General features: G+C 37.0%; 2 protein-coding genes across 2 annotated transcripts; both read left to right on the top strand.

Annotated features, from left to right (window-relative positions):
* The first annotated feature begins 33871 nt into the window (after nucleotides 1-33871).
* Nucleotides 33872-36158, top strand: LOC110906386 (glutamic acid-rich protein-like). The gene is made up of 2 exons (XM_022151527.1): nucleotides 33872-35099; nucleotides 35191-36158. The coding sequence occupies exons 1-2, from the start codon at nucleotides 33872-33874 to the stop codon at nucleotides 36156-36158; spliced, it is 2196 nt and encodes a 731-aa protein (XP_022007219.1).
* Nucleotides 36159-55919: 19761 nt separating this feature from the next.
* LOC110908048 lies at nucleotides 55920-59387 on the top strand. The gene is made up of 3 exons (XM_022152946.2): nucleotides 55920-57963; nucleotides 58269-58957; nucleotides 59062-59387. Exons 1-3 carry the CDS (start codon nucleotides 56821-56823, stop codon nucleotides 59090-59092), a joined length of 1863 nt encoding a protein of 620 aa, XP_022008638.2. The 5' UTR covers nucleotides 55920-56820; the 3' UTR covers nucleotides 59093-59387.
* Nucleotides 59388-72089: the final 12702 nt, after the last annotated feature.

Here is a 72089-nt window from a genome sequence, read left to right as displayed (position 1 = left end):
CTGTTCTTTCTTTCAGCTACTCCGTTCTGTTGTGGAGTGTAAGGAGCACTAAATTCATGCAATATACCTCTTTCATCGCAATACTCTTCCATCTTGATATTCTTGAACTCAGTACCATTGTCACTATGTAATCTTCTAATGCTTGTCTGGTACAAGTTTTCCATCTTCTTGAAAAGTGTCATCAAACGATCAAACGTGGTGAGATTTCTTCTTTTGCTTTCCTTTGATTGAACTAATGCACTCCCCCTCAAGATGAAAACCTTTCACATGAACACCAGTAACCAAGTCATTGTGCACCAGGTGATTCATTTTTCATAAATGTATATGACCCATCTTGCGGTGCCACAGTTGTGATTCTTTTTCTGTTGCTCTAGACATAAAACAATGAGCCTGACCCGTGGTTGTAGTTGCTACACTCATGTCCAACACGTATAGATCATTGACTCTTGGTGCTCTCATGATAATCCATTCTTCGGGAACAACAAAACCTGGTTTCAAGATCAAACATTCTTTGTCTGTGAAATGCGTTGTATACATCCTATCACAGAACTGAGAAATACTCAGAAGATTATTCTCAAGCTCAGCAATGTACTTAACTTTTTCAAACGTGACAATGCCATTGGATAACGTTCCTTCTCCAACTATCCTACCTCCTTGATTTCCTGCGAATCCCACATATCCTCCATTAAAACCACGAACATCGTACAACAGGGTCTTCTTCCTTGTCATGTGCTGAGAAGCTCCACTATCCATAATCCATCGCGAAACGGATCTTGGAAGCTCCTGCACATTCACAAACATTTAGTTAGTTTTGGATGCCACCCAAGACACTTTTGACTCAGGTAGCTGAAAATTAATGACAGTTCTTTTGGTAATCAGTGGTGGAAAATTCTTGTCATTTATTTTCAAACTCTCTTCAGATCCAACCTCAACCTCTTTGTATAAGAAAAACTCGTCTTTTTGAGGTTGACCAGATGGTTGGTCTTTCTTTTGAACATTTTTCTTTTCAGAAGTAGTAATCTCTCGCGGTTCAAATTTCTCATAGTAATCCAAAGGAACATTCATCTTTACCGGTGTGGTAGACGATGATTGTTTTTCCGACTCTGAAACCTTTAGTTTTGGAGAAATTGTTTTCTTTTAAGCTACCTTTGGCTTCCACGTTTGTTGAGATGACGCAACCCGTTTGTAAAACTTGTCATTTTTAGTTACCACATTTTAACAGGTTCAGTTTTGACTTTGATGTTTTCATTTTTCAAAACCTTTTGCTCAACACCCACTGAAGCTTTTCCTTTCACATCAACTTTCCTTTTTTGAATCTCAACAACTTCAGTCTTAGGCTTCAAGTTGGTACACTTTCGTGCAATATGTCCAACTTGATTGCATTTGAAGCATGTTTGGGTGTCAACTACCCGACTTGTGCCTTCAGATTGAGACTGTGAAACCTTCTTCTCAAAGAACTCTTTGTTTGATTCTGAAAAAAATTTAGATTCTTCATCAGAAAGTGAACTCGAACTTTAAATTTTCACAAACACCTTTTTCTCAGCAAACCTTATGTTTTGAACACTCTTTTTCTGATAATTCTTACCACCCTGATATCTGGCCGACCATTTGCTTTGATTGTTGTTATAAAATCGCGGTGGAACAACAGGCTTCTTGTAGTAAGCTTTATCTTTTTCAAAATTCATTTGCCTCTTTGTCTGATTTAAACTTTTTACTTCAGACAGATCAATTTCAATCAATTTGAACACATTTGTCAATTTAGCAACATTAACATTCTCCAGTGGAAACTCAGAGTCCGAATACAACTTATCCGATCCCAATATCTTGTACATGACAAGAGTAGGTTCTTCATTTAAGTTGTTTTTGGATTTTGGTTTCGGAATGTATCTATCCAAAAAGCATTCATCATCCTCAGTAGTGTCACTTTCAGTTTTCAAAACATTTTCAGCTATGCTTTTAACAATGTCAGATTGGACACTATCTTCATCGGATGATGTATTGAATGTAACATCAATTGACTCTAGAAGTTTAACCTCATCATCATTAACCAAACCGGATTTCTTCTTTGAGAAATTGTTTAACACGGTGGTGAAACCTGGTGAAACCTAACCCCGGTTCCATCAAAGTATACAACTTCGCATGCTTTGTTTCTTTCCGATTGGTTTAGGGAAGATATGTTGAAGAACAAAGCTTGCAGAATTGTAACTGTTCAGTTTCAACTGGATGCGTTCATTTTCGATTTTAGCTTCTTGAAACTGAAGCTTCAACTTAGCAATTTCATCCAGTTGTTGATTGATTAACTCTTCTTTCGCTCTAAGAACACCGGTCAGCTGAAGATTTTCTTTGTCTGCTTTACCATTTCTTTACCATTTCTTTCATCAGAATCTTTTACCGTTCGTTTTAGTTTTTCAAAATTTTCTGAAATTTGACAATTTTCAAGAATCAATTTTTCATTTTCTTTCCTAATTCTTTCTACGTCATTTTTATCGTTTTCGATTTTCTCAGTTAATTCTTTTAATTTGTCATTCGAAGCTTTTAACAATTTATCACGGTTTAAGATCTGATCTTCAACACTTCTGACTCTACCAGTCAGTTCTTCAACCTTCTTACCACTGAGGTAAGCAATTGTACTACAAACTTTGCACTCTTTCATGCAATTTTTGCAGTTGTTCTTAGATTTAACTTTCTTACCTAACTCATGTGTATCGTTTGAACTGACCTTGTTTTTAGACTCAGTTCCAGAACCAGAAAGTACCTCTAGTTCTTTTGCAGCAAGAACTTTATCAGCCATCTTCTTCAAATTTTCAGCAGTGAATTCTTGTGACGTATCAATAATCCCCTCATCAACTTTCTTTGGTTGTGGCTCTTGTTCTGTCTCTTTCTCTTTCTCATCAGCTTCTCCTCCTCCCCACCACATTCTTTGCCTGGCTTCTTCTTTATCAGCAAGTTGTTTGGTGAGAGTTTCAACATCAACGGTATCTGGATCAACAGCTATGTTTCCATTAGGATCGAGATAACATTCTCTATCAGGATCCCATCGATTTGCTTTCTTTGCTTCCATCTATGTACGATAGATTTTGCCTTTCATGAATTGAGCTGTTGCCTTCCTGTTTACATACTTCACTTCTTCAGATCTGTTGTCTTTAAAAGGAACAATCTTTGCTGCTGTAAAGGCATATCCAACCGCGTCTTCCTCAGGCAAAACATTACTCCAATCATAACCTTCATCGTCATGAAAAACAGCAAGTGCCTTGGATTTTTCTTTGGGTGCCTCCTCTATCTGCTTCATCCTGGGAGGTTCTGCTTTATTTTGATGATAAATTGCTTTTTTTTGTAATAATCTTCTCGAAAAGGATTTGCAGTATCATCAGTGTAAGCATTTCTGCACTCATGCTTAAAATGACCTTTTTGTTTACATTTAAAGCACGTGACTTTTGACTTGTCAAAGCCTAACTTGGTAGAAGGTCCACCAATAGACTGTCTTCCGGTAATCTCCATGAATCGCTGCGCTCTTCTCACTGCACTCGCCATACACCACCTTATATCGATCAACTCCATCTCCTCAGGGTCGATCTGATCGTAATCTTCCTTTGTTAGGTTGGTGTTACCTATTTTTCCTGCAACGAGACTTTCGTACGATTCTAACACAGACGCTAAAAACACCATCCGTTGTTTGCAGATTCTTCACTAAAATTTTGACAATTCTTTAGATCCACAACAATGTTTCATTGAAATAGATTCTTTGTTGCAGATTGATTTGAAGTATTTGACGATGAACCAGCATGATAGCCACTGCTAGGAGTTTCTTGATTCATTGTGTTTGAATTTTCTGCTGAAAAAGCTGTCTTGGGATATGCAGTTTTTGGGATCATACTACCTCTGTAATACAGCTCCACATTCTGCTGATAAGATGTGTTATTGACTTTATTGGATTTTTTGATCTCCAATTCATGGCTTTCCAGTCTTTCGATTAGTAAATCAACCTTCAAATCAGTCAGCTTTATCGTATTCTTCAGCATCAATGCAAAATACTGCCAGCCTTGCTCATTCGGTAGTGAGTCAAATAGTTTGTCTACCAGCTCTTCTTGAGTGTAAATGATGTCATATCTTGCAAGCTCCATCTTCAAATGCCCGAATCTTTCAATCATCTTGGAAACAGACTCGTTCTTTAAACAACCAAACAAATCAAACTCTTTTCTTAACAGTTTCTTTTTGTTTTTAACTATCTCAGCACTACCAATACATTTTATTTTTAATTTTTCCCAAAGGTCTCTCGAATCTTTGTACACGATCAGTGAGATAATGTCATCTCTAACAGATTGGTAAAGCAGAGCAATGCACTTTTGTTCAGCAACATATCTTTCTATTTGATTTTCTTCTAAATTTTCATAATCCGTTACCCCTAAATCAAAACCATTTCTCAAACCTTTCCAATTGGGATATGCAAACGCTTTAAGCCATTCTTCAAATCTTGTAGCCCACCTGATGTAATCTTCAATTGCCATCAACTTAGGCGGCTTGTTGTATGTTCCATATGCACTGTCTACACTCATAGCATCAGAAAAAATTTTCTTTGCACTCGGTGTTGGTGTTGTTTCATTCGTGTTATTTGATGTGTCATCTCCCGAACCACTGGTAAATGCAAATACATCACAAAAAGGATTCATGAAATCATCCATCTTTCAAGTACCTGAAACAATCAACAAACACTTAGAAAAATTTTTGAAATTTTGAAAAGTAGTTTCAAACGGAATCAGTTCAAGCGGAATAGCTCAAACGAAATTAACTTTTCACACGAAATTGAGCCTTCAAACGAAATTAGGTTCTTTGAAAGAAATTAGTGATCTCAAACGAAATTACCAAACGAAATCTAATTCCGTGTGGAATTAGCTTAATTTCAAACGAAATTATGCCAATTGAAACGAAATTAGGTACTTTGGTGCGGAATTAGTAATTTCGTTTGAATGTTTCAAGCGAAATTATATTCCGTGTGAAATTGTCTGCACTTTTCAAGCGAAATTAAGCCAATGTAGCTAATTTCGTGCGGAATTAAAATCTAGTTCTAACGAAATTATGCTGTGTCATTTTGTCCGAACAGTTTTTCAAATGGAATTACAAGTTTTATCAATTTTAGATCGAATTTTAGTCCAATTCTTTCAAGGATTAATTAAAACACTGTTTCACATGATATATGTGAAATTCAATCCATTTTGACCGTTAAATCTTGTTCAATTTAGGAAAGAAGATGTAGAAGAAAGAGAATCTGATGAAATCAAGCTGATCGTCGTGTGACCCTAACGAGTCAATCTAAAGAGTTCAACATCAAAATCAAAGGCGGAATCAATGAAATTGACGTAACACAGCTTGATACTTTCTAATTATCTTCTTATTAATCGATTCTGAGCTTTTACAGATCAAATGACAAACGGGCAGCACCTCGGCTCTGAATCACACACACTCTAATTCCGTTTCAAATGACACAGGCACTTCAGTATTTATAGGCGTCTAATTTCGCTTGAAAGACCCAAGAGAGATTTAATTCCGTGCGAAATTAACTCAAGCGGGATTACATTTCATGCGATATTACCATTCCGTGTGGAATTATAATTCCAAGCGGAATTATAATTTCATGCGGAATTACCTATAAACTTGATTTCTCGTTTTGCGTGCCCTAATCTATCTAATACAATATAAGACTTGATAAAGACGAAGTTAACAGACATCAGTGCACCAACAAACATGAGAAGAATGAAGCTAATCAGAAAAAGGAGACAAGAACCTGTTACCGATGCAAAAAAGTTGGTCACATCACCTGGAACTGTCCAAAGACAACCAACACACAACATGGAGTGTCTTCTAAACTCAAAGAAAAAATTGTTGATGAAATGAACCACCAACGGACAAATTCAAAGTGTTTAAAAATTCTACATTTAAAGTTGGTGAGAGTTCAAGACGTTTTTACAAAAGAAATGTGAATCTTAACAATCAAAAGTGGGTTGTTAAGAAATCAGATGTTAAATCTGGCGATTAATCTGACTCGTCAAAGTCAGAGGAGCTAAAAGTTGAGCTAAAAAGAGAAAAGTCAGTACCACCAATGGATGACGCAAACTTTCCACCATTGCGGGCTACAAATTTAAAACAAAAAGTTGGAAAAGTAGAGATTTCGAATCAATTCTATTCTAAAAAGAAAGAATTTGATGTCGAAAAAGCGTTTACTGGCAAAGTGAAACATATCTTTGGTAAGATAGTCGATGGTAGGGCCAAAGGGGTAAAAGAATTTTATGAAGCAAAAAGGAATGTTCAAAGACCAAGTGAAATTGAACAGGTTACACCCAATGCTGGTCAGGCTTGGGTGTCTGTATTCTTTGCTTAAAAATCCTGACTTGCCAGAGCTCCCAAGTTGGTAATCGTGGAGCATGAATCGACATCATTATTGAAAAATGTTTTTATGTGAAAAATCTACAAGTGATAGTTTGTACAAGTGGTTAAAAAATAGGATTCATTCATAAGCTGTTGAAAAGAACAAAATGATGACTTAAACCCCATGATGTGTGAAATCAACAAAACTAATTTTCCGGAAAAACCATTTGATTAAAACAAACTTAAGTGTTTTGAAATTATAATGGGAAAATAGTTTGTTGTCATAGGGAGTTCTGATTGTTTAAGTTAAGAGAATGCAGATTTGAAGCAATTCACATCAGTTTATCATTTTATTTGTACAGTTTATTGAAAGTAAAAGCAATATTTTTAAATTTTTCCGGAAAATAAAAAATTGAAACATATTTTTGGTTTTAGGGGAAGTAAAAAATTAAAATTTTGAAAAATCTAAAAACATGATAAAATAAAAAAAATCCAAAAACATTGAAAAATCAAAAATGAGTTTTGTTGTGAAAAAGAGGAAATGATAGTACATCAGTAGACAATCACAACATGCAAAAGAATTGGAAAGTTAAATATGTGATAAATGGTCTCACTAATGATATGCTAGTAGGTTTCTACACGCTTAGTAGATTGTTTTTGAGATATAAACCTAAATATCAAATACTTACTTATCTCATGGGGAACATCTCTCGGATATATAGGTAACCCCTGAAATCTTGTTTGAAGGGCTTTCAATTTTTGATATACTTGGTCTTTGTGCGTGATGATATCTGGGGTATTATACCGGGACTTCTGATTTTGCGGAAGAAATAGCCTAGTCCTCGTATAATACTCTGCACTGCTTTAATCATAAAGCTCACCCTTAGCATAAAAAATGATGAAACATTGAAAAATGCTAATCATGTGCTGTTGAAGAAAAGATCCCCAAACGGGACACACCTAAAAGTCGAGCCATCATCTCTTTGTCTGAACGGAAGTTCTAACCTGAGCTCTCATGGCCTCGCATTACCCGTTTACAGATATCATTAGTGTACATTCACCTGTAAGACTGAATATAGGAGTCCGGATACGGGAGTATATTCTGAGGTGGTACACGCGAATAAGTTAAGTGCTTAAAACACTAAATTCGTATCTCGAAACAATTGAACTTTGTGTGAAAATTTAAATGGATCAGTATACTGACAATCTTAGTGAATCCTTTAGAACTTAAAGTGTTTAAAGCTCAACGGTGTTAGTGATTTGTCTAAAAAAGTGATATGATTCTCTTACACAAACTCACAAAAATATGTCTGTAAATCTTTACTGCTTTTCATTAAAGAAAAAATCCAAAAAGACTTTCAGTATGTTTTAGCATAAAATTTTGAAAAATTAAAAAAAAATTTATTTAATATTATTTTCGGCAACAGATGTTTGAAAAGCTTATTTTCAAAATTCCAAGTGCTAAAGATGATGAATGACAACAGGGTTGGGAGAGTTTTTTTGAAATAAGAAATGATTTTGAAATGATTAAATGGTTCATTAATTTGAAACCAAATTTAAGTGTTACGAATACAAGTGGTTAAGCATAGATTAAAATTGTTGTAAATGAAAAATCTTATGTTTTGGGTAGAGTATGTGCAGGTAAAAAGCTTTGAACGAAGTTAGGTTTTGACTCATGAGGATTTTTCGCATAAGAATATGCAGAATAAAGCCAGGAGAAGTTCCTGAACATGAGAAAACCTGTAGATAGAAGATTCCAGACTGCGATCCCAGCTTATCGAAAGGGGGAGTCTGAAGACGTAAGAGCCAGATACAGATCTTGGAATAGCGTTTGAAATAGAAGCTGCTAATGCAAAAGAGCTTAATGAATCAAGAGACCTGATAAAAAGAATTAGAGAGAGAATAGAGCCAGGTTGAGATTCTGATAGAAGAAGAGAGAGATTGATAAGGATGCTTACAGAGACAGATACTTTGGAAAGAGTGAGAAGACCGATCAAGACTGAAGACTCGACACACTGAAGACTCGTCATCATCCAAGGGGGAGTTTGTTAGTGCATATGTCTGTTGACTTTGTCTTGTATCGAGTCATATAACTAAATAGATAGACCAAGACACGTTGCACGAGAAAAACGGGAAACAGGCCTAAACCAGCAGGTTCATGCGACCTGGCCAGTTCGTACGACCCAGACAAGTCTAGTTCGTGCGACTTGGATTCCCTATATATAGGTGGTCTTGGGATTTCATTTGTAACTTCTGATTCCGGTAGCGAAGCTCTGCCGAAGTGTCGCCAGCTCTTGTAACGTTGTGAAATCAAAGTAAACGACATTTAATCTACTTCTAAGTGTAAATCTAGCTGCAATGAAGATCAAATCAATGAATTCCGCCTCTGATTTGGTCAAGAACTCTTCTGATTGACTCATTTGATCGAATACCCGATCCTACATGCGTTTCTTCAGGCGGCCGACGTTTCTTCAGGTTAGTATTAGTGTCTCGTCGATCAAACTGCACATCGATCAAACTGCACGTCGATCTGATCGATGAACTTCTACTCTCACTTATGTAACATCTGATCGAAGAACTTCTGTTCATCTAAACTCTCACATCAAAACCTATGCCAATTCAACGTAGATTCGATCACTTAATCGTTCTATGTGGATTCGATATCTGAAATTCTTTATTCTATACTTCTCCATTCAAAATGGAACTTGGAACCCTAGATACTTACAGGATTTAAGTGTAAAAATTAATAAAAGCATTAATCTTGGTCATTATTTCAATGTTGCTTAGAAGTTTCTGAACGACAAGGTTACCAAAACTGTTGTGGCAGTTTCTGCTTAATTCAATGATTCTCAAAGAACAACCACTAAGGATGCGGTCGAACTGCTGGTCTGGACGTGCAGCGAATTATCAATGAATCTACAATTGCCCCATTAGCACATGGTTTCCAAAGGAAGAAAAATAAAACCATATTGGTTTTTTATCTTGGAGGTGGTACTTTTGATGTTTCAGGTGAGAACAACCATCAACAAAAAAAATTCAGCATCGTAAAAAAAATGCAAAAATTCGGCATCACAAGATCAACCATCAACAAGTAAACGCGCACAAAAAAGGCATGTGAAAATAAGTAATCAGAGTCGAGCAATTTACTTTTTTGGTATCCAAATGGTCAAAACTTTGGCATTTGTCTTTTTCATTTTTGGATATTGTTACATGGAATTTTTGTGGTTGTTCTTCTGGGATGATAATTTGGTATCGTAATGGATTGACGTTTTGACATTTTGTTTTCTATTTAGATGATTGTCAATTGTATTTTTTATGATTGTTAGTCTAGTTCGTGAGGAAAAATAATGAAAAAAATAACGTCATGAAAATATGCAAGTACTGAAAAAAGACAAAAAAAAAACTAGTAAAAAAGGGTAAATATGCAATTTTCTAAAGTTTAATAAAATGAAGGGTAAAAATGTTTTTCTATAATTTAATTTTAATAAACTAAATCAAAATGGGTAAATTTGCAATTTTACTAGTTAATAGAGGGGAAATATGCAATTTAATTTTTGGCTCGGGTATATATGTAATTTCAAAGGTTTTTAAGGGGAAATATGCAAAAAAAACCCTAGGAACAATTGCATATTTCCCCTTAAAAACACCCTTTATTGCATATTTACCTAAGCCTAATAAAAATTGCATATTTCTCCTTTTCTATTAAAATGACAAAACTACCCTTCTCAAGATTAAAAGATCTTGCTTAGAGAAAAATCAGGTTTATAGTTATCATTCTAATTCACACGCACTACACGACGTTTCGGTTTTCTTCTACGGCGACACTTCAGTTCTTCTACGGCGGGCATTTCTTCAAGCGGGCGTTTCAGTTTCTTCTACGGCGACATCTCCAGCGACACATCTTCAGGCGGCCGGCGTTTCTTCAGGTTAGTATTATTGTCTCGTCGATCAAACTGCACGTCGATCAAACTACACGTTGAACTGATTGATGAACTTCTACTCTCACTTATGTAACATCTGATCGAAGAACTTCTGTTCATCTAAACTCTCAGATCAAAACCTATGCCAATGCAACGTAGATTCGATCATTTAATCGTTCTATGTGGATTCGATCTCTGAAATTCCTTATTCTATACTTCTCCATTCAAAATGGAACATGGAACCCTAGATACTTACGTGATTTAAGTGTAAAGATTAATAAAAGCATTAATCCTGGTCATTATTTCAATGATGCTTAGAAGTTTCTGAACGACAAGGTTACCAAAGCTGTTGTGGTAGTTTCTGCTTATTTCAATGATTCTCAAAGAAAAACCACTATGGATGCGGTCGAACTGCTGCTTGGATGTGCAGAGAATTATCAATGAATCTACAATTGCCCCACTAGCACATGGTTTCCAAAGGAAGAACAATAAAACCATATTGGTTTTTTTTTTTATCTTGGAGGTGGTACTTTTGATGTTTCAGGTGAGATCAACCATCAACAAAAAAATTCGGCATCACAAAAAAATGCAAAAATTCGGCATCACAAGATCAACCATCAACAAGTAAACGGGGAGAAAAACAAAAGCATATGAAATAACTAATCAAAGTCAAGCATTTTACCTTTTTGGTATCCAAATGGTCAAAACTTTGGCATTTGTCTTTTTCATTTTTGGATATTGTTACATGGAATTTTTGTGGTTGCTCTTTTGGGATGATTTTTTGGTACCGTAATGGATTAACGTTTTGCCATTTTGTTTTCTATTTAGATGTTTGTCAATTGTATCTTTTATGATTGTTACTCTAGTTCGTGAGGAAAAATAATGAAAAAAATAACGTTGTTGGTGCACAATGTCTATCGCCTACGTCATCAGTCTAGGTCATGTCAAATACGTGTAATAGGATTAAAAGTTAAGTTTTATGTGTATTTGGACCAGTTTGCACGAAGTGGCATGTAGTATGGCCAGGTCGCATGAAGTGGACTTGTTAAACCTTGCGAACTGGAGAGCCTATAAATAGGCAAGTTGTGTTTTTCATTTGTAACTTTCCAGAGATTTGTGCCACGAAGTGCTGTCCATTTCTCTCCGTACGAAAACGTTTTATATGAATGGAAAACCTGTTTAAAGTGTATTTCTTCTCTTCTACTCCTATTCTAACACTAATCAATGGTTTCTAGTTTGTTTCCGCCATTCTAGAGACTCAGATTTGACTCAGACCGACTCGTATTGGACGAATCTCGATCCTAGAAATGTAATGAAAAAATGCAAGTAATGAAAAAAAGACAAAACCTAGTAAAAAAGGGTAAATATTGTTGTAAAACAACGGCCTACTAGCGACTAGTATATGAATTTAATCAAAGGAACACAGAGAGAAAGATAGAATAAAGAATTATTATTCATTAAGATGTGTACATGCAATACAAAGAACCTCTATATATAGGGTTCTTACATTAATACAAAGGACATGAAGAGACGGGAGTTAGAATGTGGATACTCACCATAATATAACTTATTTATAACACTCCCCCTTGACTATCCACGTGATAAAAGAAAACAATGTATTATACACTTGGTGATGTTGCCTTGTTAAAAACCTTACTTGGAAAACCTAGTGGGACAAAACCTCAGCTAAGGGAAAAAGAGTGCAGCGCACATTTTCTCCCCCTGATACTTTTGGATCCGGTATGTAGCCTCATTAAAAACCTTACTAAGAAAACCCAGTGGGATAAAACTTAGTCAAGGAAAAAAGAGTGCAACTTGAATAAGTCTCCCCCTCATTTTAACACGTATCCTTTAAGTGACGTGTGTCCATCTTCCTTGAAAGTCGAATAAAGTCTTTGTAGCGAATGATTTGTCGCTTGATCCCTTAATGTGCAATCTTTTATGTTGAGCAATGTTGTATAATCTTCTAATGAGACTTTAGGTGTCTCTTCCAAAAATTATCATATGTCCACGACAGTGTTTCGTTATATTCCTACATCTACAAGACTAACCAAACTTGTTTTGATGGGTTAGTAAAATATAATCAAATATCGTTTATACCTGAAATGTTTCTTTGAACTCATTCCAATGTCTCTCCGCTTGACAAATGTTATGACAATAAGCTCAAGTGACAGATATTATAACCATACATAGCTAGCAAAACATATTAATGCACTTATGCATTTAACGATGGTACTTCTAGAATGAGAATCTCTACTTTGATAGGAGATGATAATAGGCATTTCTTATAACAAATAACTTAACAACCTTTAACATACATTAAGGTTCAACTATGCCCATACTAAAATATACAAACATCATCTTCTAGATGTACTTGGGGGATTGGTAAAATATAATTACATATATACTCGAACTGCAGTTCGAGTAATAATTAGACCGTGCCAAGGTCATTAAAAAAATTCTCCCTCTAAAAGCTTGACAATTTCTCTCAATGATGCCTAGATATAATCACTGTAAACTGCGATTATAGTGAACTTTTAAAAGTAGAACGTCGATAAAACATGGCTAATTTAATCAAACTTATATCCCACTTTATGCAAATATCTCGAGTTGTATAACACTTGTTCTAACTATTTTAGTCCATACATATTCTATGAACTTGATATAGTACGTTCTTGAGGTTTTTACATCATTAATGCTTCTAGCCTTATCAATCCATGAGGGAATTCTTTCCATTTTATCCAAATATGCATGTGCTTTCACTCTTTAGAAGTTTTGCTACATAAATTTTCCCATTTAACACATTGATCACTATATCATATGTAAAAATGCCATGAACAATTGTTTTTATCTACAAAACCCATATTGTATCATACGTGTACACTATTTATTGAGATATCTCAATCATCGGGTACAAGTTTTCTATGTATGTTTCTTGGTGCACAAGTATTACATTGTTAAAATGTTTCAATTCACCTTTAAAGCACTCAATTGCTTTAGAAACTCATCAGGAGTTCCAATAATATCCAACATGTAAAATAATCATAGCCTATTCAAAATCCAAATATGCATAAATGATCACATTGTTCTCGAGAACTTACTTTACATGACCTACATAATTTAATCCTTCGGGACTTTCATGTAAACTTTCAGTATCACGTGATACATAACATTCATAAGACGAATATCAATTCTCTCTTTATATTACCAGACTACTAAAATATTGGAAAGCCAATGCATTCCACCACTGGAGAATACGTTTTCTCATAATCAATCATAGGTATTTGTAAAAATTCTTGTGCCACCAATTTTGACTTATATCACGATTTTCACATGATTCGCATAAAAGACACTTTTGTATCCAGCATATTTTACTACTTTAGTTGTATGGACTGTTGCTCCAGAAACTTTCCATAACACTAGAGAACTAAACTCTGCATTATTTGCGTCTTTCTATTTTGGCCAATCATTTCTTAATATTCATTCATATGCAAATCTTAAATCTTGATCCTCATCATTTAATCATTTTAAGTGTTACATTATATACAAAAGTATAACAACGTCGATTTTTATTTCGATTCCATACATATCTTAGACATGATACAACTTATCGAGATCTCTTTATTTTCAAGTACCTGAGGTTCTTCTTGAACCATGATGTCTATTATCTCTTCAGGAGATCTTATTACTATAACCTCGACTTGACCATCTTAATTGCTTGCTCCAATTTTTGAGGAATTTTATTATTGGAATCAACTAGTTTACCACGCTTTAAGCGTGCAATAGAATCATTACAAAAATATGTGGTTGTCCTCTTGGGACACAAATAAAACTGGAGCATAAGCAGTTGATTATGTGACTTACTTAGTCACTCTATTTAGGTCAGTGAACTTGTCTGGTAAATTGGTCTTTAATATTGGTAAATGAATTATACTTTAAACTTCTAGTTTATAGTTTATAGTCTGAGGATCAAGATGACATGATAATTCATTTCACTTTTCACTTTTCAACTGCTTGTTACCTTCAAGCGGCCGGCGTTTTTTCAGGTTAGTATTATTGTCTGGTTGATCAAACTGCACGTCGATCAAACTGCACGTTGAACTGATAGATGAACTTCTACTCTCACTTATGTAACATCTGATCGAAGAACTTCTGTTCATCTCAACTCTCAGATCAAAACCTATGCCAATGCAACGTAGATTCGATCATTTAATTGTTCTATGTGGATTCGATCTCTGAAATTCCTTATTCTATACTTCTCCATTCAAAATGGAACATGGAACCCTAGATACTTACGGGATTTAAGTGTAAAAATTAATAAAAGCATTAATCCTGGTCATTATTTCAATGATGCTTAGAAGTTTCTGAACGACAAGGTTACCAAAGCTGTTGTGGTAGTTTCTGCTTATTTCAATGATTTTTAAAGAACAACCACTAAGGATGCGGTCGAACTGCTGTCTGGACGTGCAGCGAATTATCAATGAATCTACAATTGCCCCACTAGCACATGGTTTCCAAAGGAAGAACAATAAAACCATATTGGTTTTTTATCTTGGAGGTGGTACTTTTGATGTTTCATGTGAGATCAATCATCAACAAAAAAATTCGGCATCACAAAAAAAAAATGCAAAAATTCGGCATCGCAAGATCAACCATCAACAAGTAAATGGGGAAAAAACAAAAGCATGTAAAAATAACTAATCAAAGTCAAGCATTTTACCTTTTTGGTATCCAAATGGTCAAAACTTTGGCATTTGTCTTTTTCATTTTTGGATATTGTTACATGGAATTTTTGTGGTTGTTCTTTTGGGATGATTTTTTGGTACCGTAATGGATTAATGTTATGCCATTTTGTTTTCTATTTAGATGTTTGTCAATTGTATTTTTTATGATTGTTACTCTACTTCGTGAGGAAAAATAATGAAAAAAATAACATTGTTGGTGCACAATGTCTATCGCCTACGTCATCAGTCTAGGTCTTGTCAAATACGTGTAATAGGATTAAAAGTTAAGTTTTATGTGTATTTGGACCAGTACGCACGAAGTGGCATTTAGTATGGCCAGGTCGCACGAAGTGGACTTGTTAAACCTTGCGAACTGGAGAGCCTATAAATAGGCACGTTGTGTTTTTCATTTGTAACTTTCCAGAGATTTGTGCCACGAAGTGCTGTCCATTTCTCTCCGTACGAAAACATTTTATATGAATGAAAAACCTATTTAAAGTGTATTTCTTCTCTTCTACTCCTATTCTAACACTAATCAACGGTTTCTAGTTTGTTTCCGCCATTCTAGAGACTCATATTTGACTCAGATTGACTTGTATTGGACGAATCTCGATCCTACAAGTTGTATCAGAGCTCTGGATGAGTCAAATCTGTTGATATCAGTGTTTTGAATGGTTTAGAACCTCATACTTCTACTCTTTCTTGGATTTTTGGACAAATTCATGGACAAAATGGACTGAATTTTGGATATAATGTGTAAAACATCATTTTAAACAATCCTACAAAGTTACATACCATAAATTGAAGTAAAACTGATAAAAAACTGTCAAAATGTTCAAATCGTGTGAAAATGATGCTCATGTCGTGTGAAATGAGCCAGATCGTTTGAATTTGTGTCAGATCGTGTGAAAATCTTGTCCAGCTCGCATGAGTTGGACCAGTTCGCATGAAAAGTTCAAACTGTCTGACCAGCTCGCACGACTTGATAGTCCAGATCGTGTGAAACAAGTCCAGGTCGCTTGAAACTTCAGATCGTTTAAAAGTTCAAATCGTTTGAACTTCAGTTCGTTTGAAACCATCCACTTCGTTTGAAAGTCCAGAAAGTGTGAAAGTTCAGTTCGCTTGAAATCAAAATTTTTCAAAACTTCGAAAATTTTTTCAAAGTATAAAATGGACAATCAAGAGTTTTACAATGCGTTTTTCGGAGGAGGTATGACAACAGCTCAAACTCCAGCAAGTATAGCCCAAAATGTGAATATGGAGAACGAGCTAGGTACGATGCAAAAACCACCGAAACTGCTCAACATTGAAGATTATTCAGGGTGGCAGGATAGATTTCGAACGTGGGTTCAGGCAAATCACTTTGAGTGTTGGCTAAAGATTGAAACGAAATATGTTGTTCCTACAAGTGATGCTGGTATTCCGAAAACAATTCACTCGTTAACTCCGGCTGAACAAGAACACTTTAAAGCCAAGAAGAAGATGGTCAGTATATTGCAACAGGCAATTAAGGAAGATATTTTTGTACTGTTACAGCATCAGAATGACGCGCAATCAATTTGGAACACTCTTAAGCTCAAATTTCTTGGAAGTGCTTCAATGATCAAAAGCAAAAGGGCGCTTCTAAAGAAAGAATTTGACATATTTACTGCTATCAGTGGAGAATCAACGAAAGAATTGATTGAGAGGTACTGTCACTTGGTATTGGAGATGAAACGTTTGGGTATAGATAAAACAGACGAAGAGTTGGTTGATAAGTTGGCTGACGCACTACCACAAGAAGAGTGGGGGTACATTCTTGTTGGTGTTGAAGAACAATTTGGAATACGTGGGTTTCAATTTGAGTACTTTTATTGAGAGAATTGAGGGTCATGAGCTTGAACTTCGGAAGAGAGGAAAATGAAATCTGCAAACATACAGCAAGATGTTTAGCTTTATTACAAAGGAAGTTCATCTGCCACATCTACTCCGAGTCCAAAGATTCAAACATTCAGTGCAGATTCTTCATCGGGAGTACCTCAAAGCACGTCTAACAACAACTGTTCACCGTTTTCAAACTATGAACCGAATCGTAAGGTTCAGAGTTCTCAAGAACAAGTTTCTTCTCAAAGTTCCTCAGGTTCAAACAATCAGAGTTATAGTCATGGGATACTGTGCAATATCGCTGTTAACATAAAAAATGGTCAAGATTTTACTAAGACAGCAACAAAACAGCACATAGCACTCCTAGGTTCTGTACTTGAATCTTACGAGAGTCTAGTAGCCGGACGAATTAGTAACCCTGACATGACGAAAGAAGATTACGATCAAATTGATACCGAGGAAATGGAACTCATCGACATAAAATGGGGTATGGCGAGCATTGTGAGAAGAGCACAAAGGTTCATGGAAATTACCGGACGAAGCAGTCTCGCAGGTCCTGATCCTAAACTTGGATTTGACAAATCGAAGGTTACTTGCTTCAAGTGTAAAGAGAAGGGACACTTCAAGCGCGAATGTCCGAACAGAGAAGTGAATAATCACCAGAATCCATTCGCCAACGACTATTACCGACAGGCCATTTATCATAAAATAGTCAACTACCATTCAATCCAAGACCTTAAATCGAGAACAGTCCATCAAAACAATCAGAAAAAGCTCTTTTGGTGAATCCAGATGACGAAAAACTTCCTGAAGGCTTCAGTTGGGATAAGTACATTCCAGGAAGTGGTCTTGCAATGATGGCTGAAATTATTGAAGAGCCGGAAATTGAGGAATGTTTTCCTAAAGCTAAATAAGTCTGTGAAGTGGTGAATGAAGTAAGCTTGGCAGATCTAGAAGAGGAGGCAGCAGTGGTCTATTATTATCAATATGAATAGGAGGTTATTGCTAATACATTCAAATCTATAATGCCTTCTAATGTGTTTGATTCTTTTGCAGGTTTCTTTGGAGAACCGACGACGGGATTTTGCCCACAGTATGAAGTTAAAAAAACTCCGGTTCAAGAGATCATTGATGTCTCAAAGGAAATGAATGAAGAGTGTAGGATCGGTTTGCTGACCTGAACGAGTCTATCAGAGGAGCTTTGATCAATTACAGGTGCGGAAAACAAGTAATTGACTTAGAAACAACTGATTCTTCACTTTAACTACTGATTATATTGATCTAACAACGATTACAATCAGTCTTCACACCGGCAGCACCTCGGCGTGGAATACAAGGCAACAGTTACATGATTTCGCTCAGGAACACCTATTTATATGGCTGTGATTTCGCCCGAAGTGACATCTGGGCAACAGGAGCGAAATCAGACACTTACTGATTTCGCCCGAAATCATTTGCCATACATACAGGAGCGAAACCAGCATATTACACATATATACTTTCCTGTTTTCTCGTAAAACGTGCCCTAATCTATACAATGCAATCTAAGACTCGATACAAGACGAAGTCGACAGATGTAGTGCACTAACAGACTCCCCCTCAGATGTTGACGAGTCGTACGTGTCGAGTCTTCTCAAACTTCAGTCTTGATCTAACTCTGGGCTTCACTTTCTCTTCTCATCTCACATAACTTCAGACTCCCCTTTGCAATATGCTGGCATTCTTTAGTTCTTCAGCATCATCAGCTTCAGGATCGTTGTTTGTCTTTTACACATCCATGATCGATATCCTGGCTTTAACTTTGTCTTCAGAATCGAAATTTGGCTCTTCAGAATATTGTTCCAGAATCGAAACTTGACTCTAGCTCTGCTCAGAATTGATAGCTCAGCTCATATTAACCTGCATAATCTCTACCTCAAAATAAAGATCACACTTTTCAAATATAGAAACATGCACTAACACTGACTCTCCCTCAGATCAGACACAAATTTTAATGAACCACTTAAAAGGTTTAAATTTTGAAAAGAGTTAATTGCTCGGATGGTCCCTGTGGTTTCACGTTTTTTCATGTTTAGTCCCCACCTTTTGAAAATAGCATGTATGCTCCCTATGGTTTGTCATTTTGTTACTCGGATAGTCCCCCAACATTTACTTTGGGGACTATCCGAGTAACAAAATGACAAACCATAGGGAGCATACATGCTATTTCCAAACTAACTGACATTTACTCAGGGACTATCCGAGTAACAAAATGATAAACCATAGGGAGCAAACCTGCTATTTTCAAAAGGTGGGGACTAAACGTGAAAAAAACTTGAAACCACAGGGACCATCCGAGCAATTAACTCTTTTGAAAATTTTTAATCTTCAAAGTACACACTCCCCCTCAAATGTTGCTCATCATGTTTAGCACTCGGATTTTTTTTTAAAATCAGCTTTTCAATATCAGTTGTCGAAAATCTTTTTTACTTTTCAAAATTTATGCTAAATCACACTAAAATCTTTTTGAATTTTTGAAATAAGAGAAATAAAATGCAGTAAAGAAATATTTACAAACACTATTTTTTGTGAGCTTGTGTAAGAGGATCATATCAGTTTTGAAACATGTCAACAATATCGTTAAGCTTGAATTCATTTTCAGTTCTAACAATTTACCTAGATTGTCAGTATATTTGTCCACTTAAAATCTCACACAAAGTTCAACTGTTTCGAGATACGATATTAATGTCTTAGATACTAACTTATCCATGTGTCCCACTACTTGAATATACTCCCGTAATATTCAGTCTTACAGGTGAGTATACCACAGATGATATCTGTAAGGGGTTAGATGCAAGGGTCGTGAGAGCTCAGGTCGATACTTCCGTATACACAGAGAGATGACGGCTTCGACTTTTGGTGAGTCCCCTTTAGAGGATCTTTTGATTACAACAGCAATGATTATCAATTTTATTGTTTAATCAGATTGCTGAGGGCTGCGCTTATATTTCAAAGCATTTGCGGAAAGTATTATTCGGGGACTAGGTCAGAACTTCCATTCAGCAGAAGTCCCGGGATAATACCCTAGATATCACTGAGTATAAAGACCTAGTATCTCAGAAAGAGGGACCTTTCAAACAAGATTTCAGGGGTTACCTATATATCCAAGAAGTTGTTACCCACTGAATAAGCCAGTTTGATTTTTATGTTTATATCTCGTCACAATTTACTAAATGTGCAAAAACCTACTGACACATCCGTAGTAAAATTGTTTATCACATTTTTTACTTTACATATCTTTGGCATGTTGTGACAGTCCACTGATGTACTATCATTTCCTCTATTCATAACAAAACTCATTTTTGGATTTTTATTATGTTTTTGGCTTTTTCAATTTTTCTAATGTTTTTGGATTTTCTGAAATATTCTAATTTACTACTCCCCCTAAAATTCAAACACATTAAAGAAATTTGAAAACAAACTGTACAGAAACATGACAACTGACATCGAATCGCATCAAATCACCATTCACTAGGCATAAACAACCTGAACTCCCCCTTTCACAAACCATTTTCTCATTTAGATTTCAAAACACTAGTTTTAATCAAAATGATTTTTCCGGAAAATGAGTTTGTTTTTACCACTTGTAGACACTTGAAGGTTAACCACATGTTAAAATTTGGGGATATGGTTCATCATCTTGTTCTTTGTGTTATCATGTGTAGTAAGTCAAGTACAAATTAATGTCCCTGATTTACCGTTTTGCAATTAAGCAACCTTTGTACCACTTGTAAGAATAACCAATTGTAGGTATAACCAAACAATACCAACTGTAGGAATGTCACATCTACATTAACCATTTTACCAACTTAAAGATGCCGATTCCTGCTTCGCAATTACCAACCTGGAAGCTCCGGCGAAGTCCTTCACCTGTAAAAGTTAAACTCATTTAAGTTCTTTCAACCAACCTTTCAAAAACTAGAATGATGCCGATTCCTGATCCACGATATAAACTTGGGATCTCCTACATAGTCCTAAAACTTCAAGGAAAACAAACTTCCATCCAGGTCTTTTCAGACTTGATGGTTTTCAATTCTTGCGTAGTAGGGTTGTAAGTTACCTTTATAGTAGCATAAAAATCTTTAACCCCCTTTGCTTTCCCATTTAACATTTTCCCTTGAATGTTTTCTCGACATCAAACTTAGTTTTCTCTGTGTAAAACTGACTCGAGATGTCAACCTTTCCAACCTTTTGTTTAACCTCTTCAAATTTCAGTGATGGAAACTCTTTATCATTCACTGAAATTTTTACCTCAACCTGTGGCTCTTCTGGCTTTGTGGAACCAGATTCATCGCCGACTTTCTCATCAACCTTCTTAACAACCCATACTTGGTTGTCTTTCTCTTTCTTTTTGTAAAATTCTTTTTAGAACACTCACCAATCTCATAGGTTGAATTTTCAAAAATTTTAAATTTCTCGATTGGTGGTTCAACATCAACAACCTTTTCTTTTGACTTTTTCGAAACTCCCTATTTTGTCTTGGCATTTTTCGGACAATTCCTTGCAATGTGACCAGCTTCATTGCATTTGTAACAGGTTCGAGTTTCCTTTGAATGAAACACTCCAGTTCCATTCCTCTTCTTTTCAGCAAGAAACTCCTGATTTGATTGTCTCTAGAACGGTTTCTTTTATTCATCCTCTGCACTCCCACCTGAAACAAATTCTGTTTTTGTTTTAGAGTTTTTCATATTTTTATGATTTTCTGGTGGAATAAAGCCTAAACCTTTCTTTTTGTAGCTACGATTTTGGTTTGGTTTCTTTTGAAAACCAGGACCAGAATTGTAACCTTTTTTCTTGTTTAAACGTTGTTGAACTCTTGAAGTGTATTTTTTAGGTTTTCCATTAAGATTTAAATCTTTTATTTCAGAAATATTAATTTCTGTCATTTTGAAAACCTTTTTGATCATGTCAAAACGAACACTTCTTATTGGAAACTCTTTGTCAGAGTATAATTTGTCCGAATCATTTAAAGTGTATGCAACTTCAAATGTTTCATCATTCAAATTTGCTTTTGATAACAAAAACTCTTTACTGTAAGACCGTTTGATCGACGACTTTTGACCATTGATTGACGAACTTGACCCTCCAGATTCAGACTTTGACTCAGACTCCTCATCAGTATCTAACACCTTATCGACCACCTTTTTGATTAATTCAGACTAATGATCAGTGTCAGATGAGGTAAACGTGACATCAATGTTTTCTGGTAATTCATCAGTTGTGTCGGTTTTTAGCTTTATATTGACTGCTTTTTCAAGTTGCTCCTCGTTTGGCTTTCTATGAGAATACCCTTCCCAGATCGGAGGCGGACACTTGTTATAACTAACAGTTGGTTTCTTACCACTATCTTTCTTCTTTGGCTTGTCCTCTTGAAAAACTTCCATACCTGCAACACTTAGGTAAATACGATCAATGAGATAATCAGAACTAGAATAACTTTGCAATAAACGTCTAATCCTCTCATTCTCAATCTTTTCTGCTTCCAACTCTTGCTTCCACTTTGCACTTTCTTCGATGTAGAAGTTGATAGCTTTTTGCTTTGTCATCATCACAGCATTCATCATCGTTAGTGCTTGTTCTCTTTTAGAATTTGTCTTTTGAAGACCTGTTACAGTTTTGTTCAAGACATCATAAGATTCTTTCACATAGTTGAGATTGAACAACAAATGCTCTTTCTTCTTCTCATATTCTGCCAATTTCTCGTCTTTGGCTGCACAGTCCTCGCATGCTTTCAAACACTTCGTGCAAGGCTTGATGACTTCAACAATCTTTTCAACTTCGATTGTTTTCACCATTTCAACCACCTTTTCTGCTTCAATCACATTTTCTTCTACTTTTACTTGCTCTGTCTCAACCATCTCCTCAGCAACACTTACAACATTCTCGTTCTAAACAACATTTTCAGCCTTCATTTCCTGTTGTTCTTTTGCAGCTCTTTTCTCCTTCAGTTTCTCCAAGCGATCTGCAAAATAGAAATGAAAACTTTCAGGAGAAAGATGAGATTTAGCAACATTAAAATGTTTTTCCTCCTCATCATCACTACTGCTATCATCAGTTGGTGACTGATCAAACTGTACAGATTTCTCAGAACTAGCATCTGATAAACCAGAATCTGATGGTGTTTGATCAAAAACAACTTCCTTTTCTGAACTAACATCATTTTGTACACTCTCATCTGAAGTCTGTGAGTTTTCATCAGCACTTAATGAGCTTTCATTAGGAACAACAGACTCTTCCTCCACACTCTTACAGTCTCACCAATAGACTTCATCCATGTGGTAAACATGTCTGGTTCTCTAACAATCTTAGCGATGAAAGCTTTGAATTCTCCCTTTTTGTCAACAAACATATCCCAACTGAATCCTTCAGGTAATCTTTCATCATCCTGATTGACTAAACATACTTTGCTTTCTGGTGATATGTAGTTGTTCCAATTAAAATCAACCAAACACGCTCTCTTTGAATCTTCAATCTTTCTACCATGAGCCGTCTGTGATTCTTGTGATTGACCAACTTGCTGATAAATGGCTTTTCGGTAATAATCATCTTTTCCAAACGGATTCTGAGCTCCACTAGCTTCCCTGTTCTTGCATTCCCGTTTGAAATGGCCTTTCTCCCTGCATCGAAAACAAGTAACTTTAGATTTATCAAAACCTAAAGTAGAAACATGTGCATCAAGAAAATCATTTCTCCCGGTAATTGTCTTGAACTTTTCAGCACGCCTAAGAACACTAGCTAGACACCATTTGATATCCATTAATTCCATCTCTTCGGCGTCTATCTGATCGTAAGCCTCCTTTGTGAGCATAGGGTTCCCGATCCGACCTGCAACTAGTCCTTCATATGAAAGAAGCACAAAACCAAGTAAAGCCATGTGGTCTTTAGCAGTTTCTTCAGAAAAACTTTGACCCTCTGGAAGATTTAGCGCGATGTTGCCCTGAATCACACAACTATTTCCTGTCTTTGTGCTCTAAGAATGGAAACTTGTAGTTGACTCTTTCGGGTTGACACTAGGAAATGATGAAAATCCACTGCTGCTTTTGTTCGAACCCTGATCAACCTTTTCTGTTGAATCCCCAGCACTAAATGCAGTTTCGATTTTCGGACATCTCTCAGCTTCCGGAATTGGAACACTACCCTTGTAGTACATCTTTACGTCCTGTTGACCACTTGGACTGTTCATCCTAGCGATCTTCTGCTGTTCCAAATCCTGACTCTCGATCTTTTCAATAAACTGATAAATCGTTAGCCCATCATAAACACCCGTATTCTTCAGAATCATCAAATACGTTCCCCACTCTTTTTGCGGTAGCGCATCGGCTAACGTGTCTACCCACTCTTCACGATCTTTTGTAATACTCAGCATCGACATGGATCACACTAAGTGGCAGTATCGCTCAATCAGTTTCTTTGTATCCTCACCCGGTAGACTACTGAACAAATCAAATTCTTTCTTGAGTAACGCTTTCTTGCTCTTGATCATGTTCTCACTACCCTCAAATTTAACACGAAGAGCATCCCAGATTGACTTTGAAGTCTTGTCATGCTGTAGCAGAATGAAGATGTCTTCTTTAATGGCTTGCTGAAGCAGACTGATCATCATCTTTTCCGCTTTATACATATTCCTTTCTTGATCATTAAACTCTGAGAAAACTTTGATAACCTGCAATTCTGTTCGAGGCAACACATAATACATTCCCATGACCTAAGATGATTTGCTTGGACCCAGTTTTCGAATCTGTCTCTCCACCCGTAGTATTCTTCAATACTCATTAGTTTCGGGGGTTTTTGTGTAGTTCCTGTCTCATTTTCCAAGTGCATGGCTTGTGCAATGACAGTTGGAGCAGACGGAGTTGCAAACGCGTTGTAGAACTCGTTATCCATGATGACTTATCACGTTGTTCAATAACAGTAACTGTGGAGCGAAATTAACAGTGTTCACAAGAGCGAAATCAGATGATGGATGTCAGAAGCGAAATCAGATGAAAGCTTCTTTGAGCGAAATCAGCCTGGAGCGAAATCAGTGTTCAATCTGGAGCGAAATCTTGAAAATGCACTTTTGGAACGAAATTAGACCTGATTTTGGAGCGAAATCTCAAATAACGTCTCCCAGGAGCGAAATATGACCTAGCACTGGAGCGAAAACCCAAGAATGGCATACTCTGGAGCGAAATTAGGCTGTTATGAGCGAAATTAGAAGTTACCTTTTCGAGCAAAATCAGCTCAGAGATCAATTTGGTCCATTTTTAGTCCGATTTTAGGTGTGTAGCTTTCCAGGGTTTGTTAATGTCCAATTATCAATAGTCTGAGAAATTTTGACCAGGTTTTGACCGTTAAATCTCGTTCTGTTAAAGAAAGAAGGTGTAGAAGTAAGAAAACTTGATGAATTCCGTCTTATCTCTGCAGAACTCCTCCTCCTGAGCTCTGATACCACTTGTAGGATCGGTTTGCTGACCCGAACAAGTCTATCAGAGGAGCTTTGATCAATTACAGGTGCGGAAAACAAGTAATTGACTTAGAAACAACTGATTCTTCACTTTAACTACTGATTATATTGATCTAACAATGATTGCAATCAGTCTTCACACCGGTAGCACCTCGGCGTGGAATACAAGGCAACAGTTACATGATTTCGCTCAGGAACACCTATTTATATGGCTGTGATTTCGCCCGAAGTGACATCTGGCCAACAGGAGCGAAATCAGACACTTACTGATTTCGCCCAAAATCATTTGCCATACATACAGGAGCAAAATCAGCATATTACACATATACACTTTCCTGTTTTCTCGTAAAATGCGCCCTAATCTATACAATGCAATCTACGACTCGATACAAGACGAAGTCGACAGATGTAGTGCACTAACAAAGAGACTTTGAAAGAAATAGCAAACAAAGCTCTAATGGTCAAGCTGCAAGAGGTAGAACAAACTAAAACACCTTCTGATAACAATGAGACAAAAGATGCAATTCAAGAGTCAGTGTCAGTCGAAAAGGAGTCAGAGTCCGATGACAAATCAGAATATGTGAAGTCCGAATACGGAGGGAAATCTAAGTCTGAGACCGAAGGGTTTGATAAATCAGAAAGTAAAACTGACAAACAAGAAAAGGTTTTTGAAAAAGGTTGATCAAATTCTTGAAAAGCCATGCGAAAACTGTTTGAAACCATGCATGGATTGTCTTGAAAAAGACAAACAATTTCAAGAATTGTAAAAGTTTAATGACAAATTAAAATTTGATTTTAATGATGTTAAAGAAGCTTATGACACTCTGTCACGGTCAATCAAAATGATTCAAAATGAGAGTCTAGAAAATGATAAAATTGTTAGTTTGCTCAAAGCTACGGTCATGGATAAGCAAATGTCAATTAACATCCATCTGGACACAATAGCATCTCTAAAGAAGGAACTTGAACTGATGCGCATTGAGACAGAAAGAGTTGACAAAAAGTTGATTAGTTATCTTTCATCTTCATATGTGATTGATCAGATCGTTCCTCAACAACCTAATGTTAAACCAGCTTTCAACAATGTTCCACCCCCAATGTGGAATCACTATACTCAGAAATATCCAAACGGGGTGGAAAAAGCTTTGAATCTCAAACTGAGAACAGAGGAGAATGAGTTACCGGAAAACATAGATGTTACATTCTCTCCGTCTGACACCGACAACGAGTCACAACTGGTTAAAACAGTTGTAGACCAAGTATTGGATGAAGAGAGTGATAACACTGCTTTCGAAACGGTTAAAACTCATTTTGAGAATTCCAGTTCAGTTTCTGAAGATGACGGAAACTTTCTTGATAAGTTTATACCAAAATCAGATAAAGTTTTGGATGACGATTCGATCATTGTGGTTTACACAATGACCGAAACTGACAAACTGTATACTGATTTTGAGTACCCGATTCAGAATGAGAATCTGGAAGAGGTTGAAAAAGTTTTTAAACTCGTGGAAATTGACATCTCAGAAGTTAACAACAATTCGTTTCTTTCAAAACCAGAAAAATCTTTTGTTAAACAACAACCCACAAACAACCCGGGAAAGAAAAATGAATGGGTGGGTAACAATGGTAATAACAAGAGACATGAGAATAATTTCAAAAAGAAAGGTGTTGGTTTTGAGAAGAAAATGGCTAAGAAAGAAGTTAAGCCAAAAGAAAAATTGAGTGAAGTGTTTGTGGTTGGTAACAACACAAAAGTCGAAAAAGATTATATCTTTAGTAAACAAGCAATTGACGATTTTATTGCGGCCAAAAAAATAAGAGACGAAGCCAACAGATCCACTTTTGTTGAATATGACAAAAGAATCTGTTATCGATGCAATGAAATCGGTCACATGGCCAAACAATGTGTCAAAGAGATAATAAAACCAGTTTTCCATAAGCCAAAACCAAAAGTTTCAATAGATGTTAAGAAAATATCACCTATGGTATTCCCCGTGCGTATTCTTAAACGCGGTGAATCATTGAAGTCAGAGGACAAACCAAAATCAACTTTTGAAATTGGTGAATCTTCAAAGTCATAAAAGACTTCAAAGGTTTATCCTAAAACAAAGACTTTTCAAAGTCAATCATGGGTGGAGAAACCTAAACAATCTTTTGAGGAAAAGAAAATGGAAGAGGTTTTAAAATCTGAACCAACAATGTTTGCAACCATTGTTGAGAAACTTGAATTTGAATTAGACAAATTGATTGAAGAATTCCCACCTATAAGGACGGAACTCTAAAATCAAAACCCGAACCTGATGTTCCAAATGTTGTTTTTAACATTCTAAAACTTGACAATGTAGCTCATGATATTGTCTTTAGTAGTATACCAAATGTTGAAAAATCTTGGGTATCGTTGTTTAAGTGAATGTTTTTTGATGTGTGTAGGGGCTTCCAAGGTCTATCATTTCTAAATGGATAATGGATAGCGGCCCCTCACGGAACATGACAGGGATGTTAGTACTGCTATACGACGTCAAATCAATCAATGGAGGTTATGTCACGTTTGCTGGAACTCGAGGTGGAAGAATTGTCGGAGAAGGAATACTCACTAACGGAGTCGTAATGTTTGATAAAGTGAATTACATCGTTGAGTTAGAAAACAATCTGTTGAGCATCTCTCAGATTTGTGATAAGTCGTTTACTGTGCATTTCACAAAAGATGAATGTCTGATTCTCAAACCAGGGTTTAAAATACCTGAAGAAATGGTGTTGATGCGCGCTCCTCGTGAAAACGATCTTTATGTGCTAGACATGAGCGTTGCAACAACGACAGACAAAAAGGCTCAATGTTTTGTGAGTAAGACGAAGGCGACTGAGAAAGAATCCATCATGTGGCATCGTAAAATGGGGCATATTCACTTGAGAAAGATGAACTTTTTAGTTCATAATGATCTTGTTGAAGGAGTTAATCTGAAAAGCTTCCATCTTAACGATGACTGTGTTGAATGCAAGAAAGGGAAGCAGGCGAAGAAATCGCACCCGAAAAAGCTCTTAAACTCCATCAGATTACCGCTCGAAAGACTCCATATGGATCTTTTCGGACCAGTGAATGTGAAGAGTATAAGTGGAGATCTATATTGTTTAGTTGTTACTGACAATTTTACAAGATTCTCGTGGGTGATGTTTCTAGAGAGAAAAGACGAAACGTTTGATTCTATGATGAAGCTATTCAGAAAGATGGAAAATCTTTACAAACTGCTGATTAGACGTATTCGAGGCGACAATGGCACAGAATTCAAGAACAACCATATGATCGAATTTTGCAATGACAAAGGCATTCTTCATGAATTCAGCGCACCATATACTCCTTAACAAAACGGTGTCGCATAAAGAAAAAATCGTACGTCGATCGAAACAGCTCGTACCATGCTAGCCGATTTGAAACTACCGGTATATTTTTAGAGTGAAGCAGTCGCTATGGCATGTTACACACTCAATCGTGTCCTTACGGTCAAGAAGTACAAGAAAAATTGTTTTAAATTGCTACATCTTTGCAAACCAAATCTAAAGTTTTTAGAACCATTTGGATCACCATGCACATTCATTGATCCAGACGGTAAATTTGGTACAAAAGCTAATGAAGGTTTTTTTGTAGGTTACGCTAGTCCGTTGAAGAGAGTTTTTGTTCCATGTTTGGGGAAGATAATACAAGTTCAGCACATTGATTGTCAACAACATACTGCTCCGACTCAACTTCCCGGAAACAGGTTGCTATTTGATTACGAAAATCTTTGGGAGTCATTCCATCTACCGACAGAGCCGAATGAGGAGGAACTAGCATTCTTATACCAACAATAGGAGTCTCTTTCACAAGAACAAGTGTCGAGACCGTTGGTAGTTTCCTCGCCCACCGTGGGTTCAAATGATCATGAGGCTGGTCCTAGTGGAACTGCACATGTACCCCCAGAAGAAACAACTCCAATATTTAACCAATCTGACAACTCTGAATTGGAAATCGATCCGATTTTTTATGAGGAACCAAATATTGCGACTTCAAATGCTGATGATCACACGGGTGATCAGGATATAACAAATTTGCAATCGGAAGTGAGCGTACCTGATACAGTCATGCCAAGAACGTTATCTTACCATCCATCAGAGCAAATCATTGGTGACCTTCAAAGCGGTGTCAAAACCCGCGATCAAATAAACAAAAGGCTTACATGTTTTTACTCCTCTGTAGCACCTTTACAGGAAGAATTCTCATTAAAATGTTTTATCTCGCAGGTAGAGCCGAAAACATACAAAGAAGCATTAACCGAAGAGAGTTGGGTAAATGCAATGCTAGAAGAGCTTCTACAGTTTGAAAAACTTGGAGTGTGGAGGTTGGTTGATCTCCCGGCAGATCAGAAGTTGATCAAGACCAAGTGGGTCTTCAAGTGTAAAAGAGATGATAGAGGGGTTATCGTAAGGAATAAAGCACGTTTGGTAGTCCAAGGATTTAGTCAGCAAGAAGGGATTAACTTTACTGAAGTATATGTGCCCGTTGCTCGACTTGAGGCAATCAGAATCTTCTTGGCATTCGCATCATGGAAGGGATTCAAGGTCTACCAACTGGATGTCAAATCTGCATTTCTCTACGGAAAGATTAAAGAAGAAGTGTACGTCGGACAACCATCGGGTTTTACTGATCCTGTGCACAAAGACAAGGTGTATCTACTCGACAAGGCATTATACGGAATACACCTGGCCCCGAGAGCCTGGTACGAGACGCTTTCCCAACATCTGCTGACCAACGGGTTCACCAGAGGGACTGTCGATAGTACCATGTTCACTAAAGAGGTTGCAGGACATCTTCTGATCGTGCAAATATATGTTGATGATATAATTTTCAGATCGACGGACGATGATTTGTGCAAGGAATTTGAGAAGGTCATGAAGAAGAAGTTTGAAATGAGTTCAATGGGAGAGATGAAGTTCTTTCTCGGGCTTCAAGTTGAGAAACTGCCCGATGGAATCTTCATACACCAGACTAAGTATGTGAATGATGTGTTGGACAAATTCAATATGTTCGAATCATCTCCCATATCAACCCCCTGGCTCTAAATCATGGTATATGTCCGGATGAAAGTGGTGAGAAAGTGGATGAAACGCTTTATCGGTCAATCATTGGATCACTAATGTATCTGACAGCGTCATGACCGGAAATCATGTATCCAACATGCCTCTGCGCCCAGTACCAGTCAAGTCCCTGAATATCGCACATGATGATAGTAAAGAGGATCTTATGGTATCTCAAAGGTTACCCTAGCACCGGCTTGTGGTATCCCCGATCCGGTGACTTCTCTCTAACTGGATACTCTGACTCTGACTTCGGGAGCTGTAAGTTGAACGCAAAGTCCACAACTGCTGGTTGTCAGTTCTTCGGAACTTGGCTAATCACTTGGCAGTGTAAAAAACAAACCACTGTCGCTCTCTCGACTTGTGAGGCTGAATACGTTTAGGCTTCCAGCTGTTGCTCTCAGATCCTCTGGATCCAATAGCAAATGAGGGACTATGGTTTGCAGTTCTTAGACACACCAATTTTTGTGGACAATGAGGCAGCCGATGATTAGAGAGCTATGGTTTACACTCTAAAACAAAACATATTGAGATTCGACATCATTTCATTCGTGATTGCTACGAAAAGAAATTTATTCGAATTGATCATATTCACACCGATGATCAGAGAGCTGATTTTTACACATTACCCTTTGATAAAACAAGATTTAACTATCTTTTAAAATTCAACGGGTTAAATAATTTGTTTTCTGGGGGGGGTGGTAGAGTGTGTGGCCGAGGAGGACGGCGATCAGAAGTGATCTGCGTCTTGTTGTCATTTTTTTGTACAGTTTCTTTACTGCTTTTCATAAAACCAAAAACACAAAAATATGTTTTTGATTGATTTTAGGGGGAGAAAGTTTATAGAAAATACAAAAACATGATAAAATTTCAAAAATGCAAAAACATTGAAAAATCAAAAATAAGTTTTGTTGTGAAAAAGAGGAAATGATAGTACATCAATGGACTATCACAACATGCTAAAGAATTGGAAAGTCAAAATGATTTTAAACAGGTCTCACTAATGATGTGTCAGTAGACTTCACACGATTAGTAGATTGTATTCAAGATATAAACCTAAATATCAATACTTGCTTATCTCATGGGGAACATCTCTCTGATATATGGGTAACCCCCGAAATCTTGTTTGAGAGATTGCCTGATTCTGAGATACTAGGTCTTTATACTGTTTGATATCTTGGGTATTATACCTGGTCTTCTGATATTGCGGAAGCAATGGCCTAGACCTAGTATAATACTTTATGCGCTTTTAAAGCTTACCCTCTGCAAAAAAAAAAAAAAAAAAAAAATATCGAAAGATACGAATCAATTGCAGTTGAAGAAATTATTCTCTAAAGGGAACACACCTAAAGTCGAGCCTTCATCTCTTTGATTGAACGGTAGTTCATACATGAGCTCTCAAGGTCTCGCACTAACCCGAATACAGATATCAGATTGGTATACTCACCTGTAAGACTGAATCTAGGGAATCTTGATACGGGAGTATATTCTGAGGTGGGACACGCGTATAAGCTAAGTCTTTAAAACATTAATCCGTATCTCGAATTAATTGAAAATCTGTGTAGAAGTTTAAGTGGACAACAATACTGACAATCAGTAGTGAATTTGTTTAAGATTTAATGATTAATCAAGATCAACGGTGTTAGTGATAAGTCTAAAAAACTGATATGATCCTTTTACACAAACTCACAAAAAGTTGTTTGTATATATGTTTGTACAGTTTCTTGTTTCGTAAACCAAAAAATATTTGATATTTCATCTTATTTCAACAGACGTTGGAGATCTGATGATCAAAGTCCAATCAGTGCTAAACATGTTGGATCACTTGGGTTGGTTAAGAAACAGCTTGAGAAAAGTGTTGGAAATTGCTCAAAATGTTTAAAAGTTCATTAATATGAACTTAAAATGTTTTCAAAATATCAACGAGATCATAATTTGGTCAGCCAAGGTCATTAACTTGGACTTGGCAGGCTAAACAGTTGACCAGGGTCATTAACTTGGACTTGGTTAACTGAGTGTGTTGGTAAATAGTGAAAAGATAAAAAAATTCAAAAATTTTAAAAAATAAAATTTTCACACGAAGTGATCAACTCGCACGAAGTGGCTAAAATGTTTTACATTGGCCACATCGTTCCAAATGAGCCAAACCGTGCGAGCTGGCCACACCGCCTCAAATTATTCCAGCAATCAACTCATGCGAACTAACTCCTCTATATAAAGGAGACCAGATCGCGTGAAAGCATCAGTTTCAGCACACCACACCAAACACACACATCTCAAACGATTTGAGCAATTCAATAGATTTCATCTGTTTTCGAGTGTAATCTTGTGATCTTGTTGATTAGAATCCTTGTATAAGTTGGTTTACACAATTAGAACATGGGAAAGGTATTGATTGATGTTAATTTGAACCGAATCTCATGAATCCGTATGAACTCGAATGGATAGATCTTTAAACTTAGATCTAGGGTTATATAATAGATTAAAATGAATAAAAATCACATCAGTGTACTCGGAATTTGTTATAGAACAGATCTAGTGTTTCAATTTTATCATCCAAACATGTTTTAATCACCTGCAAAATCACTGTTCATAATGTGAGTTTTTCAAACGAAGTGATGACTCAGTTCGTACGAGATGGAAGATCTTTTGATGATTCCAGATCGCACGAGATGGCCAATTCGTTTGTGGTTCACATCGCGTGAATTTGGTCAGTTCATTTGAGACCAGACTGTATGAGATAATCAATTCATTTGAAATTCCACATCGTATGAAAATTGGTCACATCATATAGATACCAGGACGTTTGAAATTGCCACCAGACCGCATGAACTTGCCACATCGTGTGGAAACCAGTTCGTGTGAATTCTAGTTTGTATTAAAAAATGTGCAAATTGTTTAACTTATGTGTTTATGTTTGTGTTTCAGGCATCGAATGTTCAGTTTGATCAGTTGCACAACATTTGCCGTGTTTATGATGAGACGTTACCAAAGATGACTGTGTTTAAAGAGATTTTCCGTTCATGGAACGTTTATCAATTCAAAAGGCGTTAACAGATCAAGATAAAGCTTTCAAATCTCACGTTGCTCATTTCTGGAAGAATGCTAAGTATGACGATGTGAATTATGTGATTAATTCACTAGTGAGCATAGATGGTGAAGATAAAGAAATTATTATCACTGAACAACTTGTAAGAGAAGTGTTAGAGTTTCCTGATGATGAAAATTCACCGACAGGGTTTCCAGAGAGAATGGTCAAAGGTTGTATGTTGAGAATGGGGTGTAGTGGTCCATTGAACAAAGAAAATTATCTGAAAGCATGTTTTACGAATCCATACAAGTTCTTTATTCATTGAGTGATCCATGCACTTAGTCACAGAAAGGGTGGATATGATGTGATGAAAGATTACCAGATGTGTATGGTGACAGCTTTGGTATTGAACAAGAAGTACAATTTTTCGAGAATCATTTTTCACTACATGAAAGATAACATTACATCGGGTAGTAAAAGTTGGATGTATCCGAGATTTGTACAAATGATGCTTGATCATGCCTATCCGAATCTGGTGAAAGACGAACAGAATGATCTCTTGGTGTTACATCATATGGATAATGAAACGTTGATCAGATTATCAAAGTATACCAAGAGTTGGCCAGAACCGAAGACGAAGACAGAGTTTTTCGGATTCATCAAAGATGAGAAATATGAAGATCTAGATCCGGTGAATTATTTGAAGTGGAGAAATGATGTTGAGATGAAAGAAAAGAGTGCAATCGATGAATTGACGAAGTTAGAAGAGTTCGTTGAAACTCGTAATGATTGGTACACCAAAGAAGTAAAAGAAAAGAAGAGAGGTGGAAATAGAACTCCGAAAGTTCAAGAAGAAGAAGGTTCGTCTTCTCAACCTCAAAAGAAGCGTAAAAAGAAAGCTGTTGAAACTTTGCTGGTGGATGAACCTAAAGAAGATGAAACAGAAGCTGACGTTGAAGAAGATCATGAACGTCTATCTCCTGAAACTGAACAGTTATTGAAAGATATTGATGATATGTTAGAATCTTGGAAATCGGCAAGTAAGAAAGTGGTTGATGATGAAGAAAAGAGTTTATCTGGTTCAGAGGATGATGTTGATGCTGAAGTTGATCAGTGGATTAAAGAAAATTTCGATCCAAGAGAAAGAGAGGTTCAAAAGAAAAGAAAGAGGAGTACGGACGATGATGATGAAACTTATGTTCCTCCAGAGAATGTAGAAGTTGGGAAATCACCATCATCAGGCGGCCGAAAGAAATCTACGTCAAGAAAGCGTGTTACAACTCCAGCAACACGAAAGTTAATATTCAGGCTGAAAACTAAACCTGCATCAGAACCACAACAACCACCATCACCACCACCACAACAACCATTATCTGATCCTATACAATCATCACCACAACATCCTATTTCATCACCCATTCATGAACAATCTCATATAACTTCACCTCACATTCAACAAACACCACCAATCCCACAACAACCTGTTGATACTACTCCTGGATCATCTGGTTTTACAAATTTTCCACCTATTCCAGAGAATATAGCTCTTGAACAGCTTGATGATTTTAGTTTTGTAAATGATGATCTTGTGAAAAAAGCTGCAAAAGAAGGTGGATGAGGTATCGAGTCAGAAAAAGAAGTTGGAGAAATGTGTAAAATCTGTTGAATCTGAGAATGTATCTTTGTTGAAAAGGGTTGTAGCTGATCAAGTTGATATTGATATTCTGAAAGTTCGGATTGCTGTTTTGGAAGAAGAAAAGGCTCGAAGAGATGAGCAGAACGAATATTTCAAGTTGAAAAATAAAGAATTGGAAGCAAAGAACGCTAAGAAAGAACATGAAGATTACATGTTAAAGAAAGTGATTGAAGACTTGATTGGTAAGTCGATCGAACAAAGATTTGAAGAGATACAACTTGAGGAATTAAGAGCAAAACGTAAAGCTGAAATTGAAGCTGAAATGAAAAATAAGGGTAAAAGTGCTCAAGTTGAAGGTGCTATTGAAGTAACTGAAAGGGCAATTGTTCCATCAACAGTTCCTGAAACGTCTATTCTAGAACCTTGTCCGATAACTTCAGTACATGGTGATGAAGATGAAGACAATGATGAAGAAGATGAAGATGATAATCTAAAGGATGATGCAGATGAAGTGTATTCAGTTCATAGTGATGATGATGATGACAATAATGATGATGATGATGATCAAGGTACTTCGGGTATCAAAGTAACTGAAGCGTCAAATGAAAAGAATATTGATGATTATCTTCAAGAAAATGAAAATGAAGAGCCTGAAAATGCAAGTAGAGAGGGGGAGCAGGGTAATGCTGAAAAAGATGATGAAATTGTTGATAAGAGTACAAGGTTGATTCTACGTCTTGAACACGATGTAGAAGAAGGCGAGATCTTGCATACTTATACTCGAGCTGAGATCGTAAAAATGATGGTTATTGATGACAGTAAATTCAACTTTGATTTTGAAGAAGAGTTGAACAAGTTTGACATCAATCAACAACCAGAATATCAGTACAAGTATGTTGAAGATGCAGATAATTATGAAAAAGTGGAAATTGAAGACTGTAGTGATGAAGATCAGTCTGAGAACGTAATGTTGATACTTCTAGCTTTCCGACACTTGTTGAGTTGTTTAGTCAAGCTAACGAAGATGAACTGAGAAGGAAAGTAGCTGAAAGTGTAAAGAATAAAAGTTTTCAAGAAATGTCGAAAGATGAACAACGCGAAGAAAGAAAGAAGTGGTTCAGGAAAGATACAGAACGAAAATTCAAAAGACCACTACAATATTACAGAAGAGATAGATATGTTTCTCTTGGTGACATCATAAGCTGGGGTTATCTGCCACATGTCAATGCATATGAAATTCGAAGAGAGTTCGGTGTTTAGTATTTTCATTATATTCAAGATATAATGTCTCTGCCTTGGTGGGATGTTGAAGAATTGCCCAAAGTTAGAACATTATCTTATCCTATCAGAGAACACGATATGCCGACATGGGGATTGATGAAGTTTGAAGCGTTCAGAGACTTTAAACACTGGAAGCCACATTATTCGAAGAAAGTTAAAAGGGTGGATCCAGTTACAGGCATTGAAGAAACAATTTTGCAGATCAAGAAGCCCAGAGTTCTGAAGAATACTCCATTGCCGAAGATGGAACAGAACTTTCATGAAGGGTTTATATGCTGGGTTTACAGTTTCATAACGGCAGAAGCAATCATTGAATACAGAGCGGGGAATGAAATCAGAAATATTCACTTGTATGATCCGGTGTGGATAGTGAACTGCTCTGCAAAAGATATTGAATGTTTGTTCGTGAACAAGATTGGATACAGAGTAGAAGATAGAGATCAAACTCTGTAATTTCAGAAAGTTGTTACAATTTGTTTCCAGAAAGGTATAAACTCTGAAACTATGTGGTTATCAAGATGGAGAGAGATTGAAAGAGAAGAGGCTCTGAAAGCAGAGAAGAGGAGAAAAGAACGTGAAGAGAAAGACAAGATTCTTCGAGCTACAGTTGTGCAAAGGTTAGCTGAAGAAAAAAAGAGAGCTGCTAAAGAAAATGAAAAACTGAGGAAAGCGTTGTTGAGAAAGCCGAAACAAAGTGAAGAAGTTTTCAAGTCTTTGTGAAGAAAGTTTTGAAGACAGGCTGACTGAAGACTGAGGCAATATCCAAGGGGGAGTTTGTTGGTGCACAATGTCTATCACCTACGTCATCAGTCTAGGTCATGTCAAATACGTGTAATAGGATTAAAAGTTAAGTTTTATGTGTATTTGGACCAGTTCGCACGATGTGGCATGTAGTATGGCCAGGTCAAACGAACTAGAGATGTCCAGTTCGTGCGAAGTGGACTTGTTAAACCGTGCGGACTGGAGAGCCTATAAATAGGCAAGTTGTGTTTTTCATTTGTAACTTTCCAGAGATTTGTGCCACGAAGTGCTGTCCATTTCTCTCCGTACAAAAACGTTTTATATGAATGGAAAACCTGTTTAAAGTGTATTTATTCTCTTCTACTCCTATTCTAACACTAATCAACGGTTTCTAGTTTGTTTCCGACATTCTAGAGACTCAGATTTGACTCAGACCGACCGTATCGAACGAATCTCGATCCTAGAAACGTCATGAAAAAATGCAAGTAATGAAAAAAGACAAAAACTAGTAAAAAGGGTAAATATTGTTGTAAAACAACGGCCTACTAGCGACTAGTATATGAATTTAATCAAAGGAACACAGAGAGAAAGATAGAATAAAGAATTATTATTCATTGAGATGTGTACATGCAATACAAAGAACCTCTATATATAGGGTTCTTACACTAATACAAAGGACATGAAGAGACGGGAGTTAGAATGTGGATAGTCACCATAATATAACTTATTTATAACACTCCCACTTGACTATCCACATGATAAAAGAAAACAATGTATTATACGCTTGGTGATGTTGGCTCGTTAAAAACCTTACTAGGAAAACCCAGTGGGACAAAACCTCCGCTAAGGGAAAAAGAGTGCAGCGCGCATTTTCTCCCCCTGATACTTTTGGATCTGGTATATTGCCTCATTAAAAACCTTACTAAGAAAACCTGGTGGGACAAAACTTAGTCAAGGAAAAAAGAGTGCAACTTGAATAAGTCTCCCCCTCATTTTAACACGTATCCTTTAAGTGACGTGTGTCCATCTTCCTTGAAAGTCGAATAAAGTCTTTGTAGCGAATGATTTGTCGCTTGATCCCTTAATGTGCAATCTTTTATGTTGAGCAATGTTGTATAATCTTCTAATGAGACTTTAGGTGTCTCTTCCAAAAATTATGATATGTCCACGACAGTGTTTCGTTATATTCCTACATCTACAAGACTAACCAAACTTGTTTTGATGGGTTAGTAAAATATAATCAAATATCGTTTATACCTGAAATGTTTCTTTGAACTCATTCCAATGTCTCTCCGCTTAACAAATGTTATGACAATAATCTCAAGTGAAAGATATTATAACCATACATAGCTAGCAAAACATATTAATGCATTTATGCATTTAACGATGGTACTTCTAGAATGAGAATCTCTACTTTGATAGGAGATGATAATAGGCATTTCTTATAACAAATAACTTAACAACCTTTAACATACATTAAGGTTCAACTATGCCCATACTAAAATATACAAACATCATCTTCTAGATGTACTTGGGGGATTGGTAAAATATAATTACATATATACTCGAACTGTAGTTCGAGTAATAATTAGACCGTGCCAAGGTCATTAAAAAAATTCTCCCTCTAAAAGCTTGACAATTTCTCTCAATGATGCCTAGACATCATCACTGTAAACTGCGATTATAGTGAACTTTTAAAAGTAGAACGTCAATAAAACATGGCTAATTTAATCAAACTTATATCCCACTTTATGCAAATATCTCGAGTTGTATAACACTTGTTCCAACTATTTTAGTCCATACATGTTCTATGAACTTGATATATTACGTTCTTGTGGTTTTGACATCATTAATGCTTCTAGCATTATCAATCCATGAGGGAATTCTTTCCATTTTATCCAAATATGCATGTGCTTTCACTCTTTAGAAGTTTTGCTACATAAATTTTCCCATTTAACACATTGATCACTATATCATATGTAAAAATGCCATGAACAGTTGTTTTTATCTCCAAAACCCATATTGTATCATGCGTGTACACTATTTATTGAGATATCTCAATCACCGGGTACAAGTTTTCTATGTATGTTTCTTGGTGCACAAGTATTACATCGTTAAAATGTTTCAGTTAACCTTTAAAGCACTCAATTGCTTTAGAAACTCATCAGGAGTTCCAATAATATCCAACATGTAAAATAATCATAGCCTATTCAAATCCAAATATGCATAAATGATCACATTGTTCTCGAGAACTTACTTTACATGACCTACATAATTTAATCCTTCGGGACTTTCATGTAAACTTTCAGTATCACGTGATACATAACATTCATAAGACAAATATCAATTCTCTCTTTATATTACCAGACTACTAAAATATTGGAAAGTCAATGCATTCCACCACTGGAGAATACGTTTTCTCATAATCAATCATAGGTATTTGTAAAAATTCTTGTGCCACCAATTTTGACTTATATCACTTAATTTGATTTTCACATGATTCGCATAAAATACACTTTTGTATCCAGCATATTTTACTACTTTAGTTGTATGGACTGTTGCTCCAGAAACTTTCCATAACACTAGAGAACTAAACTCTGCATTATTTGCGTCTTTCTATTTTGGCCAATCATTTCTTAATATTCATTCATAGGTAGATCTTAAAGCTTGATCCTCATCATTTAATCATTTTAAGTGTTACATTATATACAAAAGTATAACGACGTCGATTTTTATTTCGATTCCATACATATCTTAGACATGATACAACTTATCGAGATCTCTTTATTTTCAAGTACCTGAGGTTCTTCTTGAACCATGATGTCTATTATCTCTTCAGGAGATCTTATTACTATAACCTCGACTTGACCATCTTAATTGCTTGCTCCAATTTTCGAGGAATTTTATTATTGGAATCAACTAGTTTACCACGCTTTAAACGCGCAATAGAATCATTACAAAAATATGTGGTTGTCCTCTTGGGACACAAATAAAACTGGAGCATAAGCAGTTGATTATGTGACTTACTTAGTCACTCTATTTAGGTCAGTGAACTTGTCTGGTAATTTGTTCTTTAATATTGGTAAATGAATTATACTTTAAACTTCTAGTTTATAGTTTATAGTCTGAGGATCAAGATGACATGATAATTCATTTTACTTTTCACTTTTCAACTGCTTGTTATCTCCCCCTAATGTTAGGAACATTCATCATTAAAGTGAAAACTAATGAGCCATAAATGAATTTCTCATTAATGGCTTTAAGTATTCAATCATAGACGATTATTTTTACCCAACATATTCTCAAACTTTTTAAAAGTCCCATCTTTGTGCGGTGTGGTGATGAGTTTCAATATATGTCGCACAACTAAAATCTTTGATGAGACATCTTTGGTTCCTGACCAAAAACCATTGTATGGGGAGAACTATAACTTATTAGCTTGATGTGAATTAATGGTACTATATATAAAATTACATGTACCTAAATGAACTTTTGCTCCTCTCATGATCATTGGCTTTGTAACCAATAGTAGACTTTTAGTGATCATCTCAACAATTACGTTTATTCCAATGATCGTTAATAACTTGGGAATCAAATTCACTATTATCAAATAAATATACTAATCTGGATTAATATGCTTACTATCACATTAGCTAAGCCACAATCACGCAAGCTTCAGGTTGTGGATTTGATAACCATTTAGACGATGCATCGATTTAAAACACTAAATGGTATCATGTTGGGATATGCATATCCTTTAATCGCTTCCAGGATATTTAGGTATACACACCCTCGTTTATTTTGCAAATATATACTTTCCCTTGAGAGCGAACACTACATGCTAATTATTATCTAGAAGAATCTGCCAGTTCCTTCCAGTTCTTCAATATGTTTCACATCATCATTGACTTGGTGTGGTCTAACAGTCATGCCAATTAAGTAAATAATCATCATACACAAACTTCTAGTTTACGATCGTATGTGTAGTAGTTACATTATGCGAGAGAACAACGTGTTATCATTGCAAACTATTGTGTTATATAACTTTTATCCTTTTCATATTTTGTTCTCGTATAATCACTACCATAATTTGCCACTTATAGTGGTCAATCTCATTGTGACCATTATTACAATTCTGAACTTGGCTATCATGTCATTCTGATATGGTCAATCTCATTATCAACTTGGCAATCATAACACTTCTGATGACCAATCTCATTATAATTTCTAATTGTCGATCTCATTAGCAACATGACCATCATTGCATTTTTCTCCATGATAACAATGATCAATATATATTCATTTCATGAATCAAAGTAAAACCAAACAAGTTTCGTTATTTTCTCAGACATGCGGATATACAGTTACTTCAAACCTTTCTTACCCTTTTAATGATATTGCTACCTCAGAAGCATATTTGAGCTTTGACAAACAAAATTTATTTTTATCTGATTTTCTCTTATAAATAAACTTTTCTTCACATAACATCAATTGAGAAGTAATCATATGTTCGAGTTATATAATATTATCGGTCTGACAGCTTACGGTCTTTCATAACTTGATAATGAGATGCGTGAGTATTTAAGAATAGTTGTACTCTTTCATGATAGTAATAGTAGATCATAACTTTGGTTTAGTTGTTCTCTCCATATCATCTTTATAAATAAATGATAGCATACCAAATATAAGGGCATATTATAAAATCAAACTTTACAATATATAACATTATATAATATCACCATATTAAGATGCCTTGCCCATCCACTACAAACAAATATATATTATACAAAAAATCTAATTTAAGTTCCACATATAAGAAAAATATTGATTATATATTATAGAGTTATTATCTTCTAACACATGTTTATGATAAAAAGTTTAATAATATATATTATACAAACCGATCATTCTTAACGATGATACAATTCAGATATGAACAAATTTCACATGATAATATCAACAATATAACTTACATACTAAGTAAATCTATACATATAATAAAAGAAACCAGCTCTGGGACACATGGCACATTCTGAGGGCCTCTCTCTTTGATTTTCCCGCCCATGGATAAGAAGGAATCGATGATAACAAATTTAATATTTTGTTGATGTTATCTTAATCTTATTAAGGTAATATATCATAATTCATAAAAACTATTTTGTTGATCATAAAAATATTATAATAATAGAATGAAAAATTGATAATAGTTTCAACGTAATCTTATAAAAATTGATAATAAATTGACTACAGATGTTTCAATATAATCTTATAAAAAAAATATTATAATAATTGAATAAAAAATTGATAATATTTTCAAAATTTAAAAATTTAATAAGAAATTGAATTATCATTATATAAGATCTACCATGTTATATAATATTTTAAAATTTTAAAATTTAATATGAAATTGAATTAACATTATATAATTATCTATCTAATTAAATCCCTAAAACTTTGCTCTTTTCATCTTTTTAACGCCTGTTCTTCCCTAAAGCCTAACTACGATGCTATGAAAATCATAATCAAATCCCAATGGATTGATCCTTCTTGTGGTTCAAGGTTTGTTTATCTTTGTCAATCATGTTTTTGATTTCATTTATTCCATGATTTCATAATAATCCCTCTAATTTTCTTTTGTTCAATTGATTAATATGATTTTATATTAGGGTTTTGAGATTTGCATTGAGTTATTTTCTAGATCGAATATTATCTGAGACCTAATACATGTTTTCTGCTCTAACCATGAGACGTATTTTGGTAAGATCATATCAACCAGTTATATACCATATCAACGAAATTAGTTAGATAGTATTTGTTTGACTCTAACAAGTTACTATTATTTTAGGTTCTTATCCAAATGTACTCTATTTTGGAATCAAATATACTATTATACTAAATAATGTATCTGTATCTCAATAGCAGGAACAACTATACGGAATTTATCAAGTCAAAACAATTTCTCTTATTCTTTTATATAGTTTTATAAATAGCAACTACGATGAGGTTTCATTCTTTCAATGTATCCACCATTGCCAAGCATCTAATCGTGAACCTATATACAAGGGCAGGTTCAAGTGTTAAAAGGGAAAATGTTATGGGATTTGAAGGGTGGAAATAACTGAATTTGGATCATATATGTGGCTTTTTTGCTCTGGAATTAGGGCATAACTGAGTTTAAAAGACTTTTAAAAAGCTTGAACGTGTATGATGATCACATTGGATGGAAAATATTTATAGCTTTTATTCTTCTTCTAGGCAATGTAAGCTATTTTTGCTTTTTGTATGATGTATTTCTTATGAAAGTGTCTTTGGTAGATTTTAATAGAGAAATTGTTCTTTTAACTTGGCAAATAATGATGCATTCTAACATGTGCCACTCATAGAAGACGAGACAACCCAAAAAATAGGCTCATTTTTCAATAGTTAAAGTTGGTTCCACATCCCCTGGCAAAAGTTGAAACTTCAATAACATGAAAAGATTATATACATGTCATTCTTGTAAGCTCTTCGTTTAGTCTATTGTTAACTTGCTGCTCAAATTAGATGCAATTGTATTATACTCTTTTAAAATGTATAGTGGATACGGCTCTTATCTCAGCTTGAAATTTAGAAATTTGGCCCTTTGATTGGGGTCATTGTTATACATGGGTAAGCTTGTCGTTTTGGTTAAATATTGATCTATATATGTTATGGTTTATAAATTATGGATTTTCAATACTTACAAATATTTTTTTCAGAGGTTTTGGTTCCATCGTGGCAAACATTTGTGTCATCTCTTGGTGTGCATACAAGGGAAGATATGATTCTAAGGGTGCTAGGGGCATAACCCTCATTCTTTCACATACCCTCACACATTTACCCGATCACACAAAGGCATATCATTTTCACTTAAAACATACCCTCACTTACCTTCATTGATAGGAGCACAATCCTCAAGTGCCCACACTCATTTAATCATTGATCCACATTTGCAATACCTACGAATGTGTCTTTTTTCAGAGGTTTTGATTCTACTGTGACAAAGTATAGAACATTATATTTATTCAACCCGTGTATTACACGGGGTTCTAACCTAGTTATATATAAATCAATATAAAAAACAGAAGATAAGCTCACAAACTTAAACTGTTCTTTGCAATTTTCTATTAATTAGTTGCAAATTGATGAACCAATTACAATCAGTTTAATATATAATTTATTACATTATTTAGAGCCAAATACACTATCATCAAATTTTATTATAACGTTTTATAGTTTGAGAAATACTTATATTGTAACCGTTTAACCTTTTCAAATATTTATTACATGTAATATCAGGAAAACTAATAATAAATCATGATCATATCAATAGTACTAGAGTTCATAACATACACAAGTTATGATTATTCTTTAAAGAATCGAATAACTATGATTATTGTGAAAAATAGACGACAATATTTAATAACTAAGGGGGTGTTTGGGGTTGAGTTTTGAAAATAGATTATGCGTTTTGAATAATCAGAATCAGATAATTAGCTGTAAGAAAACGTGCTGCAGAAAGATAGTGTTTGGATTTGATTATGTTGTTTGATATCACAATAATCAGATAATCAACATTGTTTGGATTTGATTATGTTGTTAGATATCACAATAATCAGATAATCAACTATTTGAGTGTTTGGCAAGTATATATATTTTAAAAAATAACTAAGTGAAAACGTAAAAAATCAGTTTTTGGATTATCACGTTTTCCTGCAGCAAGGGGTGACCTACTTATGGATTATCACGTTTTGAACTCTACAAAACGTAAAAAATCACTTTTTATTAATTTTTTACCAAACACTCAAAATAGATTTTTTGCGATTTCAAAACACAATAATCAAATAATCAGGTTGAAAACGCAATCCCAAACACCCCCTAAAACAACTCAATTTTAGTATCTTTAATTATAATAAATTCACTTTTTTCCTTTAATCTTTGTTCGGTTATTATTTTATTCCAATCACTAACCCTAGCCATGGACATCGCCCCAAAACATATATATCTATATATGAACTCGTTTAAAGTGTGAATAACAATAATAATTAGAAACTGAATCAGATGGAATGCATGACTTTGTAATTAATGAAATCAAAATATTCATCTAGTGAATATAAACTTTATATATCCATAAAGTTATTTAACTAAGGCTATAGAGGCTGAAGGACATGGTTGGGTCATTAATCGCCACGTAGGACCATTAATAGATTGCTACACCACCTCCTTATCTCATCCACCATGATTCCCATGGATTAAACCATGGCAACCATGAGCCCACTTTCCATATTTAATATTTTCTTTCCTTTTCACAAAAATAAATTAAAGTAAGATAATAGTGGTTTGAGTCATGACCACACCCTTAGAATAGTGGTTTTGGATGATGGATTAGAAGTAGATGACATGGCGCTGATGTGGAGGGTCATGGTGATCATGAGGGTGATGACCACACCCTATAGCCTAATCAACTAACATAAAATATCTCATAAAATTAAGAACTTAATTTAATCTAAATAATCAATAAAAGGACACTCTAATTTTATCAAGTTCAAAATTATATTTAATAAAACTAATTAAATCAAAGTTCATGGGCAAAAAAAGCTCCCCAGTAAACTTATGAAGATGAAATAATATTATGTTCTTTTAATCAGATATTCACTTTTATATTTCATCCTTCTACTTTGAAGAAAAAAAAAAAATCAACATCACGATCACAAACATTATGAAAAGTATTCAATCCAAACAATATTAAATCTTACTAAATACCAATTATTTTTCGTTCTAATATATATTTTCTTTCATTATCTATATGCATTTACCTTTTATAAATAAAATTTAAAACCCATAAATAAAGATACAATATAGTACATGATGCTAAGGTTTATATGAAATTTTAATTCTTTTCTCAAATTCACAGAATTATAAGTGTTATTATTCACATTTACTTGAGGAAAAAGTAGATGGCTCAAAGGAAAAATTTATAGCGCCGATATTTAGGAATCTTAATTACTATTTGTTCATGATGTTTCTATGAGATAAACTAAGGAAAGAAGACATACCATTGATCCGGTTTGTCTTTGGTATCTAGATCTTGGATTAAGATGCCGAACATTGTGTGACGAACGAGGCATACATTCATCGGGTGGCGGCTATAATCTCTAGCGAACTAGGGTTTTGAAAAGAGCATTGTCGTGCTGATAACAGGGCCGTTCCTACGTTTTTGGAGACCCTAAGCGAACTACGAAGTGGAGGCCTTTTTTGGCAAAATTAAAAATTTATTTAAGAGTTTACCAATGAGCCTCACGGTTCGGTTTAAAACTGTGAAACCATCCAAACGGGTCAACGGTTTGGTTTCGCAGTCGTTTTTTTTTCTAACTTTCAGTCGGTCGGTTTAAAACATTTCAAACCGTAACGAACGGGTTTGTTTACGGTTTATATCAATACCGACCGTATAAAACCAGACCGGACCGCAAGTTTTAATATTGTTTTAACTTTAAACTATGTTAAAGTAAATGTATTTAGTTGTGTAATATTGTTTTAACTTTAAACTATGTTAAAGTAAATGTATTTAGTTGTGTGTGTTACTTAATTAAAATAAAATTTGTGCTTAACCATTAAATAAGTGATGTAAAATGGATAATTAAGTTAACAGCTTATGCATTGTCCAATCTAATTTCTTATTTCTCAATCCATCTGAGTTCTACGTATGTTTAATTGCTTTTTTCCTAACCCTCTTTAACAAACTCAAAAGATTTCAAACCTCCCTCCTGGACTTAGTCGCCTAGCACTGACCCATATCCCCTTATTGTTCTGAAATTAATTATTCATTGTGTAATCCTTGTTCTCTTAAGCTTTATGGGACTAATGTTATGTTAAGTTTGATTTCGTCTATTTCTTCTGTTATATTATAACATCTATGTAACAACAATGGTGTGTACTTTTATCAATTATTATGTGTAGTCTTTGTTTTATTAAGTCTTATGTCTGCTTTTATTCAGAATTGTCAAGGCTTACTGCTAAGTTTTATTATGTCTCGGCTGAATTCCAGACAACAACTAATATGGGGATACCTAACCTAAGTTCGAAGCCAGCGAATAAAACAAATTAAAAAAAGCAAATAAGCCCTAAAGAGAAACCTGAAAGCAGCAAATATGGGGATATCCAACCTGGGTTCCAAGCCATCAATGCAGCAAACTGCATTAGCGAAGATTACCCATAACCGACGCGGCAATCATCAAATCTTGGAACTGATTTAATCGAACAACATATATTTAATCGAAGAAGTGAATCACACGGTTTGGTTTGTTTGTAATCGAATAACTGATTTAATGTTTATCAAATGGAAGAACTGAAGAAGATATAGATGTAAAAAAGCAAAAAGAGTCGTTAGTGAATTACTTACCGACCTTTCATTCTTCAATTTCATCAGCACCTGTTCGGATCCCTCATTCTACAGCCGTGACATTTCTTCTTCAATTCATCTGCACGTGTGTGTCTGTGTGAGGCCTTTTGTGTTTGGATAGTTTGGACGGGCCTTTCATGTTATGGGTTGTTTGCTTTAAAACTGAAAATGGGCGTACTATAGAAAAACCCCACAAAAAATTTGGAGGTCTTTCAACTTGGGTGGCCCTAGGCCTATGCCTAGGGTGGGAAGCCCATTGGGCCGGCCCTGGCTGATAACGTGTTGTAAAACAACGGCCTACTAGCGACTAGTATATGGAATTTAATCAAAGGAACACAGAGAGAAAGATAGAATAAAGAATTATCATTCATTGAGATGTGTATATGGAATACAAAGAACATGAATAGACGGGAGTTAGAATGTGGATAGTCACCATAATATAACTTATTTATAACAAATATGCAATTTTCTAAAGTTTAGTAAAATAAAGGGTAAAAATGTCTTTCTATAATTTAATTTCAATAAATTAAAACAAAATGAGTAAATTTGCAATTTTACTAGTTAATAGAGGGGAAATTTGCAATTTAATTTTTGGCTTGAGTATATATGCAATTTCAAAGTTTTTTAAGGAGAAACATGTAAAACAAAACCCTTGTATATACGCGTTAAAAACGACATAATTGATATTAGATACAAAATAAAAAAATTTCTCTCTCTTCTCTCCCTCTTCGTCTTCCCCTGACCGCCGACGGCTCGACGAGGGCGGCAAGCCGGTTTAGTGTGTGTGGTCGCCTCTCTCTGGCTTGACCCTTCATTCTAAACCGTCATCTTTGCTTACTGTCCCTTCATTCGCTGGTTGGGATTGGGTTTCGATTGGTCTGTGGCTGTTTTGTTGCTCCCTTGCCGGATCCTTCTCAGGTTTGCTTAGTGGGTCTGATATCGGTCGCGTCTATCTGTGTATAGCTTAGCTAGACTGATTCGAATTCCATTAACCTTACTGCGAGTTGTGCTCTTGGCTTGGTGAGTGGGGGGTCTTCGGGTCTGTTGGTTTTCCGGATGGCTGGTGTGGTTACCAAGCTTTTTGTTTCCAATCTCCCGGAAGGTTGTACTCCTTGGGAGCTGCGGAAACGGTTGGAAAATTTCGGGGTGACCTCGGGTGCTTACGTAGCGAAGAAACGTGACAAAGGCGGTTGCAAGTTTGGTTTCGTCTCTTTCAGGGATGTTGCTGATAGGGAGGAGCTGGTGAGGAACCTAAGGGGTGTTAAGATGGGAGAATGTAGGTTGAGAATTAATATTGCGAGGTTCGCGGTGGAGAATGCCGGGATCCCTGACGAGATAAAGAAGCAGGGTGGTGCTCCTGGGGTGAAGGGACATATCCCTGTTAATGTGCCCTCCAGTTTCAGGGACAACAGGAGCTATAGTCATGTGGTAGGTTCGTCAGATAATGTGGGGAGGTATGTGAAGGGGCAGATGCCATCGGTGGGGGAAGAGTTGCAGGGTTCAGAAAAATCGGTGGTTATTCCGGATAGATCCGAAGCTTTCAAGAGCTTGTCTGGTCTGGCATTAGTCGGGAGAACAACGGACCTAGAAACTCTAGTTGATTTTGATAGGCTCCTTCGGATTGCTAAAGTTCAAGTTTCCAATATTCAATATCTTGGAGGGCTTTCGTTACTCATTTCCTTCCTGGATGAGGGGTCGGCTACTAGTTTCTTGGAGGCTAAGGGTATCTGGGGGCCGTGGTTTTCAAGGTTGGAGAGATGGTCTGGTCAATCTCTCCCGTTTGAGAGAGTGGCTTGGTTTAATCTTAGCGGGATCCCTCTGCACCTGTTTTCTGCCGAGGTTTTCGCTCAAATCGGGGAGTTGTATGGTAAAGTCCTACATGTGCCGTCCTTTGTGGAGGAAGACCAGGACCTATCGCTGTGTAGGATTGGGGTGTTGGTCGGGGAAGTGAACCGTGTGTCAGAATGTGTTTCCTTGAGATGGAAGAATAGGGTTTACAGGTTATGGGTGGAGGAGAACCCTGTCGAGTGGGTGCCGGACTGTATTGGTCCTTCCGCTGGTCAGAGTTCGGGGGAGGAATCGTCTTTGAGGTCGTCGCCTATTGGTAATTTGAATGATTCCGGTGAAGGGGATTCCGGGAAGTCGCCGGAGCTTAAAGAAGATGGGGGAGGCGAAAAGCCCCGGGAAGTCAATTCGTCGTCTGCCCATGCATCATTCTTTCCCATGCATGAGGATAGAGAAAATGGCGGCTCAATTAATGCGGTGGGGTCAGGGTTAATGGCAGAGGAAGTGGAGGGTCAGTTAAAGTCTAAGGAAGTGGGGCCGGGGGTTGTGGATAGTTTCATCTGTGGATCAGGTGGGTTAGTTAAAAGGCCCAAAAGTTGGGCTCGTCAGTGTTCTAAGCCCAGGAAAGCCCAAGCCTCTTCTGATGTTAATAAGGTGGACTCCCCTTTTGACCCAAGGCCCTTAAAAGACCCAGAAGCTCCGAGATAGTTGTGGAACCTGGTTTTGGCTTTGTGGGATTCACTGATAGAAGTCAGCAAGCTCAGCAGAGTGAGGAGATGGCTAAGGTGGACGAGATATCAGGGTTCGATCTGAATGTTAGAGCGGCTATGGAGGGTTCCGCAGGTGGTTCGGTGGGAGGTAGTTGCCCACCTTCTCCGATCCGGGGTCAGGACCAGGTGGATCCTCTCGAGAGCGAGGTAGCCAACACAGTGAAGGTAGGGGAAAAGCTTGGTGTTGATTTATTGCAGCATGCTTCGTTGATTAGGAAGTCTTGCGGAGGTCCAGGTATTAATGTGGTTAACCTATGAATTTCCTGTCGGTCAATTTGCGTGGTATGTGGGGTAATTTGAAGTCGGGTTGGATCAAGGGCATCAAGAGGGAGCATGGGGTAAATTTTATGATGTTGCAAGAAACTAAACAGGGCTTAGTCTCTCGTTCCGATATATGTAAGTTCTGGGGGAGTGGCTCTTTTGGGTCGGAGTCCGTTGACTCCTCGGGTCTTTCTGGAGGTCTCTTGAGCATCTGGGATGATAGCAGGTTTCATCTGAGCGAGTCTGTCAAGGAGAGAAATTATATTTTGATTAGAGGATCTCTGGTTGGTAGTAATTCAATGTTGAATGTTCTCAATGTCTATGCCCCTCAGAGCGTCCAAGCGAAAAAGGCTCTTTGGGATAATTTGTTATTATTGATTAACAGTAAGGATGGGATGTGGGTCGTAGGCGGGGATTTCAACGCTGTTCGGAGTAGGGAAGAAAGGAGGAATTGCTCCTATAAAGCGGCCTGTGCTGATAGTTTCAACTCCTTCATTTTTGAGTCGGGTCTTGTGGAATACAACATGAGGGGGGGTGCGTTTACGTGGCGATCAGATAATGGTAAAAAGAAAAGCAAGCTTGACAGATTCCTCGTCAACGCTGAGTTTTTTAACTCTTGGCCGGAAGCTGATCTCAGAGCATTGCCTAAGCTGTGGTCGGACCATAGTCCGCTGGTTCTGTCATCGTCTGTGGTGAAATTTGGGGCTCGTCCATTCCGGTTTTTTAACTCTTGGCTTTCAAAGGAGGGTTTCAAGGAGGTGGTGGTGGATGCTTGTATCAATTTTCCGGACCCTGGCGGCCCTCGGGATGTTTTCCTTATTAAGAAACTTGGAGTAGTTCGTAGTAAGATCAAAGAATGGAGGGATGACATGATCAGGAAAGAAGGAGAAGTTGTTTCTATAGCCAAAGAAGAAGTGGAAGCGATTGAAGAGATATTGGAATCAAGGGAGTTAACGGAGGAAGAAGAATGGTCTCTTGTGGAGAATAGAAAGATTCTAGCTGAAGTGGAGTTAGCTAAATCCATGGACCTGAAGCAGAGGGCTCGTATCAGGTGGGCTAGGGAGGGAGATGAGAATTCCAGATTCTTTCATTCCCATATCAATTGGAGGAGGGCCTGTAACGTGATTCACGGTCTGGATGTTGATGGCCAGTGGGTCTCAAAACCTTCCCTAGTTAAGAAGGAGGTCTTTTCTTTTTTCAGATCTCGGTTCAAGGAAGAGTGCTCGGATAGGCCGAGCCTTGGTTGCCCGGATTTGCAAAAGATTTCTAGTTCCGATGCGAATACTTTGGAGTCCCCCTTCTCGAGGGAAGAGGTTAAACGTGCAGTCTTTGAGTGTGGGGATGACCGGGCCCCCGGCCCGGACGGGTTCAATTTTAGGTTCTTTAAATTTTTTTGGGAGCTTTTTGAGGAGGATTTTGTTAGTTTTGTCTCGGAGTTCCATGGTTCCGGTCGGATTAACTTGGGATGCGGGTCTTCATTCATCACGCTTGTTCCTAAAAAGAAGGATCCCTTGAGCCTTAGTGACTACCGGCCCATTAGTCTAGTTGGGGTGGTCAATAAAGTCATATCCAAGATTCTCGCTAATAGGCTGAAAATGGTTCTTGGAGCGGTCATTTCTGATTCTCAATCGGCATTCTTGAAGGGTAGATATATTCTCGACGGGCCATTGATTATTAATGAGGTGTATTCGTGGCTCAAAAAATGCAAAAAGAAAGCGTTGTTGTTTAAGATCGACTTCGAAAAGGCCTACGATAACATTAGTTGGAGGTTCGTGATTGATATCCTTCGTCAGATGGGCTTCGGATCAAAATGGTGTGATTGGATCTGGGGGTTGCTGTCTTCGGCTAGGGCTTCGGTTTTGGTTAACGGATCCCCCACATTTGAGTTCGGGTGTAGTAAGGGGATGCGTCAAGGGGACCCGATCTCCCCTTTCCTGTTTATTGTGGTGATGGAAGCGTTGTCCTGTCTTGTTAAGAAGGCGGTGGAGGTTGGGGTTTTCTCGGGAATTCAATTACCGCATGACGGGCCCTTGTTATCTCACTTGTTCTTCGCCGACGATGCGCTTTTTATCGGGGATTGGGATAGGGATAACGTTTTGAATGTTGTTAGATTGTTGAGGTGTTTCTACGCTTGCTCTGGGTTAAAAATTAACATAGATAAATCTGCCCTTTATGGTATTGGAGTTGCGTCTGCGGATGTGGTGTCATTGGCTACTTTGGTTGGTTGTAAATCGGATTCGGTTCCCTTTAAGTATCTTGGGCTTAAGGTAGGTGCAAATATGAACCGCGTAGCTAATTGGAGACCTATTTATGATATCTTTGAGTCAAGGTTAGCGCTATGGAAATCGTCTAATATGTCTTATGGCGGTAGAATCACGCTTATTCGCTCGGTCCTTGAGAGTCTGCCATCATACTACTTCTCTCTCTACAAAGCGCCGGCTCAGGTAATCTCGGATCTGGAAAAGCTCATCAAGAAATTTTTGTGGGGAGGCTCCTGCGATGTTAGGAAAACCCATTGGGTAGCCTGGGATAGAATCGCTTCATCGAAGAAGGCTGGAGGGGTTGGAATATCTAAACTAAAAAATATCAATGTTGCTTTGCTAAGCAAGTGGGGGTGGAGGTATAAGTGCGAGAAGGGTAATATGTGGGTTAAGGTTGTGGACGCGATCCACTCAAGCGGGCTGCAGTGGTCTTTCATGCCGGTGAAGAAGACGAGCAGCGGGGTGTGGAACAATATAGTATCTATTGTCACGAAACCGAGCATCGGTGGGGTAGTGCTTCGAGATCTCTTCAGAGGGGAAGAGGGGAAGTGGGAAAGGGCGATCGGGTATTATTTTGGCTCGACCCTTGGTTGAAGGAAAAGCCGCTTAAGGAGGTGTTCCCTAACTTGTATAAGCTGGAAGTAGTCCCTTCCTGTTCCGTCCAGGACCGGCTTGGTGGTAACTGGCTGTGGAAATTCGAACCGGATCACGGGGATGAGGCGTCGGAGTTGTCGATTCTTTTGGCTGATCTCGCTTCAGTGTCCTTGGGTTTAAGGGAAGATAGGTGGAGGTGGCTTGGCGATCCGTCGGGTGAGTTCTCCGTTAAATCAGTGAAGCATGTTTTGGCGGATGCAAGGACGAATAGTGCCAGCTACGTTCTGAAGTGGAGCAAGTGGCTCCCAAGTAAGTGCAATTTTTTCATCTGGAGAACGGTCATGTATAGAATTCCTACTGCTGATGCGTTGAGTAGAAGGGGAATCGTGGTTGGTATGGGATCTGTCCTCTTTGTAAAACGGAAGCTGAGTCGGTGGATCATCTTTTCACTTCGTGTGTCATTGCAACAATTTTATGGCAGAAGGTTGGTCAATGGTGCCGTCTCTCTCCTATATTCGCATTTTCGGTAAAAGATATTTTGGAAGTGCATCTGTCGAACCGGGTGAAGGCAGCGGAGAAGCCGATTATTCAGGGCATAATGTTCGCGGCTGTTTGGTGTCTTTGGGTGGCCCGGAACAAGGCTATTTTTTCGGGAGTCGAAGCAAAGGTGGAGAACATTTTTAGTGAGTTAAAGTCCCTTGGTTTTCTTTGGTTCAAGTATAGATCTAGAAACTCCCACATCTCGTGGGCGGATTGGTGTAATTTTGTGTTTATGTAACTGTTTTGGTTGTTTCGCCTGTCTCGGGTTTCGAGTTCGGGCTTGGTTAATGAAGTTCTTCTTTCAAAAAAAAGATATTAGATACTAAAATTGACCGTGTCAAGATGGTAAAAAATAATGATTTGAAAGAAAAAACACTGTTGATTGACATCCGTATTATTGATCATATATTAAAAGCATTGAATTGATACATTTATAATTTATACTTTAGGTTGTTTTCATATTTTACAAGTTTGCAATAAAAACTAGCTGAATCGATATACTTGAGACAAAAAAAAAATATAACACGAAATGTTCAAACTATTAATGCTAAAGGCCATCAAATCTCATGTCAATTTATTTCAAATGGGGTTGGGTTCAATTGGTAAAGTCATTAGAGTTAAGGTGTTGCTCCCTTGATGTTAAGATTTCGATCTGCTGAAGGCGAATTTGATATAATTTAAGCCGTTAAAGAAAATGATCGAGTGGCAAAAATACAAATGGTATGATCATTAAGGGTGGAGGGTATCGTTCTATCACTTACGGTGTTTGAGTTATTCTCTCCCCATTTTGCACTCAATCACTGGCAACGGTTCAAACACATGGAGAATGGTACATAATTAAAAAAAATGTGATTGGTTGAAAGGGATTGAAACCCACCATTAAACCCCCCCCCCCCCCCCCCCTCCTCCTTCCCTCATCTTCCCGCATGGGTGAGTAGTCACCGAAATCACCACTCCCCACTCACAGATCCACCGACAATCGTTCCCCTTGAGGTGAAGACCAATCCCCGCATGTGTTCGGTGAATGATACCGTCCACCCTAATACTTGATTGTGCCATTGATAAAAAATACCGTCATGGGCCTTACCGCCTTACAAAGAATTAAATGAGCTGCAAAGTGATTTTGGCCCAGGAGCTGTGACGGATCTAAGAACTTTCTTTACTGTATTTCTTTTGTTAGATTCTCACTAATTCTTACTATTTTTTTCCAAATCATACAATGTTCTCACTAATTTTTTCCAAACTGAAAGTGGTCTAGATCCGCCCTTAGCCAGGAGTGAAGCTAATGGTATAAACTTGAGACATCTGGTCTCGAGCTTGGCTCAAAATTATTATTTCTATTTAAGAAGACAATTAACTCTCAAAGCTATATCTCGTGACGATAGAAATCTTGAGTAGGGATGAGCTTTTTTTCCCAAATACCCGTACCCGTACCCGTACCCGTACCGATTTTAGGTATTTGGTACATGTATCGGTACCCAGTTTTATTAATTTTGGTATCCGGTACTTTCGGTATTGGTACGGGTACGGGTACAGGTAAAAACGGGTACTGGTACCGAATTTTATATAGATCTTTAAAAGTTTTTTTATTATGTTTTATTTCGTATTATGGTATTTATAGTACTCGATATTGATTTTACCTATATGGTACCCGTATCGTATTGGTACTCGTACCAATTTTACCTATTTAATACTCGTACTATGTTGGTACTTATGTCAATTTTACCTATTTAGTACTTGTACAAATGCTCAAAAACTAAATAAAAACAAAATGGTACCAAAGCGGGTACGGTACCGAAAATACCCGTACCAGTACCCGTACTCGTACCCGTACCGTACCTATATATTTGGTACCCAGTTTTGTTCAAATTTGGTACCGGTATTTTCGGTACCGGTACGGGTATGGATACGGGTACTGTACCAATCTCATCCCTAATCTTGAGTGACTCATAAGTGAACTTTATCAACTAACAATTAGAAAGGAGTATCCTATTACATGATAGCTACCCCGACAAAACTTTTTTCTCTCTCTCATCGGTGCCGAAAGCGCTCGACGATGACGGTCATCTCAGTTTAGCATGCGAGGTTTCTCTGCTCTCCCTTTCTGAGAACACTGAGATTACCTTTCATCCTAATCAGAGCTGCTCTTGTTTATCCATTCGCCTTCTGGATCGGTCTTTTGCGTTTCCTCTCTTTGTTCTTGTTTCAATCCCGCCTCTTGATTGCTTAGTAGGTCTGATATCGATCGCGGCTACAGAGGTAGTTTAGCTAGATTGATTCAAATCCTATTAACCTCTTAAAGAGCCCGTGATCCTCAGTTTTCTTTCATGGGTCGAGGTTTCGGGATAGGGTTCAAAGATAATCGTTTTTTCAAAGATGATAGCTGGCATAAAGTTATAAGCAAGAAGGAAGCGAAACGTGAAAAAAGCTTCCTCAACAGAGAATTCAGACTTCGCAATGCTACGTCGTTCTTCATCTCCAATCTCCCGGAGTCCTGTTCTCGGGATTCTCTTTGGAGAGCGTTTGAGCATCTGACCAACCTGGAAGACGTTTTTGTTCCTTTTAAGACAGATAGTGCAGGGAACAGGTTCGGTTTTGTTAAGTTGTCTAATATTAAGGATCCTTCCTGGTGGATTAAGAAGCTTAAAGATGTTAGAATTGATGGAGCTATTATTGGCGTGAGCCTAGCTAAATTCAGAAGGGACAGTTCAAAAGTTGAGGAACAAAAGTTTGGTGATAGGGTTTTTATCTTTTCAAGATTACAGGAGAATAGTGAAAGGGTGTCCGTTTTTTCTAGATTGTAGGAGACACATGTTGGAGCCCAGAATGCAAACATACCGCCGAAGGAAACTGTCTATAAACCTATCAACAAATCTTATGCTTCTGTCGTTAAACCCGAGTGTATGACCTTTAATAGTGCGAAGATTGATCTACCCCCTATGAATTCAGAGACAAGAAGAAATGGGAATTTAAATTCGCTTATCGGCGAAGTGAAAGAAATAGAGATTTTGAATGTGATTAATAATCATATTTCTGGCATCATGGATGACAACTTTGAACTCAGATACATGGGGGGGGGAGCTTAAAGTTTTACTGTGTTTTAATCGCCCGGAGGAAGCGGAGGAGTTCAGAATCAGTAAGGCAAATGAGTGGGAGAAGTGGTTCTCGAGGCTTTATGTGTGGGATGGGATTCCTCCCATCTTTGAGAGAGTTTCCTGGATCAAAGTGATAGGTGTCCCAATCCCTCTCTGGGATCGACATGTCATTAATAAGATCGGAGAGCGGTGTGGCCGGTTATTGGTTAAGTCGGAGGCGAACTGTTACAGTGGAAACATGGCAGAGGATCGTTTGGCTATCTTGGTTGATTCAGGAAAGAAAGTGTCTAAGGAATTCGATCTTAGCTGGAAAGGTCATCTAATTAAGGTTTGGGTGGAGGAGATATCGGGTCAATGGTGCCCGGATTTTTTGAAATTGGAAGAGTCGGGGCCGGATTCTCCTGGGAAGTCATCGGAGTTGGAGTTGCCGTCTGATTCCGATAACGAAGAACTTAAGAGTCAGGATGGTTCTTCGTCTTCTACGTGTATGGCGACCCCAATTATTTTGTCTCCTATTCTCGAGGTTAATGAGGCCGCGCATGGGGACATTAGGGATCATGATGTGCAGTCAGCAGGTATTAATTTGGAGAGAGTATTTGATAATGTTTCCCCTCCTGAGGAGCCGCTTGGGGATCAGTGCATTTTGACCAACAATAATAATAATATGCACGTAGTCGAGTCTCTGGGCCACCCCAGTGGGCCCAATGCTGATAATGTTGTGATTAGGCTGTCGCCTAATTATGATAATGAGGTTGAGGAGTATGGGCCAAACCTGGAAGCCTTAAGGCCTAGTTACATCACTTTGAGACCCAACCGTAAAAACATTATCAATAACAAAAAGAAAGACAAAGTCCGTGAGTTTATTACGCCAGACCTCAACAACTCCGCTGAAGAAGATATTAATTCAGATCCGTTCGATATTGAATCTATCTTTAGGATGGAAGAAGAAGCTAAAAGGGTTATGGCAGATAATGAGTTATCAGACAATTCTGGAGATGGAGCTGATGTTTTTCGTGATGATGTCCTGAGACGCAGTGGGGAAGAGACGGAGGTGAACGGAACGATTAAAGTCGGAGTGGCGTTGGGAATCGAGGTAAACGGTTTTGTTAATCACGTGAGGAAATTGGTTAATGGGGAATCGATTAAAATGGGTTGTCAATGAATTTTTTGTCTATTAATATGAATGGAGTTTCCTTGGGTAGAAAGGGGATCTGGGTTAAAAATCTGAAAAAGAATTTAAGAGCTGATTTTATTGGTTTTCAAGAGACTCATCAATCGGGTCTCTCGGAAATTAGTCTTCGTCGCTTTTGGGATAATACGAAACTCAAAACTGTGTCGGTTGATTCGGTGGGAAGGTTGGGTGGTTTGGCGATTTTATGGAATCTTGACCGTTTTCAGGAGGACTTCTTCCTGCAAAATCACCGCTTCTTGTTGGTTTCGGGTAAGATTTCTGGAGTTGAAGAAAAGGTTAATATTCTGAACATTCATGCCCCGGATGAGGCAAGACTCAGAAAAGTTCTCTGGGAAGATCTCTTGGTTCTGATTAATCAAATGGAAGGTATGTGGGTGATTTTTGGCGACTTTAATGATGTCCGTTCTGAGGACGAAAGGGTCAATTCCAGATTTGATAGGGGATCTTTTGATGTGTTTAATGAGTTCATTATGCGGGCTAGTCTTTTTGAATTCTCTATGACGGGGGGCAAGTACACGTTTATCTCAGGTTACGCTGATGTTAAACTTAGTAAATTAGACAGGTTTCTGGTTAGTGATTCGTTTGTGAATCGGTGGCCTACTGCCAAAGCAGGAGTTCTCGAAAGGGGTGCCTCAGACCATTGCCCTATTTCCCTCATTTGCAATCCTCTCGACTTTGGTCCTATACCCTTCAAATTTTTCAACTCTTGGATTAACGACCAAAACCTGACAGTTATTGTTCAAAAAGCGCTGAATTCTCCTCACATCGATGGCAGGAAAGACCTGTCGTTTATGTCATTGTTGAAAAGAATCAAAGTTGAGGTTAAGAAATGGAGAAGGGACGTCAGATCTGCCGAGAATCAGGAAAGAAAGTTGCTTTCAGAGACTGATATGGGGTAAAATACACATATTTATCCCGTGTAAATTGTATAGTTTTAGTTTAGTTTTTATTTATTATTTTTAGTTTTTAGTGATATTATATTATTTTGTGTTGGGTCAGGTCCCGGTGCAAATGGAGCAAAAACGAGTAATATGAAAATGACTAGCCAGTTGGGCAGAATGGGCTGTCAGTGACCAAGTAAAATTGCCGCTATTTTCTGCCGTATGAAATTTGGCCTGCAAAAATACCCATAAAAAAGTAGGCTGCCACATATGAAGCCTCTTTAATTACATCACTTGCCCCCACCTGTTTTGGGTAAAGTCTTGGATACGTTTAGTGTGATGTTGATATGATGGAAGATTCATTATATTGGTGTTGTAATTCAATGAAAAATAATCATAACTAGTGTGATTCCCCCGCGCTTCGCAGCGGGAATTCAATTGTTATCAGTTCGATTCGCTATGATATCGTCACTCGCTACAATAACCGGAAACGAAATATCACATCAATGGAAAACAATAAAAACAAAATATCGATACTAGTACCGATGTTGTTCAATTGAGGTCGGTCTGATTCGTTTGTATTCTATGTTTAATTTATTTTAACATTGCGATATAATTTTTTTTAAATGGATATTGTGCTGGTACCGTACCAGATCGAATCGAAAACTGATAGAAAAACATATATATATCAGTCCCAATATTTATATATTGTTTTTATTTTGATAAACTGACATTGGGTCACTACCATACTGTATTGAACCGAACCGAACAATATCGGTATCGTTATGCATTAATTTATTTAGTTTCTTCTTTGATAACGGATATATAGGTTATTTGCGTGCGCGTTGTGGCGCTATATTATTGCGGGCATTCGATGGTTATTGATTTGATTCGTTGCAGTACTGGTATTATACATGCACTCGGTATAGAAATCAACACGTATTTTACACCGGCTAGAAACGATATAAATGAACACCGTCACCGGTACCAGCTCTCTGATGTTGTTCGAAGGACATCGGTTAGTTCAGATCATCATGAAACTGGTAACGATATTCATTTATCATCGCAGACGAAGTTGTATGAATGAAAAAGTATCAAAACCGGATATCATTAAAATGAATACAGGTATCGATGTTGATCGGGTACGGTACAGTATGATAGCGATACCGAGTCAGTTTATCAAAAGTAAAAACAATATTACTTCGAAGTTAGTTAGAAATACTATTACCAAATATAATTAGAGAATAATAAAAAATCATATTAATATTGATATATGTTTGATGTTAATCCTTATTATTAATAATTATAAAAAATAATATATATTCAATATTGATGCTTATTATTAATAGTAATTAAGATATTAATATTTTACTGTTCATACTAAGTTTCTATTAATATGTATAAAATACTCATAAAGTCTGACGATAAATGAATATCGGTATCGGTAGCGTGACAATCTGAACCAATTGATACCGTTCGACAACACATGTTGATTTTTATACCGAGTACATGAATCGTACTCGTACTTTAACGGATCAAACCGATACCGATCCAACGTCGGCGGTAACGTACTATCACAATGCGTAGTCAAATAACTTGGAATCTTAAAAAATTAATAAACATAAATATGGATTTACAATTTTACAAAAAGAAAGTTAACGATAATCAAATTGAATGCTAAATAAAAGACTTATTACTAAAAATAAAAATAAATTACTTAATAATTGACAAAATCACTGTTCATCGAAGCTTTGTGTTCATATATATAATATGACATCGGCCCACTACTCTTCTATAACTCGCAACAGGCCCATCTTGCCTCCTAGTGATATGCCTAAGGGCCCAAATCCTGGAGGGGTGTTAATAGGGTTGTAAATGAACCAAACGAACACGAACAAGGCCTTGTTCGTGTTCGTTCGTTAAGGAAATAAATGTGTTCACGAACGGTTTATGAACACTTACCGAACGAGATTTTATGTTCGTGTTTGTTCATTAAGGAAATGAGCATGTTCGCGAACGGTTCACGAACACAAACAAACACAAATAAATTTGGCGAACGCGACAACGGATAAAGATAGATGGCCCAGAGATTAGCACTCGAACTTGAATCCTTTATTGTGGGATGGAAGTCGATCGTATTCGCCGATGTAAATAATGAGAAATGAAAGGGAAATGATGCATAAGCAAGGTGAAAGTGGGTTTCCTAGTTTAATTGTTAGGATAATAAAATAAATAAAAGTTTAATAATATAAAAAGTACAAATAAAAAATAAAAAAGTACAAAGATCTTCAATTAAAACACAAACATACAAACATAAACAAACGCAAATCAACGAATGTTCATGAACATGTTCATGAACACCTTACCAAACGTTCACGAACAAAATCGAACGAACGAGACCTCTGTTCATGTTCGTTCATTTAACTAATCGAACGAAATTTCTTGTTCATGTTCGTTCGTTTTATTAAACGAACGAACATAAACGAACTTCTCGCCGAACGGTTCACGAACTGTTCGCTGAACGTTCGGTTCGTTTACAGCCCTAGGTGTTACAATTAAATACGCAATACCTACTATCGCACAGAAAAAAGGAGATATAAAGGGGGGACGTAAGTCGACATCAGAGGAGGCGATAATCAGAGGTCTTTTGTCAAGGTTTTGAGCAACAGTGTAAGGTCTAAACTTTTAAAAAATAATAACAAGCTTTCATTTGACAAAATAGCAAACGGGTCGAATAATTCACAAGTAAAATTCTACATTTAACTTCATGATAGCTAATATAATAATTACAAAAAGGAGTTTTCAACCCAAACGTTCCAAAACCAACATAGTTTAACATCTAATAACTACCGGGTTAAGTTACTTACAAAAGACCCGTTTTTAACAAAGACATCATTTAACAAAAGTTTAGACCACAACTAAGATCTTTGCGGAAGCGTGCATCAAAAGTGTGTTCGGTCCAAGAAGTGCCATCCATCAAGTAGCTTTTCCTACATACAACCAAGGAATTAGACATTGAAATTAGATATTTCATACGACACCAAGTTACTGGTCGGACTACAAAGACTCTTTTAATCCTTCATTTAAACATGACTTTCTCAACTTAGCATATTATCCTTTCTAACACATTCATCCCATTTCCACATCATATATTCGATTCACATTAATTCAAAACAAATACACGGCTTCGACTATAAAGTAACAACGTTTATATTAATACATGCTAATAATATTTTGTAAGCAAAGGACTTACCTTTGTCATTGTTTGTTTGCGATCCGGAACGACTTGAGCTTTCTTCCTTAATTCCTACAATCCAAAAATCACATACTTTAAACTCATGTCATTCTTTTCATTCCGTTTTTAACATATTCATACTACAAGCATCAAATTCCCAATTCTAACCACTTAACTTTGTAAAATTATTTGATTATCTCATTCAAGCATTTTAACGAACACTTGGCGTGCATACTATTAATTAAGCATAGTGTACAAGTATTATTTACATAACTTAGCTAGTTCATGTCTATAGCATCAAGAACATCAATTTTAACCAAAATTTCATACAACCTTCATCTTAAATCAGTTTCACTTAACAACATCTCATTATGAACACCATCATACGAAAAGCATTATACTAATTTACACTAATTCCACATTACACCTCATAACATTCCTATATTAATTGGGTTTTCACTTTCACTTATCAATTCAATCATATTTGAGTTTAATTCATGTTTCATAAGATGCTCCTAGCCCATATTCACATCAATTTCATACCAATTCATGGATTTACTTGAAACCCATTTCACCCATGATCACCAAAATGCAAATTTCAATATACCTTATGTTTAGAATGCTAAGATAGTTAGATTAAGGTGAACATGCAGGTAATTAGCTTCAATTTCTTCCCTTAATTGCTGAATTTTAGAAGTAACAAGGGTTTCCCCCTTTTCTCTTGATCTCCCGGGCGACACACACATCTGAGGTGTGTGTGTGTGTGTGCCTATTTTAGTTTTTTTCTCAATAACTCATCTTTCATTCTTGTCATTTTTAGTCCCTCCCAATTTGTAATGTTTAGAATTAACTCTTATTTCCTTTCTATTTGGTTATTTCTTACATAATAATTTAGTACATACTCTTATAGTTATTAAACTTGTCACAATTATTCTCATACTAAGGTTATACATACTATATCTTACTTATTGCATATTATATAAAACATGAAAGCACTTAACCATATTTTGGGGCGTTACAAGTCCACCCCCGTTAAAGGAGGTTTCGTCCCCGAAACCTGTTTTTACGTACCGAATAACGTTGGGTAGAACTTCCTCATTTTCATCTTCCGTTTCCCAAGTGAGGTCTGACCCCTTTCTGTGTTGCCATTGGACTAATACTTGCTTGATTTCCTTGTTGCGAAGAGTCTTTACCTTGAAATCCTTTATAGCTACCGGTCTTTCTATGTAATTCATTTTCTCGTCTATTTCAATGTCTTCAAGCGGTACATGAGCCGTTTCATCCGCAAGACACTTTCGTAATTGTGATACATGGAAAGTGTTGTGAATTCCTTCTAATGTTGAGGGTAGTTCTAACCCGTAGGCTACCTCTCCAACTCGAGCTAAAATCTTGAACGGTCCGATATATCGGGGGCCCAACTTTCCCCGCTTACGGAATCGAATTATGCCTTTCCACGAGGACACTTTCAATAATACTCGGTCCCCCACTTGGAACTCGATAGGGCGCCTTCTTTTGTCCGCATAGGACTTTTGTCGATCTTGCGATGCCTTTAATCGGGCCCGTACCATGTCGATCTTTTCATTAGTTATTGCTACTACATCTTTAGGTGCGAGTTCTCTTTGTCCCACTTCTCCCCAACAAACAGGGGTTCTACACTTTCTCCTATACAACATTTCATATGGCGCCATTTGTATGCTACTTTGGTTGCTGTTGTTATATGAGAATTCCACTAATGGCAAATGTTCATCCCAATTTCCCCCGAAATACATAACACATGCTCTCAACATGTCCGCAAGAGTTTGAATGGTTCTTTCGGATTGGCCATCCGTTTGTGGATGATACGCGGTACTTATATGCAATTGTGTACCCATTTCTTCATGAAATTTCTGCCAGTATTGGGAGGTAAATCGCATGTCCCGGTCTGACACAATGGACACAGGCACGCCATGGCGGGAAATTATTTCATCTACATAAATTTTCGCTAACCTTTTAGAGGAAAAAGTCTCCCGAATGGGTAGAAAATGGGCGCTTTTGGTAAGGCGGTCAACAATGACCCATATCGCGTCATGCCCCTTTTTCGTCCTAGGAAGTTTGGTCACAAGATCCATGGTTACATCCTCCTATTTCCATACCGGGATCTCTAAAAGTTGCAATTTCCCGTAAGGTTTTTGATGTTCCGCCTTTACTTGGGAACACGTCAAGCATTTGGATACATACTTAGCAATATCGCGTTTCATTCCCAGCCACCAATAATTTTCTTTCAAATCTCTATACATTTTAGTGGCTCCCGGATGAATCGAGTAACGAGATTTGCTTCACAATGACGTGGTATCCACACCCGCCCAAATCTCGTTCTTATCCCACTCGCGTTTACTTCAAGTTTATTTTCAAACCCTTTCGTCCTTTCACTTTTTGGATCACCTAAATTCAAGGACTCATCTTGCGCCTTCCGTATTGTTTCAAGAAGGTTTGGTGTGACTATCATTCTCATCGATTTCACTCGAATAGGTGGTGGGTATTCTTTTCGGCTTAGTGCATCCGCCACAACATTAGCTTTACCCGGATGGTAAAGAATGTCGCAGTCGTAATCCTTGATCAATTCCAACCACCTTCGTTGCCTCATATTGAGGTCTTTCTGCTCGAAGAAGTATTTAAGGCTTTTGTGGTCTGAATAAATTGTACACTTTGTTACATACAAATAATGCCTCCAGATTTTTAAGGCAAACACTACCGCTGCAAGTTCTAAATCATGGGTTGGATAGTTAATTTAATGCTGCTTAAGTTGTCTTGAAGCGTAGGCAATAACCTTGCTTCGATGCATCAAGACACAACCCAACCCTTGATGAGATGCGTCTGCGTAAACCACTAATTCTTCCGTTCCCTCTGGCAGGGTTAATATGGGAGAGCTTGACAATTTCTCTTTTAACATTCGAAAAGCCTTCTGTTGATCATCACCCCATTCAAACTTTTCTTCTTTCTTTGTCAGCTTGGTTAAAGGAAGGGCTATTTTGGAGAAATCTTGGATGAATCTCCGATAATAGCCAGCTAGACCAAGGAAACTTCTTATTTCACTAACATTCTTCGGGGGTACCCATTTTATCACGGCTTCCACCTTAGAAGGATCCACCAAGATCCCCTTTTCGTTAACTACATGGCCTAAGAACTGCACTTCCCTGAGCCAAAACACACATTTAGAAACTTAGCATATAATCTTTCCCTTCGAAGCGTCTCAAGTACCTGACGTAAATGACTCGCATGTTCAGACTCGCTACGAGAGTATACTAAAATGTCATCAATAAACACTATGACGAACTGATCTAACATATTTCGGCATACTCTATTCATTAGGTCCATAAAAGCTGCCGAAGCGTTAGTTAACCCGAATGACATTACTAAAAATTCATGATGTCCGTAATGGGTTCTGAACGCGGTCTTTGGTACGTCCCCTTCTCTTACTCGTACTTGATGGTAACCCGACCGCAAGTCGATTTTTGAGAACCAACTTGCCCCTTGTAATTGATCGAAAAGATCATCTATTCTCGGAAGGGGATATCGGTTCTTTATCGTGAGTTTGTTGAGCTCACGATAGTCGATGCACATTCTCATCGACCCATCCTTCTTTTTAACAAACAAAACGGGCGCTCCCCACGGAGACACGCTAGGGCGTATGAAGCCCTTGTCAAGGAGTTCTTGCAATTGAACCATTAATTCCCGTATTTCCGCGGGTGCTAACCGGTAAGGGGCCTTGGCTACCGGTTTGGCATTTGGTTCCAACTCAATACGGAATTTGACTTCTCGCTCGGGTGGAAGTCCAGGCAATTCATCCGGAAACACATCCGGGTATTCATTCACAATCTTAGTATCTTCGACTCTTAAGGCACCTAATTTTGTATTGACAACATAGGCTAAGAATGCCTTACTCCCATTCTTCACATACTTAACCGCTTCTAAGATGGTACAAAGTTTTGTCTCTACTTTCCTTTCCCCATGAATACTTACCCGCCTTCCACTAGGAGATGTTACGTGAATAATTTTGCTTTTACATAAAATTTCCGCATGATGACGGGATAACCAATCCATACCTATTATTACCTTAAATTCTCCTAAGACCATGGGAATCAAATCAACATCAAACTCTTCATCTTCTATAGTAATCTTACAGTTTCTACATATCTCGTGTAAAAGGTAACTCTTACAATCGGCTATTTCTACCTCAAGTGCTGTAAGCATTCTTTCTATCGTGAATAAAGGGGAACGTACAATCTTTCTAGAAATGAATGATCTACTAGCTCCGGTATCAAATAACACATAAGTGGGTATAGAGTTTATCATAAAGATACCTGAGACCACATTCGGGTGAGCTCTAGCTTCTTCCGTAGAGATTTGGAACATTCTTCCCTTAGCTTTAGCGGGTTCTTCCTTCTTTCCTTCTTTCTTCACCCCTTGTTTAAGTTTTGGGCATTCGACCTTCACGTGATCCGATTCATTACAGTTGTAGCACACTCTCTTGGGATTTGGGAAATTATAATACGGATGCCCTTCTTGTCCGCAGTTGTAACACCCTTTCCTTCCCAATAAACATTCACCCGAATGGGGTTTTCCACATGCTTTACATCATGGAAACCCTCCTTTGGAAGCTTCTTTCTTTCCTTGATCGTGTGTCTTAGATTTCTTGGAAGATCCTTGTGTTGATCCTTTCTCAGCTTGCCTTTTCTCCCCGCGTTCAGCCTGCCTCTTTAGCTCAATCTCCCTGTCCCTTGCCAACTCGATGATCTCATCCAAGGTTTCGCATTTAGAAGGAGTTATGAACTCCCGATATTCAGCCTTAAGCGTGCCATGATAACGGATAATCTTCTTCCTCTCCGTTCCGACTATTTCTCTGCAAAACTTCAACTGATCGAGGAAGGTATTTGTGATCTCGTTAATTGATTCATCCTTTTGTTGGAGTCGAAGAAAATCTTCTTGGATTCGATCCACGGCTGATTGTGGACAATGATACTTGATAAAAGGTTGCTTGAATTCTTGCCAAGTCAAGGTTTAAACTCTATCTTCGCCGATCGCTTTACTATACGTATCCCACTAATCCTTGGCCCTTTGTAAAAGTTGCCCCGTGGCAAACATGACTTGATCTTCTTTATCACAATGACTTCGAATGAACACTCCCTCCATGTTAGCTATCCATCTTTGGCATTCGATGGGATCAATTTCTCCATTATAAGTTGTAGGCTTACATGCCATGAAATCTTTGTAGGTGCACCGTCGTGCTTCCTTCTTGCCTTGAATCCCGATTATCATTTCTTTCAACTCATCCACTTTGCTCGTTATTATAGTCTCCACCGTACTTAGTACTTGGCCCTCCACTTCTTGTGCTAGCTTTGAAACGTTTGCATCAAACGCCTTTGTTACTTCATCCGAAATCATCTTGTTTAACTCGTTTCGAGTTATCCGTTATGTGGTATCCGTGTTTCCTCCACTTGTCATCTACAATTGAATTTTCTTGTTAAACGTCATTACATTCATTTTTCTTATCTTTCTATACATCATTCGTTCTTAATAACTCATTCCCATAAGTCGTAAACCCTTAAATCTTTCTTTACAACATTCTAAATGCGTTAATTACTTCATTCGTTTGTGCACAAGACTCCCCATTCTTTCACATATTCATCATTTAAACACATTAACTATCTTGAACTTTTTGTTTCATAATAAATTTGAGGCATTACTAGAGTTTAACGGAATATTAGAACTGAATTAAAGAGCCTCACACATCAAACTAGCAATTCAAAAAAAGCAGAAAAGGAGGCACCATCGCCGACGGCCTCTAGAAAGTCCCGTCGCTGAAAATTGTCCATAGGCAGCAAGTTAGTCCGTCGGATGAAGGGGTGCCGTCGCCGACGCCATAAGGGGCCGTCGCCGATGGTCCTTCTGATCTGCAGACGATGTTCAGCTCACAATTTTCATTTCCAAGCCTTCTTTCAGCCCAAAATGGTTCCGTGGATCCCCGAAACCTCCCGTAACATTCCCTTTACACCCCAATCAAATTATTATTGTAACTTAACCATAATCCCTTCCCGTTTCCCATCAAAGTCATAGCTCAAAACCTTAAATAACTTACTTGCGTGGCGCTTTGGATCGAACACACATTCACAAGAGCTTTCAGTTTGAGTCCGAGCATCATATCTTGCTCTAATCTCTCAAACCTAGGCTCTGATACCAACTTGTAAGGTCTAAACTTTTAAAAAATAATAACAAGCTTTCATTTGACAAAATAGCAAACGGGTCGAATAATTCACAAGTAACATTCTACATTTAACTTCATGATAGCTAATATAATAATTACAAAAAGGAGTTTTCAACCCAAACGTTCCAAAACCAACATAGTTTAACATCTAATAACTACCGGGTTAAGTTACTTACAAAAGACCCGTTTTTAACAAAGACATCATTTAACAAAAGTTTAGACCACAACTAAGATCTTTGCGGAAGCGTGCATCAAAAGTGTGTTCGGTCCAAGAAGTGCCATCCATCAAGTAGCTTTTCCTACATACAACCAAGGAATTAGACATTGAAATTAGATATTTCATACGACACCAAGTTACTGGTCGGACTACAAAGACTCTTTTAATCCTTCATTTAAACATGACTTTCTCAACTTAGCATATTATCCTTTCTAACACATTCATCCCATTTCCACGTCATATATTCGATTCACATTAATTCAAAACAAATACACGGCTTTGACTATAAAGTAACAACGTTTATATTAATACATGCTAATAATATTTTGTAAGCAAAGAACTTACCTTTGTCGTTGTTTGTTTGCGATCCGGAACGACTTGAGCTTTTTTCCTTAATTCCTACAATCCAAAAATCACATACTTTAAACTCATGTCATTCTTTTCATTCAGTTTTTAACATATTCATACTACAAGCATCAAATTCCTAACTCTAACCACTTAACTTTGTAAAATTATTTGATTATCTCATTCAAACATTTTAAAGAACACTTGGCGTGCATACTATTAATTAAGCATAGTGTATAAGTATTATTTACATAACTTAGCTAGTTCATGTCTATAACATCAAGAACATCAATTTTAACCAAAATTTCATACAACCTTCATTTTAACAATCAAAATTATGAACACCATCATACGAAAATCATTATACTAATTTACACTAATTCCACATTACACCTCATAACATTCCTATATTAATTGGGTTTTCACTTTCACTTATCAATTCAATCAAATTTGAGTTTAATTCATGTTTCATAAGATGCTCCTAGCCCATATTCACATCAATTTCATACCACTTCATGGATTTACTTGAAACCCATTTCACCCATGATCACCAAAATGCAAATTTCAACATACCTTATGTATAGAATGCTAAGATAGTTAGATTGAGGTGAACATGCAGGTGATTAGCTTCAATTTCTTCCCTTAATTGCTGAATTTTAGAAGTAACAAGGGTTTCCCCCTCTTCTCTTGATCTCCTGGGTGACACACACATCTGATGTGTGTGTGTGTGCCTATTTTAGTTTTTATCTCAATAACTCATCTTTCATTCTTGTCATTTTTAGTCCCTCCCAATTTGTAATGTTTAGAATTAACTCCTATTTCCTTTCTATTTGGTTATTTCTCACATAATAATTTAGTACATACTCTTATAGTTATTAAACTTGTCACAATTATTCTCATACTAAGGTTATACATACTATATCTTACTTATTGCATATTATATAAAACATGAAAGCACTTAACCATATTTTGGGGCGTTACACACAGAATCATTGGGTTGAAGCAAGAAGTTTCAAGAGCAAGAGATTAACGGGGTTTTCTACTCAATTTCTTTAGTTTTATATTTTTCTTGTTTGATATCAATGAATTCTTGTTCCAGACTTTGTTTAATTATTTTATTCGTTATGATTGTTGGCTAGACTTTGTTAACTACCTAGGCGACAATGGTTTAGTAAAGTCTGGATTTTTATTCGTTGTTAATGTGGTTCATGGGTTTTCTTGAATAGTAAAGAACTTTGGAACCTTTAATTTGGTGTGTATGCATGCTTGATATTGTTTGAATATTAATTATTACTTAGTATGATTCTTGGTAACGGTCTTTATCACATAATAGAGTCATGCTAGGGTTTTCGATTTAGGTGAGTGTCTATATCACATAATAAATCTTTAACTCTTTAAGGTGAAATTACGTAACTAACCTTAGAAGTAATATTCGGTAATCTTATAAAATCAAGTGTTCTACCAATCTTGTCGCTGTAAGGCTCGAGGTTGTTAATAGGTCTTGGTTTGGTATATAGCTAGGTTTAGGTTTTGTAAGAAATTGGTCTAGTTCCCTAACCATTCTCTTGTCTATTAAACCAAGTTAGATTCCATATTTGCCTTAGACTTTCGCGCTGTAAGGTAGATTGTCACATTAAGGCACTTTTCAAGAAGTTAGAGGACTGTAAGGAAATCTAACAACCGGTAATCGTAACAACCTTGGTAATGCCATAAGTTTCACCTCGAGAAAGGTTGAGGGGCTTAGGTTGTGTCTTAATAGGTTTAGTATCAAAAGATCCCGGTTCCATACCACATTACCATCGAATTGAAATCCACTCCAAGTTAAACCTGCGTCTAGCCTAGGTAGTCTTCATCGCCTCTGGTTCAAGTCTTCGTCCAAGTTCGTGTTTAGTCATTTTTATTAACTTAGTTTAATCTTTATTTGCTTTATTAGGATTTTTAGAACCCCCCCCCCCCCCCCCGCTCAAATATAAAAACAGTTAGAGTTTGTGTCAGTCTAAGTCTAGATAGAGTCTAATTAGCGTAATTAATTGAGTTTCGTGGGTTCGATACTCGGACTTACTTAGGCTATACTACATTGACCGTACACTTTCCGGTTGTGTGGTCTAGGTTTTAGAGAGTCTTAGTTTATAAATTTAAAACTTAGAGAGTCTAGTTTAGGGTTTAATTTAGGTAATTTAATTAGACCACTTTAGCACATCAAGTTTTTGGCGTCATTGCCGGGGACTCTTTGGCAATTGCGTTGATTACTTTATTTTGACTTAATTGACATCATACGTGCTATTTGTTTGTTTGAGTCGTAGGAGTCTAATTGTCCGTGTCTTTTATTTTTCTTGAGTCTTGCAAATATGTGTGAAATTTGTGGAGGACCTCATTTTACTGTTAATTGCCCACAATATGAGGGGTCCTCAGCACTATGTTACGCTAACCCTTTTGTGCAGTCACAGCCATATTTTTCACAGGGGTATTCTTTGCATTATTATGATAATCAGCCATATTACGATGATCCGTATCAGCAGCCACAGTATAACGAGGGTCGGTATTATGATCAATATTCTAGTAGCAACTCTGATGGGGGTGGTGATGCTGCTTGGGGTAGTTTGAGTAGGATGGAAGAGATGTTCGCTCAGATGATGGCGAGAGATCAGGTTACCCAGAAAACCCTAGCTGAAATTGAGCAGATAAAAAAAATCAAGAGCTTTTTATTAAAAATCAACAATCTGCATTTTTTAGATTTTTAGCGACAAGTGGGTGGTATAGCTAAACAGTTACAAGAATACACTCCTGGTCAGTTTTCGGGTAACACTCACACAAACCCGGCTAACCATTCAGCTAAGGCTATCACTACCTGTAGTGGAAAGAGTTTAGGAGAGGTAGTTAGAGAGAGTGTTGAGGTAGAGGAAGAAATTGAAGAGGTAGAAATTAAGTCGTCTGGGGAGGATGAGTTATTAGAGTTAGAATTAGAGGGTTCACCGGTCTATGAAGTCTATGAAGAGGTAGGAGTGTTGGACCCTGATAGGGACATAGCATACTTTGATGCTCTACTTGAAGGTGAATTGACAGAGGTAATCAAACCTACCCCAGATGAAGAGACTAAGTGTGGGGATC

Source organism: Helianthus annuus, chromosome 14 (assembly GCF_002127325.2).
Source record: "Helianthus annuus cultivar XRQ/B chromosome 14, HanXRQr2.0-SUNRISE, whole genome shotgun sequence".
NCBI classification, from domain to species: Eukaryota; Viridiplantae; Streptophyta; class Magnoliopsida; order Asterales; family Asteraceae; genus Helianthus; species Helianthus annuus.
The sequence above is the reverse complement of the archived record's forward strand: the minus strand, read 5'-3'. Positions and strand labels throughout refer to the sequence as shown.

Excerpts from the sequence above, each read along its gene's own strand:
- LOC110908048 (XM_022152946.2), top strand. The coding sequence starts at position 56,821 with ATGACAACTTTGAACTCAGATACATGGGGGGGGGAGCTTAAAGTTTTA. Across the intron at positions 57,964-58,268 it reads GAGTGGCGTTGGGAATCGAG|GAGGACTTCTTCCTGCAAAA; the intron begins GTAAACGGTTTT and ends GACCGTTTTCAG. Across the intron at positions 58,958-59,061 it reads CTTTCAGAGACTGATATGGG|GTCCCGGTGCAAATGGAGCA; the intron begins GTAAAATACACA and ends GTGTTGGGTCAG.
- LOC110906386 (XM_022151527.1), top strand. The coding sequence starts at position 33,872 with ATGTGTATGGTGACAGCTTTGGTATTGAACAAGAAGTACAATTTTTCG. Across the intron at positions 35,100-35,190 it reads GAAAAAAGCTGCAAAAGAAG|CTGATCAAGTTGATATTGAT; the intron begins GTGGATGAGGTA and ends AAAGGGTTGTAG.